The sequence below is a fragment of the Neovison vison genome, chromosome 13 (assembly GCF_020171115.1).
Source record: "Neovison vison isolate M4711 chromosome 13, ASM_NN_V1, whole genome shotgun sequence".
NCBI classification, from domain to species: domain Eukaryota; kingdom Metazoa; phylum Chordata; class Mammalia; order Carnivora; family Mustelidae; genus Neogale; species Neogale vison.
In genome coordinates this window covers 42342814-42414902 of record NC_058103.1, presented here as the reverse complement: position 1 = coordinate 42414902, position 72089 = coordinate 42342814, and the positions used below count along the sequence as shown (strand labels likewise).

The following is a 72089-nucleotide window of genomic DNA, read 5'->3' as shown; positions in this document are numbered from 1 at the left end:
CTGCTCAAGAGTATATGAGGGGGTGGTGGGGAGTGGGGCTGGTGTGGAGCTGACTCTGGCGCCCTCCATTGTTCCCCTCACCCCCACGTCAGCCCTCAGCGGTCCTATTATTCCTGTGGGAGTCTAGGAGAAGGTTTCCAGGCAAGGGGTTGGGGACAGGTTCAGGCTTTCTTTTGAATAATTTCTAGTCTGACTGATTTTCACAGTGGAGGCAAATTTCAACTCCAAAGTCAACGTTCGGAAAATTCTCCTGGGCATCTAAGGAAACAGTGTCAAGTCCTAAGTACAGGCTGCTTTCCTATTAATAGTTCCTATTAACGTCTGTGGAGTGCTTTTAGCAGTTGTAAAGCCCCTTCTTGTACACAGCCCTGGGATGCTTCACAGATGAGAGATAGGCTCAAATTTCCTATTTCACATAGGAAATAATGGGGAAGACTTGGGACTTTGACCCAGACATTCTGACCCCAGAGCCTGTGCTTTCAATACTGCAGCCTACAACATTTTGCCCATTAGATTGCAACATATTTGCAACCATTCTTTCTGAGACTATTGTTTTGCCTGGGAGTTTATTTATAATTCTGGTGTGATGACAATCTTCCTGTGGAACAGTGGGAGGCAGCATACTTTATTGTAAAGAGCAGTAGATTAAAACTCTTGAGCCCTGAATTTGAGTCCCAGTTTAGCCACTAGATGGCTGTGGCACCCTGAGCCAGCTTGTTAACCCCTCTGGTCTCAGATTCTATTAAACAAGGGGCTCAAATTTGATGATATTTGTACTGTTTTACAGCTCTCAAATTCTGCAGTAAACCCCATCCAACTAGGGAAAACCATGCGGGAGCCCCTGAAGACAGATTCTCTGAAAAACATGCTCATGTTCAGAATGTCCCATTAGGGCTTGACTTCTAGAGAGTCAAATATCTGAACTAAGAGCCCTGATATCTGAATGGCCATAACTTTGTTTCCCTGTTTTGTTATCTAGTGCTATGTTGGCTGGGCTTAGCTGAGCAGCTCTTCTGCTCCCTCTGGGGTCGATTACATGGCTGAAAGCATCTGGGGGGTTAGGTGGGGCTGGAATGTCCAAGGTGGCGCCACTCACACACGGGGAGCTGAGGTTCTGACTATTGGCTAGAGATGTCAACTCTCCTCCACTTGTCCTTCCAGCAGGATAACCCTGACTTCTTTTTGTGAGAACTTTAGGCTTTGAAGAGGATGAAAACACAAGTAGCAAAACCTCTTTAGGCTTTAGCCTAGAAGTCACATAGCATCATCTTGGCTGTACTCAGTGGGTCAAAGAAAGTCAGGGCCACCCCAGATTCAAAAGGAGGGGAAACTGACTCCTCCACTTCTTGATGGCAGTAGTGGCAGAGTGCTTTGCCAATGAGTACACAGCATACCATCTTCAGAAACATTCTGCAAAAGGAGAAGGAAAGTCTCCATGAAAGAACTGGTGATGCAGGAAAATCGGGTAAGGTCAGAAGTCTCAGGATCCTTGGTTGTGCTCTATCAGGGATCTCCTTAACACTTCAATTCCCGAGAATGCATTGGCCGGAGCTTGGTTGAATGGATTAGTTATTATCAATTGTCTGCTTTAAGCCATCACTCCATAAGATCGTTCTCTTCTCCATCTCAGGCTCCTCCCTGCACCATTTCCCCACCCCACTGCTATTGCCTTTCCAAACATTTGTACTTGAGCTACTTGATTTTCCTGGTTGGGGGTGGGGTGGCCTGGGGTGGGGGTGGGGTGTCTGGTGGAGAGGCTTCTAATCCACAGCTTAAATATATATACCTGTCTGTGGTCAAGGCTGTACCTCTTATGGAGTGTTACAGAGTGTTCACCTGGGGACCGCAGTTTGGCTGCCCCAGGGTTGTTTGTTTTGTTTGACTTGCATTCCTTTTATGGGCTTGCATACCCCAATTTGGCCATGGACCCCAACAAACTCTTGTTTGACAACAAGTCTTCCCCCTTTTTGCTTGTTTCTATCAATTGTCATGCTCCTAAGGATGTTTGTGTTTGCCTCATTGAACTAGTCCAACACCCACAATTCACAGGTTAAGGGAGACAGGATGACGTGGATTGACTTCTCTAAACAAAACAAAAAACCACCCAAACTCTGCTTTCTCATGTTTAATCTCTTCTCACGCTTTCAGCAACCCAGTGCTAAAGTACACAGATGGGAAATCAATATTTTGGGGGTTAAAAAAAAGCCCACAGCCTGGGTGTCTTGGTTTCCCTTTCAAAATACTTTTCAATCGGGCATGCAGTGTTGGCTTGAAGCATAAAGAAAGGAAAAGTATTTGCTGTTCCTGAGGTTAAGCCAATATTTTCCTGGGATTCTGTAGGATCATTTGGACTCTCCCTAAGCTTAGCCCCTAAGGATAGAGCATACTTCACTTGGTGTCTTTGAAAAACCCTGAGCAAGTGGAATGTTGTTTAGAGATCTCCGTGAATCATTTCATTTGCAATCTTAAAGCAAATAATAAAAGGAAATGTGAGACTCGGGTGAGCAAATTACTTTGTATGAACACTGCAGCATACAACTTTCCCCTGCGTTGTAGACTCCTAGAGAGCAGGGACCGTTCATTTTTTTTTTTCCAATTTATTTATTTTCAGAAAAACAGTATTCATTATTTTTTCACCACACCCAGTGCTCCATGCAAGCCGTGCCCTCTATAATACCCACCACCTGGTACTCCAACCTCCCACCCCCCCGCCACTTCAAACCCCTCAGATTGTTTTTCAGAGTCCATAGTCTCTCATGGTTCACCTCCCCTTCCAATTTACCCAAAAGCACATAGGGTATGTGCTTTAGGGACCGTTCATTTGTTTGCTTAGCATCTATAACAATGAGTAGAAAATGGTAGGTTGAAAGCACGAGAGGGCTTTAGTGAGACCTCTTTGCTTTCTTCATGAATTAGTAATTAGAGACTTGGTAACCAAGCTGGTGTCTTCTGTAACCTTATGCAAACCTCCCTGAGTCTCACTTTCTCATCTCTAAAATGAGGTTAGAGAAAACAATTGCTTGTGTTTGTTCCAGGTTCAAAATCCTGTAATTCTTTCATATTATATTGTTTCAGGAAATGGGAAAAAGGACTGCAATCAAATATTTTCGAAGTTTCAGTATCATTTTCTCCTTTTTTCAGATTTTGGAATTTGAATCCTCCTACTGAAAGAAGCAATCAGTGATTCTTGAGAGACAAGCTCAGAAGTTATGCTTGAATTGAAGAAATTCACTGCCTCATGGTAGATCTTGAGTGTGAGTCCCTGTGGCTCATTTTTATTTTACACAACCAAATCCTGGAACAAATGAGAGTCTTGGGAAGGAGAAAGCCAGAAAAGCCTATGGGTTTAGAGAATAGGTCAATTATTGAAAATATTGTACTTTTAATAGATTACCAGATAGACCGAGAAACTTACAAACCAGGAGGTAATTATTTTTAAGTTTTCCTGCATTAGGAGGATAGGCACTTCGTGACTATTCCACTATGAATATGAACAGGGACTTAGTATCTGGCATCCAATTAACATTCAGTGAAACTCTGCTGAGTGAGCAAATGTATGAATCAATAAATGATCTGCATTGATTCATTCTTCATTGAGTTTTCTTCATTCTGTTTTTTTCCCTCTCTCCTGGTTTGAAAGTTGTACATACTTTTCATATTCTATTAGTGGCTGCCTTTACTTCTGCTTTCCTCCAGGTATAAGAAAATGTAAGTCTCTTTAAAAGTGATTCCCAGCCTCACTCCAAAGAGGCAGCCACTATTACCATCTTGTTATTTTTTCCTGAGATTTAGAGGTAGATTTTCTATGACACTAATGAAGCTGTGGGTTAGGGAAACTCACTTACATGCTCTAACATTGTAGTACATGTTTAAGTATGAGGCTATTATTTCCATCCTCCTCCCAAGAGGAGGTGCAATACACACGTCAAAACTGCATGATTTTTCTAATTTATATAGACAGAAATCTGGAGAATGTGTGTAGGAATGAATAATAAGAGTGTGTGATTAAGGTGGAAGAAATATTTTGGAAAGCCTTAAAGGTGGGTCTGAAGTGTACCTGACTGGCTCAGTCAGTAGAACATGTGACTCTTGATCTCAAGGTATGGAGTTCAAGCCCCATGTTGGGCATAGAGCTTATTTTAAAAAATGGGGTTCAGGTTTCAGAAGGAGGTGGAGAAATGGAGGAAGGAGAAAGAGAGAGCGAGAGAGAAAATTCTACTTGTGCACAATGGCTTTATCCCATGCCCTTGGATTCTAGGCTGCTATCCATCTTCCCATCCTTACTGCCTTTCCTATGGATTTTGGACTTGCTTAGTCAGACCCCACATTTGCAAACACCAATTCCTTGTAATAAATCTCTTAATACACTATTTCCTACTGCTTCTATTTCTCTGGTTAAACCCTCCTGTTTAACTTGTTTCTGATTTCAAAGTAGGCTTTTCAAACTGTTCCTTTCCTGCCTTGCCATTCTATTTCTCGATTTATCTCTTTAAACATTTTGAAAATTTTTATTTAGGAGTCTTGTTTTTTAAGATTTTATTTATTTATTTGAGAGAGAGAGAGAACAAGTGAGAGGGGGAGAGAGAGAGCATGAGCAGGGGAGAGGGAAAAGCAGACTCCCCATTGAGCAGGGAGCCCAATGTGGGGTTTGATCCCAGGACCCCAGGATCATGACCCAAGAGGAAGGCAGATGCTTAACCAACTGAGCCACCCAGGAACCCCTACTTAGGAGTTTTTCAAAAACAATTCTGTTATTGGGAATTCTTGATAAATTCTCTCATTTGCTCCTGTGATGCCTTTTTTGTTCTGTGGTGTTTAACTTTTGAGTATGAGCTTTAATTGAGCAGTGGTTTTTCCTCTATGGAGGTCTGTGTGATTTGGGTTGAGGAAGGAAATAAGGAGGATGGAAATAATAACTTCACACTTAACTATGTACTAAAATGTTAGAGCATATAAGTGAATTTCCCTAAGTATCCTTCTGTTAAGTTGTCTCTGCAGAGAAGTTCCTCCAGCAACCCAATGAGTTGTCACCAGCTCCAGATTGTTTCACGCTAATTTACTGCCCTTGAATCCCTGCACCTTGCAGGTAATGTGATTTCAGATCCCTCACCTGTGCAGGGCACCAACGTGGCTTCCAGCACTGATGGTGACCCTTTTCCCATTCATGTTGTCCCAAGAAGATGAGACCACCCAAGAAGATGATTCCTTCCATCATCTTTCAGTCAGTAGACAGAATATTTCTATTTGGCATTCCTGAATGGCCACTCATGCTGTGACCCTCAGCTTTCTTCAGGTAACTCAGTTCTAGATCCAAGCAGATATAGAACCTGAGGCTAGAATCCCCCTCTGGGGTGCTAGAATCCTAGCCAAAGACATTAATCTGGTAACACAGTGAGCTGTTTGGATCAGGCTTACTCTCACACCTCTAACTTCTAGTCCATTCTTTATTTCTGACATGGGATGGGTTCTCATTCTTGGTTTCAAACTTATTGTAATGTGCTATGTGAAGAACAGAGAGATTTCCGTCATCAGTGTAATTTACCATATTGACTAGAAATAGCCCCAAGTGTAATTTCGGGAAAATTACAGTACATACTTAGTATAGTCCATATTCTTTATGTCCAGAGTCCCTGAAGAGATAATTTTCCAATTATCCTTAAAGACCACTTCAAAGGCTTCTTTGGAGAAAGTTGTCCTCATTTGCCAGAGTCCACCTCTTTCTCATCATACAATTCTCTTTTCGTCCATAATTTACTCATTACCCTCCGATACGCACCGATTATTTTCTACAGTGAGTATAAACTCCCCCTTATTCCTAGTGCCCATTCCCCTTAACACTGGGAATGAGAGAAGGCAGTTCTCTAGTTATTTGAAGAACTTGAGGTTAATTTTATTCTTAGTGAGGAGGTCAATTTTTATTCTATTTTAGGCTCTGAGAAGACTATACTCTAATTTTCTTTATTTTCCTCTTTGTAAAGGCAATGGCAAGGGAGGAAGTGTTAAGACTAGAGGTTGGGAGAGGAGCTGCTTCTATTCCTTTCCCCCTTTCTCCCCTTCTGGATCTTAGACTCTGCTTAGTTCCCTGAATATAGACCCTCTCATGCTGAATGAGGCTCATCAAAGCGTAAGTGACTCAGCAGCCTTAAGTATCAGAGAGATTTTTATCCCTTCTGTCTATCCCCAAAGTGAGACTGTCACTTACAAAGGCCATGGAGACAAGTGAGACCTTAGAATATAACACAATGTGAGAAAGGAGATAGATATTCTTAGCAATATACATTGCAGGAGAGGTGCTGGCTGGGGGTTAGTCATTGTAGCTGAAAAGCACAAGTTGTCTTTTAGACACTTTATTTAAGGACGTGACACTCTCCTTTCTACAGTGAGAATATGAATTGACCCCTCCACATTCTATCCATTAAGGGGCACCAGAGAAGACACAGAATGACTGACACATAATTCACTGAAGGAAAGGCAAGATAATACCAAGACCTGACACTTGAAGGCATACCAAACTGGCTAGAAACCACGGTCTTGACATGATTAGGAATTTTTCACTGATGAGAAGCCATGGGACTGGCTGAACATTCTCTAGGATTGTGTGTGTTTGGCTGGCTGACAGTAAGACCATTTTGTTTAAGGTCTAACCATCTCTCCCTTTACAATAGAGAGTATACTGGCAGAGTTACAGTAGAGAAGGAAATGTCGCATGTCAGAGTAAAAACAACCATAGATCTGGAAGATTCTGATTTAATCACACTGCTTCCAATATTAAGGTGTCTTGATTCTGTCTAGGCCCACCATCAACTGCAGCAAGTCAGATTTCATGGATATGAGCAAAGATCATGGAGCCATTTTTATGATTTATTAACTCACCGCACCTTCCAGCAGTATCATGAATAATTTGTGTTGCACTTAACACACAGAGGAAAGAATGCAACACTTCATTTTCCAGCAGCCTAACCTAAGAGGGACTTTTTGGTCAGTGGGTTATTATTTGACCACTGGACCTCTCAGTTAACCATGAACCTGGATCAAAGATAGTTGGTGGTGAAATTAAATTGGAATGTTTCATGAATCAAGGCATTCACACTGAAGAAAAATATTCCTTTTACAAACTGCAAGACTCTCATAAATTCCCACTGTGAAAATGGGTTCTTTTAAAATGATGCTCTGGGTTCCAGCTTAATTTTACACTCTTCTGTGCTGTTTTAGGAAATGGTGCTTTATTTACACTGCTGGGCTCGAAACTTTCCTGGTTTATCTGTAATAGTAGAATCTTGTTCTACTTTCTCTTCCAAGTAAGACCAAAGGTGGTTGAAGAACGATCAGGAAACAACCAGGAACATCTGCTTATCAATTTGCCATTTTTGTAGGCACTCGCCTTGAAATTCAATGGAAAATGGGATCCACTAATTTGGGAAGAGAGAATAAATGCTACTACTTTTGTGAAAACGAATGCCTTCACCCAAGAAAGGACGGAACATTAACTCTAATGAAAACAACAGTGACCAGAAGACAGCCTGGGCTCAGGCCACTTCATTTCTATGGCTTTTGGTTTTCCAGAGTGAGGGAACTGTCTTAGAGATGGTCTAAGATCCTTTCCCACTCTGACATTTTATAGTACTTTATCAGCGATGGTTCTCACCTATCTGAACACTGAAACCTGGGAATCTGGGAACAGGCAGCTAGTGTGTCTGTGTGCACACTCAGGTGAGCGCTTTTCTCCCCCACCCTCTTCTTGGCATGATGGTGTAACGTCACTGTGGTAAGTGGCCTCCATGATGGCCCCTGGTGGTCCTTGCCTCTGCAAGCCATGACTTTGTGTAGTCCCTCCAACCCTTGCAGTGAGTGTTAACAAGACTTACCGATTCATTTCTAACAAATAAACAGTGGAAGTGTTGTCTCTGAGATTGGGTTACAAAAAGACTGTGGCTTCCATCCTGTCCACTTGCTCCAAGAAAAGCTAACTGCCATGTCCTGAGCTGCCCTGGGAGAGGCTCAGGTATGTGACAAGGACCTGATGGCTCTGTCCAACAACCAGCAAGGACTGAGTTCTGCCAACAACCATGTGAGTGAACTTGTAGCAGATCTTCCAACCTGCACCTAGATTTCTTAACCCAAAAAACTCTGATTAATGTCTGTTGTTTTAAGATACTAATTTTGGAGTAATTTCTTATGCATCATTAGCTAACTAACATACTCATCAAAATCTTCACCTTCTAACCTGACAAACAAACTGAGATCATTAGAAGGCTGGGGGCAGTGTTAGAACAGGGAAAATCATCCTTTCTTTGCCCTAAATGTTTAATGACTAGCAATAATAGCTTCCTTTTATTGAACACTTTCTACCTGATTAGAATTAGGTGCTAATGCTCCTGGCAATTCCTTGAGGGTCAGTATTATAGTGTACAAATGTGGAAATTGAGACTTAAAGAGGGTAAATAATGCAGAAGGGTAAATAACATGAAATGAAAGAATAGGGGAAATAGAGTAGCACTGACAATTAATACTCTCACCACACTGTGAGCTGGTTAAAACTACAAAATGGGTATTGAGTTCTGGGGTGCCTGGGTGACTCAGTCGTTAAGCATCTGCCTTTGGCTCAGGTCATGATCTTGGGATCCTGGGATCAAACCCCACATCGGGCTCCCTGCTCGGCGGGAAGCCCTCTTCTCCCTCTCCCACTCTCCCTGCTTCAGTTCCCTCTTTCTCTGTGTGTCTCTCTGTCAAAAATAAATAAATAAATACAATCTTTAAACTAAAAAAAAACAAAACAAAACAACAAGGGTATTGAATTCCAATTGGAGCATCTCACATTAAAAAGGATTTTTGTACCACTTAGCGTAACACCATCTAGGTTCATCCATGTTGTTGCAAATGATAGGATTTCCTTATTTTTTAAGGCTGTATATATACATAAGGAGATATGCATATACATACACACACACACACACACGAATGCACACATACTACACACAATGGAATATTGTGTTGTATTGTAGCATACATACACTACATTTTCTTGATCCATTTATCCATTGACTGACACATAGGTTGTTTCCGTACCTTGGCTATTGTGAATAATGCTGCAATGAACATGGGAGTTCAGATATCTCTTTGAGATAATGGTTTCTTTTCCTTTGAATACATACCCAGAAGTGGGTTTGCTGGGTCATGTGGTAGTTCTATTTTTAGTATCTAAGGAAACTTCCATAGTGGTTGTACCAGTTTACATTCCCATCAATGGTGTACAAGGGTGGTGGTGGTTGGTTTTTATTTTTTTCCCTCTATTTCCTTGCCAAAATTTGTTATCTCTTGTCTTTTTAGTAATAGCCATCCTAACAGATAGGAAGAGATATCTCATTGTAGTTTTGATTTGCATTTCTTTTGTAGTTAGTGATGTTGAGCATCTTTTTACGTAACTGTTGGCCATTTGCATGTCTTCTTTGGAAAAATGTCAATTTGAGCCATTTGCCCATTTTTTAATTGGGTCATTTGTTTTTGGTTATTGAGTTGTATGAGTTCCTTATGTATTTTCAATATAAACCTATTATTAGATATTTGGTTTGCCAATATTTTCTCCTATTACTTAAAGTGATTTTTCATTTTATTTGTGGATCCCTTTGCTGCGCAGAAGCCTTTTAATTTGATATAGCCCCATTTTGGTGTCACATTCAAAAATCATTTCCAAGACCACGGTCAAGGAGCTAAACCCCTATGGTTTCTTCTAGGAGTTTTATGGTTTTAGATTTTACATTCAAGTATTTTAACCACTTCAAGTTGATTTTTGTGTATGGTATAAGATGGGCCAGACAAAGAAAGACAAATACTGCATGGTGTCATTTATATGTGAAATTAAAAAAAAAGTCAAACTCATAGAAACAGAGAAGTGGTTTCTGGGTGGAGGGTGGGGGGATTAGGAAGAGGCTGGTAATAGGATACAAATTTTCAGATATAAGATGAATAAGGCCTGAGGATCTAATGTATAACATGTGACGACAGTTGATAACACTGTATTGTATCATTGAAATTTGCTATGAGAGTAGAACTTAAATGTTCTCACTCCCCCCCCCCCCGCCAAAAGTAAACATGTGCGATGATGGATGTGTTAATTAACTCAAAAAAGAATTTTTGTAGATCAACATGGGATGGTATGCCCATAAGGATATGACTTAAAGGAAAAATCCAGAAGGAATATGATATACCTCTATGTTAGAGAGATTTGACTTCTGTGGGCCCTAAGTAACAGTTTGCATCATCAGGTGAAACGTTCAAAAAAGCAAATGTCAGCACCTTCGGGGAGGAACTCTGTAACAATAATAAGGTTTTGGAACGGATGGGTTACTTAAAACAGTTAAAACCTATTTCCCCTGGGGTGTCTACTCTTCTGGGATGGGTTAGAAGAGATTTAGGCATTAGGCAGGACTGGAATGAAAGTTCCATGAGGAAGTTTCCAACTGAGATTTCATGATTCTGGACATTGATCTGAATTACGATGAGGAGCCCAGATTTCTTGGCCATTATCCAAGTGAATTTTTTTCCCTTCTTCATCTTTTCATGCTTCTAGCCAGAATTCTTACTGAAGTGGATAAACAAAATATCCCAAGACAGAAATTTGTCCATGTTCTGGGCGGGTTCATAGCCCCTTTGTTCTAGTACAAAACCACATGTGTGTCTGCAAAGAAATCCAGGACACCTCTTTGCTCTGTGTCAGCCTGGAGCCACTCCTCAGTCATACATTTCAGGAAAAATGAAGTATTCATAAGACTATTGACTAATTTTATTTTTTTAACCCAGTGTCCTTAATCTCTCTCCCTCTCTCCCAGTGATACTGGGTCTTGACCACACAATGAGAGATGAAATTTTAAATACTTAAAAAAAAAATCAATAAGTGCTTGTTTACTAAATGAATAAATCTCTATCTTGGCAGGACTGAAATTCCTTCTTCCTTCCTCCACTGAGTTCTTCTTCCTTTTTTTTTTTTTTTTAATTTTTTTTCAGCGTAACAGAATTCTTTGTTTTTGCACCACACCCAGTGCTCCATGCAATATGTGCACTCCATAATACCCACCACCTGGCTCCCCCAATCTCCCACCCCCTTCCCCTTCAAAACCCTCAGGTTGTTTTTCAGAGTCCATAGTCTCTCATGGTTCATCTCCCCTTCCAATTTCCCCCAACTACCTTTTCCTCTTCATCTCCCCATGTCCTCCATGCTATTTGTTATGCTCCACAAATAAGTGGAACCATATGATAACTGACTCTCTCTGCTTGACTTATTTCACTCAGCATAATCTCTTCCAGTCCATGTTGATACAAAAGTTGGATATTCATCCTTTCTGATGGAGCCATAATACTCCATTGTGTATATGCACCACATCTTCCTTATCCATTCGTCCCTTGAAGGGCATCTTGGTTCTTTTCCATAGTTTGGTGAACGTGGCCATTGCTGCTATAAACATTGGGGTACAGATGGCCCTTCTTTTCACTACACACTGAGTTCTTCTTATGAGCTATTGCTGGGTAAGCAAAGAGAGGAGGACAGAGTCTCTGTTTTCAAAAGCCCTCAAATTCTTTTGTGTACTACCCAGTTCCTTAATGTTTTGATTATTTATAACAGGTAATGTTTTGATTATTTATAACAGAAATGATATGACTATTTGACAAAATAAATAAATGATTGAATTTTGGTATCATGTGATATATCTTATAATTACTACATAAATGGTCATTTTTATGGTTCAGGAATAGATTGCTTTCATTAAATAAATATTCCTTTTGATATTTTGTTCTTATTTAGAACAGCAGGACTGCCAGTTTTCTAAATCACAGTATGTTCAAATATACCAACTCCAAAACCATATTGAATAGCAGTTTTCTTGATGATTCAGAAACTACTTCAGAACATATAGAACCACAGGAACAACATTATGAATGTGGACTTTTATATTATTGTAGATATAAAGAGAAAAAATAAGAATGAAGAGGAGACACAGATGTGCCAGGGAGGCCCTTGGAAAACAGAGTCAAGTGATAAAAGTTAACACTGGTATTGAGGTTAGGTAATAGGAATGACATCTCAGAGATAGCACTTTTTCAAGGCCTGGAATGGGGAGAACTTCAGGGTCCAGGTGGAATGTAATTGATGAAGTTAACATTTTCAAGAGAAGAAACCGATCAACCAAAAGTAGATGATCACAACGAAACAGTGAACATCTCAGTGTGCACTCAGCGCTGGTCCAGGATATGGGATTGTGGGTAACGGTTATTGAAGGAAAGGGGAAACTTTATGTAAAAAGAGGGCATTGGACTGGTGTTACCTGACAGAAGGAGGATTACTAAAAATGAAAATATAGGTAAAGTTTGAATATTAGATGTCAAAGTTGGATTTGATGATAGAAGGCTTTCTGAAAGAGAATGAAAAGTGAAAATATTTTAACATTAAGATGAGTTAATGCAAATAAAAACATAATAAGAGAGAAATTTTGGCCAAATGTGCCCTGTAAGTAACATACAGAACCTGGAAGGTACCTTGTTTCTGCCTTCTTGGGACTTTAAGAGTGGAATAAGTCAAGGATGCTAATGGAGATAGAGCAGAAATCTTGACAAAGACTGAATTTCAGTACATCACTTTTATCTACCAAGCTAAATGGAACCCCTAATAATATTATAAAAGTAAAATCCATACGTAAGGGAAGTAATTAGGGAAAGATCAACTTGTTAGCCTTTCCCCTGAGGGAAAAGTTTGTTGGAAGGGATAGGTGTAGCAAAGAACAAGCTCATAAAGAGGATGGTCTATCAGCTGAACTCTTCAGGGTGCCATATGCACCTGTACTGGCTGTTGTGGTCACAGCCAGTTCTATAACTCAAGCGTTGGCAAATCTATGATGTCTTCTTAATGGAAAGGAACTTTGGTACGGTATTTGGTAGAACACACTCTGCTACTGGGCTGTGTGATTGGATTGGAATGGGAGCAATTGTGCCAGTCGGTTCTTCAAGTTCAGTGGTCTTTAGTCTTATGGTTCTTAAACTTTATCATACATTGGAATCACCTGTATCACCTGAGCATGTGCTTGGTTAATTTCAGGCCGGGCTTATTAAGAGGAATTGCTGCCCCCCAAACCCCCAGAGATTCTGCTTCACTGGGTCTGGGATAAGGCTTAAGTACTTGCTTTCTACAAAGTTCTCATCTGCAGATTATCCTGCTACATCAGTATCACAAGTTGAGATCACTGGGTTAGTTTTTAGGGCATTGACAAGTCTTAGCTTCTGGGCCCCTGGTGCAGAGGACCAGACCCAGAATAGTGGTTACTTCTATGTAGATGCCATCTTAGGAAGCTTCCTGATGGCTAGCTGAACTATTGCGTCCCCAAAGACCACTCTATCTTGGAGAGCATCTTTTAATTATTGATCAGAATAAGTTAGTACCTATAGGCCAAATCTGTCCTGATCTTATGATTCATATCAGAAACTATTTACATTAATAAATTTCTGATTTTCACTTGGACTATTTGTTATTTACTAATGTCATAAGATCAGACAATTCTACTTGCCTTCTACAGAATACAATTTAACTTCTTTTCTGCAAGTTGATTACAATATCCAGAAGTCAGAGTGGTCTTTTCCAGAATAATTTTGCACTGTAATCTGCATCAATGTCTTTTGGCTGTCCAGAATTAGCCCCAAGCAGTTTCTATCACTTCTGCATCGGTAAAACGTGGTATTCAACGATGGTTTTCTACCTTTTATTCTGCCAGGTCTTCACAAAGCTTTCCAGTCGGTTGCAATTCCAAACTACTCTCTTCTACTCTATTTCTTCCTTCTCTGACAGTTTGAATTTGCATGACATAAAAACTTAGTATATTTTGTCTTGACTGACAGAATCTGACCAAATAATTTCTTCTTTCCAAAGCTGTTATCTCCTCAATTTCCTTCACTGTTCCCTCCTATTCTCTAAGCAAGTCACTCTTAAATTTTTAGAGAATTTGTGCTCAACAGAAACATCATGTGAACCACAAATACAAGCTTCATATATATTTTTTGTTTTAAATTTAATCTTCTCAGTGTTCCAAGATTCATTGTTTGTGCACCACACCCAGTGCTCCATGCAATATGTGCCCTCCTTAGTACCCACCACCAGACTCTCATATATTTTTGAATGCCTGCTAGGTATATTAAAAACACAAGAAATGTGTGAAATAAATTTTATAACAGATCTTATTTAAAACAACATATCAAAGATATTCTCATTTCAATATGTAATGAGTATAAAAGCTATTAACAGAAAAGCCTACATTCTTTCTTTCACGGAAAGTCTTCAAAATCCAGTGCATTTGACACAGCATCTCTCAATTTGGACCAGCTGATTGTCATTAGCCACACGTGGCTAGTGGCCACCATACTGAACAGTGTGGTTTTAGAGCCTCTGGATTCTCTGAATATATTCCTCCAGAATAAAGCCACTAAGTTCACACTATTTTGAAAACTCTGCCCTGAGTTTTGGAAACAAACACTGCAGCTTATCCCTGGATGGGGTTTCTAATCCCAGGTTAAAATTCTTGCTCTAAAGATTCCTCAAGCTCCCAAAGGATCTGGTGTTCAGGTCCCCAGCAAATAGTAACAAAGCAGGCTTCGCTTTTCTGGCACACATAGGTGAAGGAAGAGTGGGCACACTGGCCAATCAGAACTTTAAAATGTGGGTCTTATGTTCTTTCTGCCTCTGGGTTTTGGGCACTAGCATCCCATTTCCATCACATCTTGTACTCTACTGTTTTTGCTTTATTCTCATTTGCTACAGGTGTGTGTGTATTCAGGGGGAGACAAAGAAATAAAAAGTATTAAAAATAATAGAGGGGCGCCTGAGTGGCTCAGTGGGTTAAAGCCTCTGCCTTTGGCTCAGGTCATGATCTCAGGGTCCTGGGATCGAGCCCCACATCAGGCTCTCTGCTCAGCAGGGAGCCTGCTTCCTCCTCTCTCTGCCTGCCTCTCTGCCTGCTTGTGATATCTGTCTGTCAAATAAATAAATAAAAACCTTTAAAAAAAAATAGAGATTTCTTGTTCCAGCCTGTCAGGTAAACCAGAATCACCTGTAGTAGGTATTCGTTGTACTCGTGACAGAGCCTTATGGGTAAGAAAGAGGATTTGTACTTAAATATCAAGAATATTCCAATGCTTAGCCGGTTATACTGTTCACTCTTTTTGTCACTTGCATTGTCCTTCTCCAAATTATTTGTCCTCCGGTGGATCTTGACAAAGTGTCTGCAGAAAACTAACATGCATGCAAAACCTGGATGAGCCAAATGGATTTGCCTATAATTTGTTTGTGAAGTGATCAGGCCGTGGTTGAAGTGATTTTAATTTCAGAGCCCAAGTCACCAGTCTGTCTTTTTGTCAGGCAATTAGTTCCGCTAGCTGGGCAAGAATGCTGCGATACACGGGGCCAAGGGGAACCGGGCAAATGGAAGCAGTGTAGCCTTTCTTTCTGCTTCCTATGTGTGTTCCTCACGCCAGGCTTCTTTTGTCTGTCTGGTTTATTTGAGGTAAAATTGCCTGCTGAGCACCAGGCTCTGTGACCTTGTTGGGTGCTGTGCTGGGGATGAGCGCTCTGGGTAAGGACCCAGAAGGAGGTCAAACCCTAATGCTCGTTACTACTTCTGGCAGTGTGTTCAGCTTTTCACCACGTGGTTTCATTTCATGCCCTCAACAACCTTAAATAACAGATATTAATCCCTTCATTGTACTGATGATGAAATCAGGACAGAGGTTGGTAATTAAAGTGCAGAGTCGTGGCTGCAACATGGGAGCTTTTAGTTCCTGGACTGAGCTGCCCGCTTGGCCACCCCACAGAAGCCATTGTTTTTGGACACTGGGGAAGAACCAGGTTTGGATAAAGGGGCAAGCTAACAGTAACCTCACCAAGGCATTTCCACCTCCGAGGGCAGTGACTTTGGAAATATCATCCAAGCCCCACTGAACTTGCTTCATCCTTGGCACATAGGAGGCACAGTCATATTTGTTCAGTGACTAAAATACATAATCCCATCTGATTTTCACAACAAAAGGTAGCAAGGAAAGGTATTATATCTTTATTTATGATGACTTTCCCCAAATTTAAAGGAATACCTCATATCCCCAAAGTGATTCCAATAAGTTTCTGAGTCACTTTAATTGTCAGGTGGACAACTTAACCTAGAAAGACAGAAGGTCCCAGGAGCAGGGGCCACCTCCTGTCCATCTTGTATCCCTTCTGCCCATGGTGCAGAGTTCATTACTATGATCACAGAAAGTTCTGTTGGACAGAGCTGCTCCAGAGGCAGGCAGAGGCTAGTTGGTGATCACCTAATGTAACACTCTACTTCAGAGCCAGAGGTAGAACTTAATAATTTTTGAATGAATAAATGAATGAATACCATAATGGAACTGTTTTCTTAATATAGACTAAGCTAATTACGGTGATCAGTCATAGGTTGAATTAGAGCTTTCCAGAGTAGCTGACTTCATTTTTCAAAATGAATCATCAAAAAGAGAAAAACAACTCATTTCTTAAAGATGTCAAAATGCAATTTTAAATGTCATGCGAAGTAATGGCAAGATGATGGAGTGGGCTAGTCTGTGATTACTGCTATTTAACAGTAATTTAAAAATAAGGCGAGAGTGGTGTTTGTACCAATATGGCACTGAAGTAGTCAAAACCAACTCCAGTTAGATAATGAACTAATTCACATTTATTTGTAATATATTTCATTTATTTTGTACCATTTTTCATGAAGTTTAAAGTGAGTCATGGTTATTTTAGTGAATATGATGTCACCTAGCTACCCTGGAAGACTGGCATTGCCTTTTCAAAAAATGACAGTGAAATGAAAAAAAAAAAAAAAAGGTTTTTATTTACCATGATGCTCAGTGGGTATGATAGCCTGAGTCCCCTTTTCTTGCCTTGTGATTGTCTCACCTATATTTCTGGGGACACTTGAAAAAAAAAGAAGAGTAAAACAGATGCCAGAAAGGCTTGGTTTATTGCACTAAGTTCCCCAGAAAGTGCAGATTATCTTAAATTGTTCTGTGCCTTAACCAGCCTCTTCAGAGAGAAGTGTCTTTTAGCAATTCAGCAAATTGGTATTTTGTGGAAACACAACAAAGGCAGTGGCCCATTTAACCCCTGATGTTCCTTACTTTCACCAGTCTCATCTGTACCAGTCTGTCCTTGAACAAGACTAATCTAATACAGTCTGGAGGAGGGGGTATATCTCCAGGGTCAAGCAACACATTTATTTACTTATTGGATATCTGCAAGCACCAGACACATGCTAAGAACACAATGATGAATGGCACACAGTTCCTGCTCTCAAGGAGCTGCTGGTCTCCTGGGACCTTGGACAAGTAGACTGGTAATTGCCACAGAGGGTGACCAGTGCTATCATGAGGGTAAGCAGAGGCTTGTGAGGAATGGGGGAGAAGAAAAGGATTTCTGGGAAAATAGGAAAAAATCACATCATGAAGCTGAGGTAATGGTTAGTCAGGCAAAGAGAGTACAAAAAATAGAGTAGGTCTTGACTAAAGAATTGCAGGAATTCATAGTATCATGAAAGCCCAGATTCCAGGGGCCCAGAGTGGGTGGAATGATGGCATGAGGCTCTGGAGCTGTGCTGTCCAATATGGTAGCCAATAGTCACCTGTGGCTCTTTAAATTTAATTTCAAATTAAAGTAAATAAAATGAGAAATGCAGCCCCTTTGGTTGCACCGGCCATACTTATAGGGCTCAGTAGGCCCTTGGGGCTACTGTGGAGCCATGGGAAGATGTACAATACTGTCTTCACCACAGAGGTTCCATTGGATGTGCTTCTCTTGAGTCAGGTGGGGCCAGCCCGGGGTGAACTTTGAACGATGTGCAAAGGTACTTGGACCTTATTCTGTGGAAAATAAGATGTCACTGAAGTGTTTTATATAGGAGAGGAGAATTATCCCATTTCTGTATTAGAAAAGCCACTCTGCAGGGCATGGAAGGAATGAGAGAGAGGCAAGACTAGAAATTAGAGAGGCCAACTCAGAGAGACTTTCATTCATTAGAGAAAGAGATAATGAGTGCTCAGAACAGGTTATCATAGTAGAGAAGTGTCTGGATTCAAGAACCATTGAGAGAGACAATCAACATGACTTATAGTTTAGATGTGGAGGGCAAGAAAGGCAAAAGTTAAGGTTGATCCCTGCTTGGGCAGCTGGTGAATGATGGCACCCTTAGCCTAGACAGGGAACAGGGAGTGAAAGGAATAGATCTGGAGAAGAGAGACAATAAATTCAACTTTTTTCTTGAACTGGAGGTCAACAATGAGCTATCCAAGTGAGCTTGCAGGAGACATTTGGATAGTCAGACCTGAAGTTCAGGGGACAAATCTGGGCTGGAGATAAAGATTTAAAAAACCATCTTCACATGGGTGACATTTGAAGCCATGGGAATAGATGAAATCCCTGAGGAAGAGAGTGTGGAACGAGATGATAAGAAGACCGAGCACTGAAGGTTGACAGTGATGAGACCAGTCTTGGAAGAGGACCCTAGAGAAGCAGCCAGTGGGGCTGATAGAGAACCAGGAAACAGAATGGGAGTCAAGTAGAGAGGATATTTCAGAAAAAAGGAGTGGTCAACATGTCAGGTACTGTAGAGCTGTGCTCTAACCCCTCTGCCATTTTTAAATGTCTACTTCCTATTAGAAATCTTTATAACCACTCATGTTCTATACTACTCTAAGCATGTTGGAAGTAGAGACGGAGTCTTCTCTGTCTTCACGCCTTCATTTTTCCTAGTGTTAGTCTTGCATATAGAAGATTCTCTTTTGATAGTTGTTTAATTACTTCCCAGCCTTCAAACTTAAGGGTCTTATTGGACTTAAATATATATATATAAAGTGTGTATCCTTTACATGTGTTATCCTCTTATGCAACTTTCTCTGATGGAACAAAAATATTTCAGTTTCCAGTGAGGGTAAGGTCATGATAAACCCATAACTTAGTAGAGTCTCATGTTTTCAGGAAATTTTGCAAATTAGGGGCAGGCAATTCCCTCTAAAACAGAAGAAATAGAATAAAGATGAATATATTTTAATAAAAAAATTTTATTATGATTATTTACACCAGTTCCTTGATAAGCATATAAATGTAAACTTTTATCCTTGGCATGATTTCACCTATGACATATACAAATCCAGAATTAATACTGTCATTTGAGTGTACAGGTAGTGAGAAAAATTTACTATATTCACAGAATATACATACACGTGCATCCAAAATGGGTCCCTCGTTAAGCCAGGGGTATAGACACTGTCCCATTGGCCCTGCTTCTGGTCCGCAGGTGTACACTAGAATCAGTGATGTCCTCCACATGTTCCTCACTCTTCTTTTCCTTCAGGCTGTTGATGAATCTCAGGGTGATTTCGTCCCACTCCTCTGGCAACAGCATCAGCAGAAACCCAATGCAAATGACAATGGTAGCAGCCAGGCGGACGACATTGAAGATCACCTCCTGTTTCAGGAGATCCACAGCTAGGGAAGAAAAATCAGGTCTATCACAGGCTAGGACTGCTTCTAAGCTTTTCTGAGAATAATAACCACTGTCAGTGCTACTTCTAGAAATTTCTAAAGTCTCCCTTGTTCTTTCAACAAGGTGAATGAATGAACTTCCTTGACAACTCCACTCCTCACTTTCCTTTGTCCATATCATTCTATTGTTGCCTTTGTTTGCTTTCTATTCTTCTCTCTAAGTCAGATTTATCCTCAAGGCTCATGTCATCTCACTTAGTTGCCTCTGCAGTTTTATTTCTCGAAACTTCTCCTCTGCATCCCTTCACACTTACCCAGATTCACTGGGCTGCTGAGGATTTTCCAAATGGGCCACGTTTGTTAATGCCTACATTTTGGGACCTCCTGTTCTTTTTAAAGAATTTTTAATGGAGGTGAAGTTCCTACAAAATAAAATAAACTCTTTTCACATGAATTTAGTGGCATTTTGTAGGCCACAGTGTTGTACAACTGCCACCTCCGTCTGATTCCAGAACATCTCCATCACTTCAAATTCAAACCCCTTATCCCTGAAGCAGTTACTCCCCAAGCCCTTCCCCAACCTCCCAATTCCTGTGTGGGAATCTGATGTTTGTTTCCATGGATTAACTTGTTCCAGAGATTCCATATAAACGAAATCACACCAAATGTGACTTTTTTGCATGGGGCTTCTTTCACTTAGCACAATGTTTTTGAAGTTCAACCATGTGGGAGCACGTACCCATACTTCCTGCCTTCTTATGGCTGAATGATAGCCCATCGTATCACAACTTGGTTATTGGTTCATCTGTGGATGGACATTTGGGTGTTTCCACTTTTTGGCCACCATGAATAGTGCTGCAATGAGTGTTCACATACAAGTATATTTTAAGGTCTCGTTTTCTGTTTTTTCAGCATATGTACCTAGTAGTGGAATTGTTGGTAATGCCCAGATTTTTCTATTTACGTGGAACGCCCATTCCTTCTCATATCCCCACCATCCAGCAAATCCCTTCATTCATTCTCTCTTTTGGCTTCTTACAGGAAGCCCTCCTGGATGCCCCTCCTGTGTGCTCTCAGAGCATTCATTACACACCTCTATCAATACAATTCTGTCTCTACGTTGTAACTACTGAATTCTTTTTTCTCCCTCTGTACACTACATGGTTCAGAGTATACATACAAACTCTCACCAGCATTAGTACTGTTCCTGACATGTCCTAAGTGCTTAGAAATGATGTGTTGAATGACTGGATCCCTAGGTGAATGAATGAACTTCTTTGACAACTCCACTCCTCACTCATATTTCTTTCCTCCGGGTATCTGGTAGTCCCATGAGTCTGTCTCATACCATTTGGCATTTGCTAATAAATCCCACTGTGGGGTGTTAAGTTATTTCATATATGTTGGTCTTGTTTTTCCAAATTTGGTGTAAGTTTCTTAGGGGAACAATAATATCTTTTCCCCTTCCCTGTTTCTTCTACAATTCTCCACACAGTAAAGGCTCAATGAGTACCTGCTGATTAGGAGTACCGGGGCAGAGAAAGTTGGGTACCTGAGACTTGGAAAAATAAAATCTCACAGTTAGGACTGTATGGTCTTCCAAATCCCTCACTTTCATAACTTGCTCCATTGACACGTTTCACTCTAAAGATCATCCTGGAAAAATAGCCTCTCTTCTTGTTCCCAAAGTGAGCCCAATTGCTTTTTCCTGTACGTATTCCAGAGGGCCATCTGCTCGGCCCCCAGGAGAAGCTTCTGCCGCTCCCCACGGATAGTCTGACGGGGAGCCCACACCCTGAACATTTCCTACACTTTCATTAGTGACGTTTACTTGAGAGCCCTCGGCTGGGATGCCTTTTGTTTCCACAGGACTTCCTCTAAAAATATCGCAAAATTAGGTTGTCAGGGAGATTACATGAAACCCAAATGATACATTTGGTATTTAATTCTAAAAGCACGACTGAGTAAAAACAGTGTTTATAGCTGCAAATTTTAAATCTGCTGCATAGTTATTCTGTTGTCTGCCACCTTCCCGATATTTAAAAACATCTTCCAAGGCAAGAGACATAATTCACAATTGTTCGAAGAAACCACTCAGCGTGTGAAAGGAACAGAGGCAAGAGATGGCTCACTTGTCATATGCGACTGGTACCTGCATTTCCGGGGACGCTGAGCACGGTCCCAATGGAGATCAAGATTGGGTATGTCAGCACCACGCCGACATTCACCAGGATGTTGAAGGCTGAAAAACACAGGAGGATACAGAGGATGAAGGCAAACTGATCTGCTGGGCTCTTTCCTTCTTCACGTAATAGAACCAGTGTTTTTGCTAAACCTGCCTTCTACACAGTCCGCACCTTTGGTCAATTAATCCTCTAATTTGGGAGCCAGATACACAAGTATCTCCATTGAAGTAGTCTATTCTCTTCTCCTCTGTCACCTTGGCTGCCTGATCTCTTGCCAGTTGGCTGGCAAAGGGCGTTTAGAACAAATCCAAAGCAGTGAAACAATCAATTCAGGACACTGCTTATTAGCACTATAAAGGCAGGCTGGGGCCAGCCAGAGGTCGGGAGCAGAGGACTGTTTGAAGTTTGGATTTTTTCCCTTTGTTACTTTGTTGTATGACGCCATATTCCTGGATAATGAAAAGGCTCTCCTGTTACTGCCTAAACGAAGCTCTATCCAAGGATGGTCTATGCTGTTTTATTTCCTTTCTCTCGTGGTGAGCATCATACAGGCAAATGAAAGTGTGTTCGATGTAATGCACTGAACCCCAGGGCTGTTTTCCACATCCTGATTTGTGCACAGATTATCCAAGGGCAGGGCCACAGAACCAAAGGAAGGTATAACTAGATATATTTGAATTAATATTTTGGACCTTTTTAGTAAAATATAAAACAATCATCTACCCCCTACAAAAATGATCAAAAATGCATGTTTTTGAAAGAAAAACTATGATAAAAAAGAGGAACAATGATAAACTACATAGCATTATTTTATTTCATTTCATTTCAAGTAGGTTCCACACGGAATTTGGGTTTTGTGATGGTTCCTGGCTAGGTTGATTTTGGCCAGGAAATTGGGCACTTTTAATCAGGATGTTTGGGTCTTAAGAGATCAGGACCTGAGCTGAGACCAAGACTCTGATGCTTAACCCACTGAGCCACCCAGGTGCCCCTACATAGCATTATTTTAATGGATTTCAATTGTGTTTCTTTTAGGGGTTGTTTAGAGAGACAAATATTAACAACTAGGAATGGTCCTCAATTCAGAGAGATCTGTATGTAAGTGATTAAACCATACTGCCTATATCTCTAAGGAACCAAAGATGGTTCTAGAACTACTCCAGGACAGTGTTTATTCTTCTACTGCTATTTATAATCCCTACCTTAATTAAGCCCACTAACTTTGTTATCTGGAGTCACTTGGGTTGAACTTTCATAAAACATGGGCTCCTTCATAATTATTGTACAATAGTCATGGCAATCAAGGCAGAGGACCTTCCAAAGTTAATAATTGTTTTTCCTTCATGGCAGAGCTACAATGGGAATGACTATTCCAGCCCCTCAACTCTTTCCATAGACTCAGGGAGTCAAATACGGCACACTCTAGCAAGTCAGGAAGGTATTTAACCCTACACAGATTTTGCTAATCTCCTGTACTGCTCTTTTATTGGCTGAACTGGATTATTTCAGCAGATTGAAAGTACTGGTATTTGGGTGAGAACTGAGCCCTTCCCACTCAGCTAAAAACAGGCGGCTTCACTGAAATGTGTTGTCTGTTTTTAATTAGTTCTTTAGGTAGAACACTTACTCATTTTTCTGACAACCTAAGGACAAAGATATATAATTCAATATGCTATCTGTAGCATGAGGCCTCACCCAAGTTTCAGTGGGACACAGACATGTCAGGTGAATGGACCAAGCCAAGGGACATATGTTGGTGAAGGGCTACTTTGCAGTAAGCTGGAGATCATGCATACATGATTTTTTTTAAAAAGATTTTATTTATTTATTTGACAGAGAGAGAGCTCACAAGTAGGCAGAGACGCAGAGAGAGAGGAGGAAGCAGGCTCCCTGCTGAGCAGAGAGCCCGATGCGGGGCTCGATCCCAGGACCTGGGACCACGACCTGAGCTGAAGGCAGAGGCTTTAACCCACTGAGCCACCCAGGCGCCCCGCATACACGATTTTGACCAGGAAATTATCGAGGCACTTTTAACTAGGATGTTTGGGTCTTATGAAAACACTGCTATTGATTTCTACTCAATTTAGCAGAGGTTATGAAAGGTCATAACTACATATCTTTCGACTTCAAAAGTAGAATTCAAAGACCAACAATCAACATTTGATCCTTTTCTGGTCTCAGACTCCTGCCCCACCCGCTGCATAGGGGCCTGGGCCAAAGTAGAGAAAAGATAACCCAAGGCTTCTGTGGGAATGAAAACCAGGCCAATGGTTTTCTCCCAGGAACTGCAAAGCTGCTTTGGATTATGCCACCTTGATAAAAGATCAGCTGAGGGTTGGCAGACATCCTGTAGGTCAAGTGTGGTAGGAAAATGGGGATCAGGCAGAGGGGGCTGTCCTTGGGAAGGGTGAAGACAGAGGAGCAGAATGAAAGTCATTTGGTTCTGAGTAAAGGGACATTGAGTCATGTAGCCGGTGCTGTTGTTCACCTGCTTGGGGAGACAAGAGTGGGCTCATTATTTTTCAGGCTCCTTTTACAGTGGGTGACAGAAGAAGCACAGCTGGAAAGTCACAGTCCCCTGGTTGCTCAGGTGAAGCTGACCACCCTGAGTCTGGGGAATTTGGAGAGAGAACATTAAAAAGACTCCAGGTGATTTTTTTCTTGGTCACCGACTAGGCACAATCTACTTAGCAGGGTGACCAAGTCCAGTTCTGCCTTCTCTTGCTTGCTGAGGGCTTCCTATCTCAAATTCATTCTCCATACACAGCCCGAGCTGGCTGACTAAAATGCAGATGGGAGCCTGTCTCCTCTGCTTAAAGATTTTTAAATGGATTTACTCCCTTTAATGGGTTTCCAGCTCCTTCATGACCTGTTTCTTTCCAGAATGTCATTTCCTTCTTTCCTCCCTATTCTTCCTGCACTTGGTGCTCCAGCCATTTTGATCCACTTTGAGTACCTTGAATGTACCATCTCCTCTCTCCCTCTGCCTGGTGCACCATGCTATGCTGGAACACAGTGACATCATACAGTACAACATGAAGAATGGTCAAGGCTGTTTGATGCCCAGTGGTGATCAGAGTGGTCTAGGCCTCTAACTCACACCTTACTTCATGAGAGACATACCAGTTGAACATCTCTGATCTATACAAGCAATAGCCTGCAAAGAACCTTCTGACCATTAGCCAACCTTAAGTAAGTTCGAGAAACAGAAGACAAAGTTTCCCAAGGGAATAACCCTACTATGTTCATTTATCTAATCCAAGGAAAGGTCAAAAGTGATGTAGGAAATGGAAGGCAAAACCCAGGGCCACTTACCCAGCCACAGCCCGGCCATGCCACAGAGATAGCCCCACGGCAGAGCTGCAAATGATGACCAGTGCTCTACCTTGGTGAAATACAGGATGACCGGGGTGAAAGAGATGAAGATCAAATTGAAGAAACCCAACGTGGAGACAAAGTGTGCTGCTTCACCGAAGTTGGCACTTCCGAGAAACATCTTGAACAAGACCTTGGATTGGGAAAGAAACTCCTTAGCCACACAGTTAGAGACTTGGCTAGAGCAGAAAGGCAGGTTCTACACAATGAACTGACCAACTCAAAGTTTATCCTCTATTTCTTCTTATCCCACCATCTCCATGACAATAAATGGGCCATTGAGGTAAGTAAGATGCCCTGTGGTCTTCACATGAAACAGCAAATGCCATAAAATGAATTCTTTACGATGTTGGAAACAACTGCAGGCACTGTGTTAACCACCATCAGGGATGGGTATAGGGTGAGTGATAACTAAGCATGTAGACAAACCCAGGAAAATCTAGGGCTGAGATGCCGTCAGTTCTTCCCCTCAAGGATGGGATTCATTTTACCCATAATCTGACAGATACCAAAAACTAAACTAGACAGAGAGACGATCATTATGTTGTTGAGAGATGTAATAATGATGCCTTGGATTTATAAGCACTTTTTTCTTGGAGCTTAACTTATTTTCACAAATACTCTGTTTATTCTCCAGATTAACAAAAAATTTTTTTTCTGGATATAAATCTGTGTGCAGAAGAAGGTAGCAAGGAGGTATGAATGGCCAACATACAGTCACGTTGGGCTGAGGAGGAGCCAGGGGTCGAGTTGATAGTTCTTGGCTTTATAACCCTTCTGCTTCCTATTTTAATCCTCAAACAACATAGAACAAAGCAGATCTTTCCAACGGCACACATTTGATTTTATACGTGTCTGCAAATGTTACTGCTCCCAGGATGAGTACATCTGTGACATGGTCAGGAGAATTCTCTTGAAAAGACGGCCATCCCAGTCACATAGCAATTCCATGTGTTGCTTTTAATTTCAACTGAACTTATTTTTTTTCTCTTGAGAGACTTAATCAAGAGAACTTGACCACGTGCTGTTCTTTGGTCTCATTAGACACCTCAGAGGAGTTTCAGTTGGGGGCCAGTTAGACACTAATGGCAATTGAGTGAAAACTTGTCAAGCCTGTCACAGAATCAGTGGGCCAGGAAATGTCAATATGGAAATAGACTCAGTGCCCTCGGAGCCGCAGTATTGGTGAATCATCAGAACAGGCATCCAGGAGGGATGCGAAGGGCGTTTCCTGCTTTTCACAGAGCATTTTCTCATTGAAGCACCAAGAGAGGTGAATGTGGAACAGTGCCTTAGCGACCTCCTGAAAGCTGGCTCTCAAAAGTGGCAGCTCCAGCAGAGAACGAGTGGTAAGTACATAGTGCAGACCCAGAGTATCCACCAGAGAGGAAAGGAGGCCCTTCGTTTCACTAATAACAGGAGTTCCTGTGGCTTCGGGTTAATACGTAGCAGTCAACTCACGAGTGACAGCTTGCTTGTAATTTTTAACACCTCATTGGGTTAAGGTAATGACTGTAGGCAGTTAACATAAAGAACCTTAAAGAGAGGAGGGGGTCCTTCTCAGCCCCCGCTGCAACTGGTTGATGACTGTGGATGGGCAGAGGTGTGGAGCATGGGCTTTGGAGGTGGCTAGTCAGAATTTAAATCTTTCTATCACTTCCTGGCTGTATGCCCCTGGGCAAGTTACTAATCTTTTAAGCCTCAGTTTCTTCATCTGGAAAGTGGGGGTAAGTGCCTGTGCCTCAGAAAGTTGAGTCAACACAGGTGAAAACTTCTGGCAAGTGCCCAGCATGTAGCAAGTACCCAGTAAATGGTACTTAGTCTTATTTAAACCATCTTTTTTTTTTTTTTTCTCATGCCAAGACTTTCTTTGTCCTGGCTTCCTTTATTACTTGAGTTTAAGCTACAAATGACAGCCAATGACATTAAAAAAAAAAGGCACAACATACCTTATATAATGCAGATGTAGAGGCTGAGCCCACTGCGAATGCCACACCTATGATCGAATCTGTATGGAAATTATCTGCATATGCCATCATGACGATGCCAGTAATGGCCATGATTGCAGCGACTATCTGTCAAATAGAATGCAAAGAGATTAAAAAAAAACCCTGATGCCTCCATATCTCAGGGCAAGCAATTGAAGACTTCATGAGAGTTGCTAAATGCTTCCTCAAACCCAATTACCTCTCGTACATCTCTGTTTCAATGCAGGAAGGGTCAGTATTAACAAGAAATCAGTATGCTCATGAGATATCCAGACAGAGAATATAAAAGCTGCTCACATTCTAATTAAGGGCTAGTACTTGCAGTTTAATCTTTTAGCTCAACTTCTTAGAGATTAATATACATGTTGGTGAAATAAATTTAATAGGATTTCCTAATCCTCCAGAGCATTTTTATCTACAGTGTATTCTTTTGCTTCAAATAATTCAGCATACATTTTCATCAGCTTCTCAGATCAATGCATGATTTTGAAGATTGACACATAAACAGGACTTGACTAGGTAGATATAACATTGGTGCAGCTAAGAGACAAAATTTAGGCCAAGGGGAAAAAAGGAAAGTGTGCCATCTCTCCCAGTGATTTATAAGGAGGGAGTTGAGTTTGCACTGGCCATTGGTGTGTCAAATGGAAGCTAGCTCTTCCTTTGATTTACATGCAAATTAACCACAAAAAGATACACTTATCCCATTACTCTAGAGCGTTAACTGTATAAAGTGAAATATTCATTTGATTAAAATAATAATGGTTTAATATAAATTGATATGATCCTGGATCTATTCAAAACAGGGGTCCACTCCCTTAGTGAAATGCTGATTTGCACCTGTTTCTGAAATTATCTTGATCTGATTCCACTGGAAAACATTTCAAAGCTATAGTACATAGTACAATGACAGCCCCTGGGATGGGGAACAATATGTCATTTCCTTGTGAAATAGTCTCACTGACTTTTTAACCAAGATGTATGTAACTTTGCAAGAAATATATAGGCACCTGGCGGTTAACTTTGTTAAGGTTCAGTTCTGAGTATTCCCAAATAAATCAATTCCTCCAAGATAGCTCTTCTGCCTATGTGACTTTTTTTTTGGCACCTCCGAATATTATTAGTGCATTATTTATTACAACAAAATGGAGCTCTTCAACATGTGACTGTAGACTCCCTCCAGGCCAGTGAAGAGTATGATAGCGATGACACATAGAATTTAGATGCTACTAAAGCAATTCTTTTGCTAATGACCACCAAAAGCAAGTGCACTGTTGGTTTCAGTCTTAGCTCCATACTAAACATCCTTTATGAAAAACAGCAGGAGTACTTGAGAACAGACGCTGACATGTCAGCAGTGAAAAACCGTCTTCATAAAGCGTTTTTCCAGGAGGCTGCTTGATGGGAGGCGTTTCTCTTGCTGAGTGAATATCATATTCTGTAAAGCTCCCAGGCATGTGTTCTAGTTAAGCTTTGCCTCTCACTAGAGGGAATAGAATCTAATACACACACCACGAGGTGTCAAGGAAACTTTCCAAACAAGAAGTAATAGACTCATAAATAAACATGGGGAGGGGGTTATCTAGAGCTGGAAATTCTGTGAGGGCGATCATTTTCTTCAATTTGGGGACTTACAGTTCAGCCCAGGACCTGCAATGATCCTCTGAGCAGTCTGATTTCAGAGAAATGAAAAGGCACATTAGACACTGGCATTTTCTGATTTGCTTTCGTGTTTAAATAATGTTCATGGGTCAAAGTGTTCAGGTCCGCAAGCGGATTTCCCTCCTAAGTCTGAGCTTGTAGGACAATAAGTTTGAATCAATATTTGTTTTCTTTCGGCCAAGCGTCAGTTGTGTTTTCTTGTTCAGATCAAGAAAGGGTTATTAGAATACAGTATTAATCATAATGAACTTTAACATGATGTGCTGTTTCATATTTAAAATTATTAAAATTATTCTATAATATATAATATCTGGGTTTAGGCAGTTAGGCGTAATATAGAATTCCAGGTTTAGGGAACTAGGAAAACAGTCTATCCAAAAAAAAAAAAAAAAAGGCAAAAACAAGAACGCTTTCTGGAAAGCGATGACCATTTAATACTATTACCGCCCCCCCAGGGTATGGCTTCAGTTAGAAGCACTTCCTTTTCTGAGTCAACATTTAGTAAAAATATATACACGTACTATGTCTATTATAAATTCCCAAGATAGGAATTGGGTATGGACAAAGATTATAAATTTTATAGCAATTCAAAATTACAACTGCGATGGGCCTTTTAAAGAGCTCCATTACATTTTATATTCAAGTGCTTGTGGAAATATTAGCTGGACTACTTAAGTTGACATATCAATTATAGCAGGGTCTCCTCCAATTGCCTTCATGGAGAGGAGTGTTTTTCACATTGGGGGGCCAACAGTGTAGTTAGTTAAGTTCTCAAAGCATGAAAATCTGAATGTTTGAGATGTTAGAAAAATTCTTCTCTATGGTATAAACAGCAATTTATAGGTGTTATAGGTTTCCTGGGAGGAAAAGATAAGTTAAATTATTTTCCACATTTTTAATTTAAATTTCACAAGTATCTAACAGAACAAATTTTCTGTGGTTCTGTTTTAAGACACGTTCGATGTGTTTCTTATCTACACAGCTGGAACTCAGGGAAGAGAGCTCAGCAATTCTAGGAAATGCAGGGACATGGCTGTGGGTGGGTGGTGTGGGAGAGGCTTAGTGGAGAGGTCATTCAGATGATCCCAGAGTGGCTCTCCTTGGCACCACTGGCCAATTGCAGAGTAGATACTTTTTGAATTTTCAGAAAACAAATAGTGTAAGCACAGATCTGAGTCACAGGTATTTTCAGAATTGATCAGTTACCAGGGAAGGATTCATAGTCTGTTCTTTTGAACAAAAAACACAAAATGATTCTTCTTGGGCTTGGGATATGGGACATGTGCCTGCCGGAAGCCTGTGCCTGAAATCCTGGGTCAGAAGTGTTCCTATGTGCGCACCTACACCTACATAGGGACAGCGCCCCGTCCCTCAAATGCCTTTGAACACGTGAGCATCCAGATGAGGGATGCTTCTGCTGAGAAGACACCATCTCCTGTGCCCTCTGTGGCTCTCCTCCCAACCTACACCAATTCCAGCCCTATAACCAACCAGAGTGTCTAAATAAGACAGAAGACTGACTCACCGCTGCCATTCCCTGAATCTGGTTCAGGTGAGCATGTTCGTAACCATAATGACCACAACAATGCCAAAGCCTAATTTTCAGCTTTGGGAAGCCTCTCGGGCCTCTCATGTCATGGTGTGCCCACCTGGGGCAAGTACCCCAAAGAAGAGGATTTTGTTAGCTCATCTGCCCAGCATACCTCTTAAGGGACATTTCCTCCTGAGCCAACTACATTCCACCGCAGGTTCAGCCCCCTCTGAGAGCCTCCTGTCAACATTCAGAGCTAATCAGACGGGCACCATGAGGCTGGCTGAGTGTGTTCCTCAAGCCCAAAGATGGCTTTGGAGGTAAACATTCAGTAATGTCACTGTGCTATTGACCACATGTGACCCTGCATGAAAGCTAGGCTTCTGTCCCCTCTCAAAGGATTCATCTGTATACATAAAAGCTAGAGGAACATCTGGCTTTTGGCTGTTTTCTTTTCTTGTCTCGTCGTTTTATTTATTTATTTATTTATTTATTTTTGTCTCAGGCCTTCAAAACCACAGGGATCTGGCCCTTCTCTTGATCTCTGTGAGGGTTCACCAGCCTCATTACATTCACTGCTTCCCCCACTGACAAAATGGTGCCCAGAATTATTATTTGCGTAATGATACCAGCTCTTCTAGGGTCCAGCGTATTGAGGTGAACTTTTAATCGCTTCTCTTTCTAATCGAAACTGAAATAACTTCCCTTAATTTGCCTTAGTTAACAGCATTTCTAAATCTGGGTGAGCATGGAGGAGCTCCCCTGACGCACAATGGATCCCTGAATAGCAAGCCTACAGCAGCCTCTAGTGTGGAGACCCTCAAAGGTACGCTGCTGGCAGGGCTGTACTCAAGTCCAAGACTAAATGTCCAGCTGAAGGTGGGATACACATGAATAGCTTGGCTGGTGAGAACTGCACTGATGATCATTCTTTTTCTCTTTGAGTTATTTAAATAGAGTCCATTTTCAAGGAAAACCAAGGCTATGCAGAATCCTTAAGCTTGTCCACATGCTACATTTAAGGTTCCATGAAGGTGAACCATCTGTTTTCCTCAGATCCAGTGAAATTGGACAAGAGTTGAAGTGTGAGAAATGAAAGAAGTGGGCAGAGGGCAGAGTATAGCCATACGGATTTGTGTGTGTGTGTGTGTGTGTGTGTGTGTGTGCAGAGGGTGCCTGGGGACAGACAGTTCGAACCAAGTTGTGCAGACCCCCAAACCAAGATTCTCACCCGCCACCTCTCAACACACATCTATTTTTATGTGAATAAAATCCATCTGAAAATGATCTCCAAGGGAGACCAGGAGAGAAAAGAGGGAAAGAATGGCCAGATGGAAAAACTAAAGGGTGTGCCTGGAGGATAGAGCAGATCTATTGATGGTATCTTGTTAAGGGGTTATGGATTCCTTGCGGGGGGTAAAATTGGAGAGCATTCCACTTCAGCTTTCTCCCCCTGTGTTCACGAATTTTTCTCTTGCCAAGAGGGGGACGATAAGGATGAATGCCAGTACCCATCCTCTGCTGCCTCCTCCAGGAAGCATGAAGGTTCTGGATAGAGGATTCTGCACGGCCCACGATTGCACAGTTACGACATAAATGTCAACCAAAGGCAGGGTGGAAACCAAAGTTTATCTTGACTCTTCTCTAAATGCATAGTATTGGCACAAGTCAGTAACAGCCTAGCTCCAGTGTCCTGATGTAGGGCACTCTGGAGCCCAATTTGAATTCAGAGAAGTGCAGATTAAGCAGCGAAAGATTCCGTTTAACTGACATACCCTAGTCGGTCCGTGGTGGATCTTGGAAAGTGTCCAAAAGAGCCACAGTTTGGAGGGTTAGCTGCATAGGGACCCAATTACAGCTAGAAAAATATGTGCGTGTCAAGCCAAAGAGACACAAATTCATTTCCTAAATCTGCTAAGGAAGTTTGGGTTCTGCTGAACCATTCGCCACCCACCAATTGTCTTCCTCCACTCAAGCAAATTTAAAAATGAAAGAAATTTTCAATTAACAATTTAAAAAATAAGAGAGGGACAAGATCTAAAAGATGAGTTACTTTTCAGATTGGACTGCAATCAATACCAGTGACAGAGGAGAAAATCCCCAGCCAGTGGTTCATTTTCTTTGTAGAGAACTTTTTTTTAAATTAAGGGGCTTTTCAGGAATTGAAGAGCTCTAGCTAAACAAGACAGGATCTTGAAGATGGGAAAACACCCTACTTCAAAGCTGCTAGAGCTGGATTCTCACCAACATTTGTGCAACTAAAAAAAAAGGTCTTTTTAAAAAGTTTACTAATTTCCATGGGATGATCATATTACCAGTTGTAATCGACTACTCATGAAAGAGGTTTTAGCACACCAATATTTACCAGCGAAGTGGCTGAAATGATTTTATGATAGCAAACTGAATGTGCAACAAATTACCTTTCCATCGATAATGCAATTAATATTCTAAGGACACAAAGTATTAAAAAGTTATTCATAAAACAGAATTTGTTTTTCCATGAGCAATTACCTTGTGCCAACTGGGGCTCCAGAGAAACACATGTTAACTGATTTTATAACTTAAAGCATCCTTCCTTCTGTCTAGGATGTCATTTGTATGTGAAAAACAGAAATAGGGAATGTGATCATCTTAAACACGAGCATCCTTTGGGTCAAATGAAAATTACAATCCAAAAGCAATCTATCTCTAAACTTCTGAAGCCTGAGAGTGAGTAAAATATACAAATTGTAATCTGATGACCGAAAGCAGCACTTGAACTATTTAAAAACAAAACAAAACAAAAGACTAGTCCAAGTGAGGTGGCTCTGATTTGATCCCGTCTGAAAATGGCAATGAAAATGGCATTTACGTTGTCCATGTTCTGTGAGCTCTCCTTTAATTTCTCAGATGACCCAATTACATATGTTCTCAATATGTCTCAGGAAAAAAGAGTTGCTGAGACTCTCAAAGGCAAAATGCTGAAGATGTTGTGGCTCTTTTCCTATCCCATGGCCTGATTACACGCATTGTCAAAATTATACCTTGACGTTCTTCTGGAACATGGCATTAAACACTTCCTCATGTTTCCCAGTAAGGAGCAAAGCATTTTGTGGTTTGTAAAAAGAAAACTATATGACTTCCACAATGCTTGACATTTATGTTACCATTTTGCTATCTATGATGTCTTACGTATGTACTTATTAACAAATATATACAACTCATTGGATATGTAATGATTTTTTTTTTTCCCTATTGGGTCTTACTACTTACGGATGCTCTAGTAGTTTTCTAAGGTTGCTGTCATGAATTACCACAAACTTGGTGACTGAAAACAAAAGAAATTTATTCTCTCACAGTTCTGGAGACCTGAAGTTCAAATCCAGCAGAAGCATGTTCCCAACAGCAGCTCTGAGAGAGAATACATTCCTTGACACCTCCAGGATCTGGGGGCCGTCCCAGGCTTCTTGGGTTTGTGGCCATGTCACTTCACTCTGATCTCTCTCTCTGCGCTCACATTGCCTTCTTCTCTTCTGTGTGTCTCTCCTGTGTGTGTCTCTTATAAGGGTATCTGCTATTGGAATTAGAGCCAACTAAATAATCTGGGATGATCTACTCTTTTCATCCTCCTTATGTTAATTATGTCTGCAAAGACCATTTTTCCACATAAGGTCACATTCACAGGGTCTGGGAATGAGGATGTGGACAACTTATTGGGGACCACCCTTCCACTAGAGATGCCAATTTTCGAATAGTGATGGTCTGTAGTCTCTAGGCAGATTTCCTTAATGTGTGATTTAAATAGAAGTTACACAGCTGAGTTTTTGTTGCTGTTGTTGTTTTTTAAATCTCAAGTAAACACTGAATCTCTTTTGATAGGACATTTTGCAAGAGTAAGTACCCTGTTTAAATGCATTCATTCACTCTAATACAACTGATTTTCTCATTGGTAAATCTAATAGTGAAGGTATTGATTCCCTTTTGGTATTCAGATGCCATTGAAAGGGCAGAAAAGCCCCTAAATCTCTTCTTTTTCCCTCTCTTCTGGCAAGGCCTTCTAAATTCTCATGCGTAATCCATGGTGATGGCAGATAGAAAAGAGAAAGATCTCATAAGCATAAATTTATGTAGTATATCCTCAAATATCACTGAGTTTTATTTTGTCCCCTGCATTATTCTGGGTGCTACAGACAGAGGCAGAGTTGGCTTCATGGACATATGACCTTTGCAGATGCATAGGGTCCCATGATTAGAAGGGCCTTGCCCTTGGTTTCATGCTGTGCTGTTGCTGTGTTATTTAAGAAACAAAACAGATCAACATAGGGGAAGGGAAGGGAAAATAAAACAAGATAAAAACGGAGAGGGAGGCAAATCATAAAAGACTCTTAACTCTAGAGGACAAAGAAGAGTTGCTAGATGGGGGGCCCATGTGTGTGAAGGGGGATGGGTTAAATGTGATAGGCATTAAGGAGGGCAGTTTTTGTGATAAGCACTGAGTATTATATGCAATGATGAATCACTAAATTCTACTCCTGAAACCAATACTACACCATAAGTTAACTAGCTTGAATTTATTTATGTATTTTTAAATTTAAATTCAATTAGCCAGTGTATGATATCTTATTCGTTTCTAACTACCTTGAATTTAGATAAAAACTTGGGGGAAAAAATAAAGCTGCTTTAAAAATTAAAAAAAAAAAAAGGAGTGGTCCCTGTGTTTTCATTTAGCATTGGGCCCCACAAATTATGTAGCTAATCCTGAATGGAGCAGTAAGCAAATACAGGGATGGTCCCTGCTCTCAAGGACAGGTCAGGGGACCTGATGGTAAGCAGCCAGTACCAGTGTTCTCCATATAAAAACATTAAACCTTTTGGATGGCGAATCTAAGTTAGATGGTGGAGAGTGTGGTACCACAACTGGGTATGGTAATGGATCATGGCCTGGTTCAGTTTCTCATCTTGTCTTCTACCATAGCTTTCTACTTCTTGCTCGTGTCAGGCTTCAGTTCTAAATTTCCAAGCAACATCTCCCAAGATACAACCAGAATTTCCTATTAAAAAAAAGTTTTAAGGGTTAATGGCTGTCATCAACTCTCTCTCTAGTATTCATTTCAGCATTTAAGGGGCCAGAGACCTGATATCATTGTAACAGGAACAATATTTTGATAGAAAAATATGTTTCAAATCCAGTCTTAGACTCCTATTTCAGAGAACAGTAAGTGTGTGATGTTTATCTTCTGGGAAAAGCTTTCCATTTATACCTCTTTCTAAAGAATTATGTTCTCAATATTTTCATCACGGTGGCGTGCCGTGCCAGGTTAAACGAATGGGATCTGGCTCCTTAGAGCTGCATGGGTTTCAATCAATCTAACCTAGAACAAGAATACAAAATGATTTTTTTTTTTAAATCAATATTACTTCTGAAAGGAATAAACTCAGAACTGAAGTGGCTGGTGAACGTTTAATATGGTTCAATTAAGGATTTGTTACCCCAAAGTACAAATTGTTGCTTTTCGTTCCATTTCTAGATTAGTCACCCAAGATACAGAGCCACTTTTAACAGCATTGTGCCATTACCAGTGACTTTAATTACTGTTTGGGAACCTTATCTACTTACACCAATGTTAATTAACTCCATCTTGGGGTCGGGGGGAGGGAAACCATGAGGGAGTTGTCCCAACATATGTTGATTGAAAAAAAAAATCATAACCTTTAAGGTGGCTAATTTTCTCAGACCCTTCTTTCCTGAGGACAGAAGGAGTTGATCACACCATTAATTCTAAAAAAAGAACTTATTTTCCCTGGTCTGTTTTTGGGCCTCCTGTTGAAATCAGCTGACTGCCCAAGGGAGACCATCTCTTTATCCTTTCATGATACAGTAATTGCCTGCGTGTCCTAATGCATCTTCAATTTCCAGTTTGTACTCAGAGCCAATGGGGAAAGTTTGACAGAAATTCCATGGGACAGAGGAGCTCTCCTGATGCCAAGGATTTACGATTATAGGCGGCCTCACACATCGAATCAAGTGCGCCATTACCCTCACTCCCATGAACCTGTCTTTCAGCACGATCCACGACAGCAAGAAGACAAAGGCTTTGTTACAACAGAACAGAGCAGAGACATCCGTGGCTGTCAGCTTCTTTAAAGCCAGTAAATACAGGTAATTAGTCAAAGTCCATAGAATAGAAAAGGGAGCAGTTCTTTTAAGAAAGAGCTTCAATGTCAGACCATCTTCACCAAAAATCCGGCTGCATTCCCTAGGAAAGAAAAAGAGGTTAATTGTCAGGTACTAACTGTGACACATTTTGGGTTGTCTAACTCTTGACAGCCATTTTCTGGTAAGAACACAAACACTCAACACCCATTGTTCATCCGTCGAACTTACTTACTTGCTTACCCAGGGCTCCCACCTATGGAGCACAACGGGGGCAAAGGGCTTCATGGACAAGAGCCCACGTCCCCCAGGTGCAGAGCTAGGCCCTTTCCTACCTAGATATTCTCTCAAGATGGCTGGGGCAGCCAGTCTGCTGCTGCTGAACATTCTCAGAGAAGTCTGGAGAAATACAGAAATGAGTAGTTTCTAGGATTACCAGCTATTAGACAAGAGAGAAGACTCTTTCCCAAGGGGGTGACTACAACAGGACCAAGAGGGCTGCCACTGTGTAAACAGGTAGAGACAGCTTGCAAACCTACAAACTGTGGAGAGCCACACAGTTGGGGATTTGATTTTTCCTAAGGGGCAAGACCTCTTTTTAATGTATCTGCCCAGTTGACTAATTTGTTTTTCCTCTAGCATTTCTAAGACAGGAAAAAAAAATGACGCAAGATTCTATGATGACCCAAACTGCTAAAACAAATAAATTAAAAAAATCAAACTCAGGTTGTATGTATATACATACATTAGGTTGCTTTGGAGGAATTATCTGAATTTATTGTGTAAAAATAATCACTTCGGTTAAATGTTTGCTTTGTTTGATTTCTGACTAAGCTGATTATTTAACCAAAGGTGCCATTTTATTTTATCAAAGATTTTTATTTATTCATTTGACAGAGAGAGAGAGAGAGAGAATAAGTAGGGAGAGCACCTAGGCAGGGAGGCAGAAAGAGGGAGAAGTAGGCTCCCCACTGAGCAAGGAACCTGCTGTGGGGCTCAATCCTAGGACCCTGGGATCATGACCTGAGCCAAAAGCTGAGGTCAAACTGAGCCACTCAGGTGCCCTCAAGGGGCCATTTTAATAAAAATGTTCAAACTATTGATACGAACAGGCAATAATGATGTGATAAAATTATACTGTTTGTCTGACTATGGACTGAAAACAGACTCACCATTGGGATAACTCAGCTTTATTTTTTTCCACGCAGTTGTTCATGAGCATCCAGGCATTTACTGGGCAACAATCCTGTGCTAGGCTGTGTATTTTCAAGAGTAGTATAACTACCTTGTTGAAAGCAACAAGCTACTGATGTTTGCTTGTTGTAATGAAATCTACATGGTTCTAGCTAGTACTAGCACCATTTCTCCTCCGGCTTTTTCTGAGAAGAAACAATTGTGCCTCAATGTTTTACAAACCAAAATCATCTCTAGCCCATGTTTGCCCCAGCATATGAAGCAACTTACCCTATGGAGGGCCACATGGAGGGAGGGAGTGACAAAGTGGTGAGGCTTTAAGCACAGGAGTATGGCCTTCAATGTCAAGTCTCACGGAAAACACTGCATCCAAGCAGCTGAGGATGCTGGGAATTGTAAGCCAGTGAATCCCGGGAGGTTAAAAATGCATAATGCACACATAGAAACCTGTGTAACAGTTTACTTTTGATGCGGGAGACAACTAAAAGAGGAGGATTTTTGTAAAATAAAAATGCAATTTCCCAAAAGTAATTTTTAACCTGAAAGAGACAAAATCCAAGAAGGGGTAAGATAACCTAAAAACAAAGTATTTTGTAAAGTAAACAGAAATCACACCTGCTCAAGGAAATGGAGGGGCATCTCTTAAGCCCCACAGCCATGGAGAGACACTGAATCAGAGCCACATACATACCAAGCAGCAGTTGGCGCAAGGGATCCTATCTCTCTGTCCTCACAAGGGGTCTGCTCTGTGAGAAAGTCAGCCAGGCAGAGCTGGAGCTGCTAGTCACGGGCTCATCCTGACAAGTGCTAAATGGCTTTTGAGATACACATTGATGAAGAAACACAACAAACACATTTCTAAGGAAAGGACTTCTTTTCATATTGCTGGCCCTGGCCAGGGAGGGTTCTTCCTTCCCAGAGCCCACTGTCATGCTGGGTTGAGTGCTCTCAAGCAAAGACTTTGAATGCAGGAGAGCACACATTCTGATGCCGCAGGGAGGCACAGTGACAGGGAGAGTTTTCTTCCCCAGTGTGGGGGGAGGGGCAGAGGCTGTTTTTTTCACGTGGTCCTCCCCCACCCACCGTGTTGGCTTCCTTATTGGTCCCCTCTTTTTCCCTTCTCTGCCTGTCAACCTTCTCCCTGTTTGTCCCTGCCATAGCAGAACTTAAAAATGTTCTCCATTCAAATGCCTGTTTATGGGTGTAGGACCTTATGTTATTTAAGCATTAAGTGCTCAGAAATGTGAAAATTCAGAGAAAGATAGGATGTCTATAGATGAGCAAGTAACAGTGAGTGTCTCCTTGGGATGATGAGATCAGAATTTCTAGGCATTAGCCACTGACAGGTGGCAAATTTGGATTGAAGTTAGAAGCTGGGGACACTAGTACATTAATGATGCCCAACATCGGGGCACCTAGGTGGCTCCATCATTCAAGCATCTGTCTCTTGATTTCGGCTCAGGTCATGATGTTAGTGATAAGAAAAAGAACTGAAAATTCTTTCATACAATTCAAGAGAAAAGAAGAAAATAGTCAGAGGATCTGATGCTATGGGACAAATTCTGTTTCCAGTATTACATACTAACTCTCTTTTTCCCCTTGTTCTGCCGTGAGAGCTCCGGGAAGTGCCTTCTTGGCAGATGGTGTTAATGAGTCTACAAGGAAAATAAGATGAAGGATCTCAGAATTTTCTGGCAATGTTTACCTCTCCTATGGAGGGGCCCTCTGGAGAATATTCCTTTCAAAGACCATGTTTTCTGTTTGACAATAACAGCTCTTTGATTTGGTTTCAGACATGGCCAACTTCAACCAACTTGTACTCACAGGTGGAGGTGTCTTGCCCAATCACAGGTTTCGATAAATTCGGAGTTAGTCAGACATAAGGGATGTGGTGGAGATGAAGTTGATTCCCGAAACAACATTTCTGTCAGCAGCAACCTCTTGTAAATGTGTTATCTTAAATAAAGCCAACTTGGCATGCTTTGAGGTGTTCTGAAGCACAACCTCCCATACTAAACTCTTGTTTTTATCAGCATGTGTATCTAAACCACAGGAGCATTGGAGTAGAACATAGAAGCTATGGATAAGCCATTTTCAAACAGGGAGAATTTTAGTTTGATACTCTTGTTCCCTGAAATTGCTTATGAAATATTGTTATTAAAAAAGACCTTGTGTCCCAACTTCATGTCTATTTGATGGGAATCAAATACAAAGTATCCTTAGCAATTACAAACAGGTGTAAGGCTTATTTCTGTCCTCCAAACCAGAAAACATTTATTACTTTTATATAGATTTTGCTTAATTTTAATTGAATAGTCATGGATACTGTGGAAAATCAGCACAGAGTGTGACTTTAATATTTTTGGCTGCTTCTAAGCTGGTGAAAGAAAGTGGAAGTTGAAGATAGACTCTTTGCAGTTTGTTAAGTTTTTAAGAATACTCTGTTAATGCACATCTTTTCAGGAAGTACAGGGCAAGAAGGAAAGGTGATTTTGGCTTCTCCAAGATGAGTTTGTTGTCATTCTGCCAAGGAACAGTAAGTGGGTGTAGAGAACTGTCCCCCTCCCACTGCCATCCACTGAGGTCTTGACTACTGTTTTGTCTCCATGATGAGAGTGACTGTCCTGGAAGTTATTCCTTCCCTCTAGGCCTTTCCTCTTCGAGAAGCTGTCTGTCAGCAAAGGTTCTTTGACCCAAATGCTGCCTTTTGCCTTCATCGAGTGCTGGGCAAGACTGGTCCTGCCAGCTTCCGGAGCTCTCCGAGATGGGGCTGCAGAAGCCAAGTTTAGCACAGAACAACTACTAGAACTGTGGCACTACCAAGTTCGTAGCTGGTGAACCAATAGTAAAAGTCCCATGTGCTCCCAACCAGCAAAGAATAGCATCTTCTAAACCTCAGGGCTGGCCTGCCTAGGTGGCTCAGTTGGTGGAGCATCAACTCTTGGTTTTGGCTGAGATCATGGTCTCAGGTCATAAGATTGAGCTCTGTGCCAAGCTCCCTGAGTCAGACTCTCCACTCAGTAGGGGGTCTGCTTGAAATTCTCTCTCCCTCTGCCTACCACCCCACCCCCAACCCTGGTCATAAATAAATAAATAAATAATCTTTAAACCATTAGGGCCAAACTTCCTTTTTTGTGAAACCAGATCATTTTATCTGCTTAGGTACCACAGTGTCCCAAATACTGAGCAAATATTTTTGTAACAATTAATATTCTTTTCTGGGCTTGGGCCAATGGGGTATTCCCTTAAAGCATGACTTTCAGAGATAATTCTGGATTTAAATCTGGATCCTGTTATTTAGACCTGTGTGACCTTGGACAGGTCATTCAACTTTTCTAAACTTGTTTCCTCTTGTGTTAACATAAGAATAATAACACTGCCTTAAAAGATACATGTTACCAGCAGTGATGATGAATTAAGATAAGATCTACAAAAGCACCAGCACAGTGCCTGGCATGTGACAGACATTCAATAATTTTGGGGGGGGGGGCGCTGATTCTCTTTCTTAGTGCTCATGTATTCATTACCAACCTTAGATCCTGGCTTTCCACACTCCCCTAGTCAACTCAGTTCATCATGACACAGAGAAGAAATTATGCAGTTTCATAAAATTATTTTAAAACATCTTGCACTGGCCCTTTAACATGAAACCTACCTGAACTTTTTCATCGGAGATTGTTTTTCTTGAGCGGTGGCCAGATGACCGGAATAATAGACTGGGAAAAACATAATGTTCCAGTTTGTTGAAAACCAAGTCATGAAAAATGGACAGTAGAAGTTCTTGTAAGTAATTTTTACAATCTGTGTGGTTCCAACCCAAGACGATGACACTGACAAGATGATCAAGAGTCCCCAGACGGCCTTCAGAACCATGGACGTGCAAGACTGGCAGCGAGCCTTGATTCTGTTTTCTTGGCTGCTGTTCTCAGGATGAGTCTGTGTTCCATCATCCCCTGAGCACAGGAGAGGAATACAGATGTGTGGAAATCAGGTTATAGGACAGCAATCAAAGAGGCAGACAGTAGTATCATCAGGGTTTTGCTTTTTTACCATCATTTAAAGAGATTAACTCTGGCTCCCTTTCTCTCCCGAATCTTTGCTCTGTAAGGTACAGTATGGATCTTGACCCCCACCCATTGTTAAGGCCATGACAATGCTCATGAACTTGGTGGATGCTGTGCTGTTCTTCCAGGTACTCTAATCTCTTCTTCATGAAAGCATTACATATCTCAGCTCCAAAGACTTCGACTTGGCCACATGACCTGCTTGGTCTAATCAAACATGAACAGAGATGTGAAGTAGGCTGCCTCCCAGGAGAACTTTATGGGCATCACAAGGTCCCATTAACCTCTCCTGCTCATCTTCTTTGTCATTCGAATAGAAAAAGCCAAATAGGAGCTGCCCTTTTAGTCTCTGTGGGAGAATGAGCAGAGCCCAGTCAAAGCAGCCCTGTATCCGCTGACATGAAAAGTAAGTGAGAAATAAATATTTGTTGTTATACTCTACCAAGGTGGGGTTTTTCCGCCCCCACCCCCCGAAACTGCAGCAAAGCTGACTATTAAATTGAAAAGCACCATGTCCCAGAACAGGGCAAATCCTGACTACACAAAGTCATTTCCCACCTTGGAGCAAATTACAATTTAATGTATTTCTGGGAGCACAATGAGTTCTGCTTTGTATTTTGACATTTACTAAGAAAATTTAGTAGCATTTTTTTACATTAAAAATAGTCAAAATTCTCTAAAAGTGACAATCATAAAGGACTTCTTTCTTGATAGAGAAACAAATTCAACACAATAAATTTATGCACTTGTTGGGAGGTTAAAAGGGAGAAGTCACTGAGTCCCCAAGCTGAGATCCCAGGTATTAGAATACCAAGGGAAGGGAGACAGAATTGTCTGCAAGTTCTCTCCTGTCTCCAAGCACCTCCTTTGAGCACAGGGTTTGTCCAAGGAGTTAAGAAAGTGGTATAGGCTGCAGATTGTAAGTGGTAGCGGATGGGTTTCTTACTTTCTCTCTCCAGAACCTACTCTCTCTCCCACTAAATGTGGTCCTATTGCTTAATAAGCCAGGTATGACCACCCCCCTGGCGTAAAAACTTTCACCCAGGTAATGCTTTCTAATATAATTATTTGGGAAGGGAGTAGAAAGCCTTGAGGGCGAATTCTGAATTGGGGAATATAAACCGAGCAATGACAAACACAGCGATTACTGTATGATTTCAAAGTCTTCTGAATGGTACTGGATTCTCAGGACCTAAGCCTCTAGAAGATGAAAACTGGTCTTCTTTTATTTATGTGTTCAGCAAAATCTTATAGAGATCACCAGGAGCTAGTTAGCTATTTGGGTCCTAAGGGTTCAAAGATGAAAGACCTGAGCTCATGGCCTAGTGGTAAACCAGAAAACACATCCAAAATAGTGTGTTAGGGCCAACAGAAATAGTGTGTTAGGGCCAAGAACGGCAGATACAAGGCCATGTGGAAACAGAAGAGGGGCACTTGTTAAGTGATGGGGAGGGAAATGTCGGGAGAAACTTTCATGATGTAGTAACATTGACATGAGTCTGGAAGTGTGAACCAGCTAGCTCCCTTTACTGTGTATAGACAATTCCTGCTCTTGATAACAGTCCTGCAAATCCTCTCTATAATCATGTGGCTTATGCAGAGAGCAGAGGGGGAAAATATAAAATGAGTGAGAGGGTGGAATAAGAGACTCTTGTCTTGGGAGTCTGGCAAGCAAACATTAACCTACCCAGTAAAGTAGATATTATCACTCCCATTTTACAGATGAAGAAACTGAGACTTGTGTTAAAAGTTGTCCAAGGTTGAACCTACATTGGTATGACTCTAGGGTCCAAATCCTTTTATTCTGAATACTCATTCTGTCTAGGTTTCAGGCTTCAGCTCTTCATTCAACCCCTGGAAATTTCAGAAATGGTCTGGAGAAAAAATTCTGTTTCCTGACAGGAATGGTAGCCTGGCTTGAGGCTGAAGAGTAGGGATGCCTAAGAGAAAGGTGGACTCTTCAGATTACATTATTCTTGGGGACCATCTCACCAAGGAGGAATGATTCTATAAAGGTTATCAGTATCCCGTTAAACTGATACCTGCCTTTGCTGTCGCTTTCTTCATAGACTGCTTGGTGCCACCATCGTACCATGGACAGTGCTCTTGATGCCCCCATAGCATCGAACCATTCTTCTGCTAGCTAGATTTAATTGTTGCCGATTCTTTAATTTCACCATCTATCAATATCATAGAAAGACTGGGTCCCCAGAGCTCTTTTATTTTTCTGGTGGTTTTAAATTCTCTGCAGTCCTGCTTAGATGTATGGTTTTGTATAGACCATTAAAACTGATATACCAGGAATTCCATCCATTACCATGAAATTTGGTTAGAGTCATTAATGGCAGAGGCCACTGGAATTTGGAAACCTGCGTGCAACCATTGTATGGCCCTGAGCTCATGTTTGATTCCAATCTTAGCTTCTTTATCTGTCAGTGATAACACCTGTCTCATGGGATTCGTTTTGAGGTTAAGTACATCACATTCATGAAAGCATGGTGAGCTGCTCTTCAGATCATTCTCCTTTTCTCTTTTTTCTTCAGTGCCCTGGAATACCCCCCAAGTGCCTTGTGAATCATCGCACAAAGTAAATTATGTCCTCTGTGATCTTTAATGGTATAGATTTTAAAATTTGTAGTCTGCCTAGGATAGATAGAGCACGTCTTTATTAACCAGTATATTTAATTAACTGGAACATTCTATTCTGCAGATAACTGGAATAATAGGAATATTACTGCAACTTATTAAAGCCAATTAAAACTTTCTGAAGACTTAAGATGTCATTTTCTTCATTTTTAAAAAGAACCTCAGCCTTGGGGTCAGTAGCTGCTGAGATACTATTTTAAAATACTGTCACTTTTTGAAAAATCTTTTCTTATATATATATATAAAAACCCAACCTCTTCTCAAATTAGGAGAGCCCTAAAAGAGGCTTTTCTATTTCTTGTATATCTTTGTTGACTGTTCCCCATCCATACTAAGCGCCCTGAATTTCATTCTTTTCTCAAAGTTCTGTTTTATTTTCAACTACCCATTTATTTTGGATGGAGTCTTTGTTGTTTTTGCTGTTTTGTTATTGTTTTTAAGGATGAAGATATTTAATATGTTATTGAACAAACCGAAGGAATGAGTGGAAGGACACTGAAAATGCAGGTGGCAGAGATGGAGAGGAGGTGATCATGGATGTGGCGAAAGGAGTTGACATTGGAACGGTAGAAACATGCATGTTAACGGTGGCCCCAAAATATGGTAATTGGCAAACAAAAGAACAGAGACATCGTGGCACAAAGGAAAGCATCTGTTGGCATAGGATTGTTGATTGTTTTCACTCTTTTCAGAAGTGGAAGGGCAGTCACATGACAAGAGGAAGGGAGTAAACTGGGAACTTGAGCACATTCTCTGTGGAAGGCAATGAGATGTCCACTGCCAAACAGGACAGAATGGGCAGCAGCCTAGTAGACTCAGCTACATCGGAAAATGATAAATTTGCCAGGAAATCCCTAGATCTGCTATCAGATTTATCTAGCAATTCTAGTAATCTGAGTAACTTGGGAGTTGGTGGGTGTGGTCAAGCGGATGTGAGGAAGAACTAGAGATCTTGATTGACCAGTAAATGCTGATCAGGGAGGCAGTGCAGTGTCCTGAAGAAGACATAAAACTGGGAAAACTAGAAGGATTCCAAGGACTTCCAATTGTGACAAGCACAAAAATAGAGTCTGTGATTTTACTGCTGTTTTTAATCTCAGAGAGGGAGAGCGCTATTACTGCATCCCAGGGTTGAGATCAAAGATGCAGGGGTTTGACATCTGAAGATGAGAAAGATGAGAAGATGAGAAACTAGTCACCTTATAAACTTAACTGGATGTCACTGTTTAATCATGTGTTAAGCCCTTTAACAACTGTCTCTGTTGTCCAGTTTCTCTGCTATATTGTACACCACTAATAGATCCTATCTATCCATTTCCCTTCTTCCTTCTTCCACTTGATAAACCTTCCCACTCCCACCCCTGAGAGTCCATGTAACTTCTCTGTGTTCTGGGCCAATGGTACCATCTTTCATGGCTGGTTAGAAGGTTACCTAGATGTACTGTTATTTAAGAGGAGGTCACCAGGGTACCTGATCTGTTTGGCCTTTCGACTCTGTGTCCACAAACTCCAGAGGATCCTCGGCTCTGAAGTTCAAGAATAGGAGCAGAAGAATCTTCAGTGACAGAAAGAGGGGACAGTTGTCTGCTGATGCCACTGTGGGAGCTGGGGCAGTTGGCTCCTGGTTTACATCGAGTTACTGATGATCTGGAGGTACCTGGGAAGAAAGAGTTCACACGGTTTGAGGACTTCCCAGAGGAAAAACTGGAAACAAATTTAAGAAAAAAAAAAATTTTTTTTTTTTTTTTAAGTGAGAGAGAACAAACAAGGATGAGGGACAAGGGAGAAGGATAAGCAGAGTTCCCACTGAGCAGGGAGACCAATCTCAGGACCCTGGGATCATGACCTGAGCCAAAAGCAGAGAGGCTTCACCGACTGAGCCACCCAGGTGCCCCCAAACCGGAAACAGATTTTAAATGCCTCAGCAGTAAAATACATGGCAGCAGGAGTCACAGTCCTGATATCAGGGACATTCATTGAGCTCAATTGTAATTTTATAAGAGGGGCTCTTAAAAAGAAAATTCTATACTGACAAGGTCTGTGTCCCTAAGATAAAGGGTCCTTTTAGATAAATCTGTCAACCAAAAACGAACTTTACAAAATGGTGTTTGGGTGGATACATCTGCTCTGAATTAGAACTGCTAATGCAGTCAAACAGTTAACCTCAAGGGAAGGAAACGGTTCTGTCACAGTTGCTTTTTCCCTTTTCCTCCTAAGATTGACTGTTAAATTCTTAACCCATGAAACTGCCCATGGTGTTTCCTATGAAGTCCACGCTACATTTTTCCATTGGATTGGTCAGAAAAATCCAATTTGTTTGTGTCTCCTCAATCACCTCTGGCCTCTATCCACTCCCAGAGGAAAATCCAGCCTTCAGGATCCTCCATAGGCCAAGCCCCTCCTGATTCCGATTAGTCTTCTATGCATCCCCGCCCAGGGTGGGTCGGCTTCATGGGCCTTTGGACCATGCAGTCACCCAGGGCTCAGAAGGACCTCACATACCTCCCCCATACTGTGTATAGTTGCCATGTGGAGGTTCTTTTATCTTTCTTTTTTAAAATTTAATTCAATCAGCCAACCTATTTAGTACCTCATTAGTGTTTGATGTAGTGTTCGATGATTCATTAGTTGCATATAATACCCAGTGCTCCTCGCATCACATGCCCTCCTTAATGCCCAACACCCAGTTACCCTATCCCCCACCACCTCCTTTAATGCAACCCTCAGTTTGTTTCCTAGAGTCAAAAGTGTCTAATGGTTTGTCTCCCTCTCCGATTTCTTCCTATTCAATTTTCCCTCTCTTCCCCTATGATCCTCTGAGCTATTTCTTATATTCCACATATGAGTGAAACCATAAGATAATTGTCTTTCTCTGATTGACTTATTTCACTTAGCATAGTACCCCCCAGTTCCATCCATGTTGATGCAAATGGTGGGTGTTCATCCTCTCTTGATGGCTGAGTAATATTCCACAGTATATATGAACCACATTTTCTGTATCCGCTCATCTGTTGAAGGACATCTTGTCTCCTTCCACAGTTTGGCTGTTGTCGACATTGCTGCTAGGAACATTGGGGTGCATGTGGCCCTTCTTTCACTACATCTATATTTTGGGGGCTAATACCCAGTAGTGCAATTGCTGGATCATAGGGTAGCTCTATTTTTAACTTCTTGAGGAACCTCCATACTGTTTTCCAGAGTGGCTTGCATTCCCACCAACAGTGTAGAAGTGTTCCCCCTTCTCCATAGCCTTTCCAACATTTGTTGTTCCCTGTCTTATTAATTTTAGCCATTCTAACTGGTGCTTTCTCATTGTGGTTTTGATTGGTATTTCCCTGATGACAAGTTATGTGGAGCATTTTTTTCCTATGTCTGTTGGCCATTTGTATGTCTTCTTTGGAGAAGTGTTTGTTCATGTCTTCTGCCCATTACTTGGTCAGATTATTTGTTTTTTGGGTGTTGAATTTGATAAGTTCTTTACTGATTTTGGAATCAGCCCTTTATCTGATATGTCATTTGCAAGTATCTTCTCCCATTCCATAAGTTGCCTTTTAGTTTTGTTGACTGTTTCCTTTGCTGTGCAGAAGTTTTTTATCTTGATGAAGTTCTAAAAGTTCAGTTTCGCTTTGGTTTCCCTGACTTTAGAGACGTGTCTTGCAAGAAGTTGCCACGGCCGAGGTCAAAGAGGTTACTGGCTGTGTTCTTCTTTAGGATTTTAATGGGTTCCTGTCTCACATTTAGGTATTTCATCCATTTTGATTTTATCTTTTTGTATGGTGTAAGAGAATGGTCCAGTTTCATTCTTCTGCACATGGCTGTCTGATTTTCCCAGCACCATTTATTGAAGAGACAGTCTTTTTTCAATTGGATATTCTTTCCTGCTTTGTTAGAGATTAGTTGACCATAATGTTGAAGATCCCTTTCTGGAGTCTCTATTTTTTTTTAAAGATTTTATTTTTTGATTTGACAGAGAGTAAGAGATCACAAATAGGCAGAGAGGCAGGCAGAGGGGGAGACTGAAGCAGGCTCCCCGCTGAGCAGAGAGCCCGATGAAGGGGCTTGATCCCAGGACCCTGAGATCATGACCTGAGCTGAAGGCAGAGGCTCAACCCACTGAGCCACCCAGGAGCCCCGGAGTCTCTATTTTGTTCCATTGATCTATGTGTCTGTTTTTAGGCCAGTACCTGGACATGCTGTCCTGATGATTACAGCTTTGCAATACAGCTTGAAATCAGGCATTGTGATGCCCCCTATTTTGGCTTTCCTTTTCAACATTCCCCTGGTTATTCAGGGTCTTTTCTGGTTCCATACAAATTTTAGGATTGCTTATTGCAGCTTTGTGAAAAATGTTGATGGTATTTTGATAGGGATTGCATCGAATGTGTAGATTTCTTTTATCTTTTAACTTGTTTTTTTGTAAGTAACTTCCAATGGGATAATGGAGCACATGCAGGGGGCTTGGGCTCAGAGCCTCAGCTCAGGTGTGGTCTTGCCTCCAGTTGCTTCCCTACCTCCTGGGGTGGGTTTTCAGCCACCATTCCCATGTCTTAGCAATCCTACAGGGACCTGGGTATAGGTGGGGGAGTTTGGGGATCTCAGAGTGAGACCCCCAGTGTCTGTGGGGGCTTGCTATCACCCAGCAAGTATCTCTGTGTCCAAGGGAACAGATGTTAAATAGCAAATAAAAAATACCATGGTTAAGAGGAGAGAGAGAGACAGAGAAGGAGAAAGAGAAAGAGAGAGAGCATAAGAAAGGAAAAAGCCATTTTCAGCTTTTTGAAAAAGCGGCTCTGCATTGTCACTTTGCACGGGGCCTCCTAATGACACAGCTGGCCTTGCTCAGACCTGAGCACTCCATTCCAACTAGGCTAGTTCTGGCTATGTTCTGACACCTTCCTCTCACTACTGACAACTCTTAAGTCTTTAACTGGGTTGTGCCTCCACCTGGAACATTCTGAATCTACCCAAATCTTTAAACACTATGATCAAATCCTGATTGGTTCATGCAGTCTTTGCTGTTAAACCACATGCACCTATACTTTGAACGTTTACTGTCTGAGCTCATTTGACGATAGTCTTCACTCACTGCCCCAATGCTTCACTTTCTCCTATGTGAATCCTTTTACTCCCTCCACCTGCAGAGGCTGCTTGGCTTTGTCCTCTCTCTCTCTCTCTCTCAGTAAACTTTTGATTTTGAGATAATTTTACATTTTCAAAAAAATTGAAAAGATAGTTCAGGGAGTTCGCATATGCTCTTTAGCTAGTTTCCTCTAATGGTAACATCTTGCATCCACCTCTCTCGTGCATTTGTCAAAATTAAGAGATTAATATTGGCAATTACTCTTTATCACACTCCAAACCTCATTTGGATTTCCCTAGCTTTGTCACTAATGGCCTTTTCCTGTTCTGGGACCCCACTCGGGACACCACATTACATTCAGCCATTGTGTCTCCTTAGCTGCCTATGTTTGTTCACAGAGTACATTTACTTTCCCTTGAAAGTTAAGAGTTTCTCTATTTCCATGGATATAAGGGGAGGAACAGAGGCCATCCTCCTCACTGGTCATGAAGGTTCTTTCTTGGTGTGGTGCTTGTGAGATGGTAGAAACCAGCAAATGAAGAGCAAAATCTTGAAATAGCAATGGCATCTTGGTTTTAGTTTGATTTGAATAATCATGTCACGTACTATGTGAGTCATCACTTGAAGTATTCAAATCAGAACCTCAAGAAGCAGGGACATTCAGAAAAAGAAAGCCTGAGTTCCTGAACCATGATCTCCAACAAGCACCTAGCAAACAGCGGAGTAACTTGGCTGTGAGTGCCAGTTCTGCTGTCTGGTCCTCCCTATCTATGACAAAGGGTATCTTGTTTCTTTTTTTCTCAGTCTTGGGAAAAGAAAAAGAGGTTCATAAAAATAGTTAGCCATACCATCTATTATTAAATGTCTTAAAGTTGGCCTTATTGAGATGTATTATCTAATCTTGGATTCAAAAGAATAAAAAATGTATGGCTACTCAAATAAGCAACAGAAGAATTACATATTGATTATTATGCTCAAATTAATGTTATGTTAATACTGTTGCCATAAAAGTGTCAAAAATAGGGGCGCCTGGGTGGCTCAGTGGGTTAAGCCTCTGCCTTCGGCTCAGGTCACGATCTCAGGGTCCTGGGGTCGAGCCCCACATCAGGCTCTCTGCTCAGGGACCCTATTTCCCCCTCTCCCTCTGCTTGTCTCTCTGCCTACTTGTGATATCTCTCTCTGTGTCAAATAAATAAATAAAATCTTTTTTAAAAAGTGTCAAAAATACATAAGCTTCTTATTTTACGTATCCAAGATGTTTACTGTGCTCACAACTGTGTTTCGCAACTGTTTCTAATTAAATATTTCTAATTCAACGAGAAGAATGTCTAAAGCTCAGTGAACGTTCATTTATTTATGCTCTTCAAGAGGGGCTAACGTTCAGATACTTCAAGAGTCATTTTTAATTTATCTTTCAAGTATTTTTCATAATTTATTTTACACGAGTTGTGCCTCCTCCTGTTCTCTTATGTGAATATCAGGTTTCATTTTGTGATCATTTAACAATTATATTGGAAAGGAGAAAATCCAAAAATAGAGTGGGAAGTTAGTTGAGCAAGAATTGAGATAAAATATGGGCCATAGTTACTAAGAAGTTGGTAAATCACGTGCAGCTGGGAGTGTTGGATTTGTAAGCCAAAGAGTGATTTCTCTTGTTTCCTCATTTTCACTGGCTTCTGTACCACCTGGTCCATATGCAGTAAGGCTCAGCACCCATTTCCTGCAGCCATTTGCCTCACACTGGTTGATTTATGGAAGAGATCTGAGAGTAGGCGAGCCACTGGAGACATTTAAAATCATTGTCCTAAAAAGGCAATCTTTAAACTTCAGAGCCAAGCCCAGAGGCCATATTCAGAGCTTGGGCCATGAAATAGTCATCTCCAATCCTGGAAAACAAAAACAGTGTTCCATGCTACATGGTCTTGTACCCTTCAATTACTATAAAGCCACCTCTGACAAAAATAATATTCAGAACGTCACCTGGGATGCAGTCAAGGATCATAAATAAATCATGTCTATTTTCTATTTTCTATGCCACAGTGAGTGCCTGGGCATTGCAAATTCAGTTAGTGAACAGTGTTCAGACTTTAATAGGTATTGAGAGTAAACTGAATTAGAAGTGATAGGTTGGAAGCCTCTCATTAGTCACACCAGATCATCTCCCCACCCCTTGTAAAGACAACTATTCACCTGAGCCAGCCCTAGGAGTGGGGCCATCTTGGTGCCATTCTTCATATTTTCCAGGCACAAGAATATAATTTCTTCATTTGCACTGGTTAGGCTCTGCATGTTCCCCAAATCGATTTACCTCAACAAGTAGTTATTAAGCACCCATTCTAGGCAGGTATTGTGTTCAGAACAGGAGTAAAGACAAATCAAGGACACACAACCCATGCCTGCATGGAGCTCTCAACACAGTATTGGAGTCAGACATGTAAGCAATTAACCATAATTTAATGTGAATTGGAGAGCAAGAAGAAAAGGAGTGATTCATTCTGCCTGGAGCAGGGAAGACATCAAAGTTGGCTTTGAAGGAAGAGCAGGACTTTGCTGGGCAGAGTTCTACAGTGAGGAATAAGCAATAGAGTCAGAGGCAACCATAGGAGCAAATATTCAGAGGGGTAAAGAACGTGCTGTGAGACAATGGTAAGATGAACAACTCTAAGATGCTGAATTCTGAGTACAAACAAGGCTTGAAAATCCTTTGAGGAGCGGTTCTCAGATGGTCTCAGTTCTCAAATGGTCCACAGAACGCACTCAATAAATGCAGAGTTCTGTTGCAAACGGTTCTCAAATGGTCCACAGAAGGTACTCAATAAATGCAGAGTATTATAACAAAAAATAAACACGTAAACAAAAATGACTATTAGTGGTACTTTATCGGTTAGAATGTCTGACTTCATAAAAGAAATCCAAACTCAACCCAGTTTCAGCAAAAATGGAGAGGTTTTAGGAGCTTAGCAACCAAGGGACAGAACAGCCAGGAATGTCCCTAAGCCTCAGGAACACCTGGGACTGGGGAGTAGTGTAGGCGAACCATCCCCCATCTCCCACTGCAGGTGCAAGCTGCCTGTCTTCTCACTTTGCTGCTGTTGGCCTTTCTCTGCAGAAAATTTGGTTGTTTGAAGCTCCCAGGTTTCCAGTCTTACAGCCTTAGCCTCCAGGAGAAGTCCAGTTTCCCAGAGTCAAAAATCTTGAGGCAGAAACTTGTTGTGTCTTATACTGACACCTGGTCCAACTTCTCTGTGGACAGAGAACACTGTGACAACACTGGGAGAGGGTGGGTGGGGCTGGGCAGACAGGGCCTAGGGCATCCATTTAGAAACGTCCAAGCAAAACAGGGAAGAACTATAGAGGCTGAGTAAAACAGCCGCCTAACCAGAGTATAAAGTGTAGGGTTCTCAGATAACAACTTGAAACACCAAGCAATAAAGAATAACTAGAAAAATCTCTTTGGATTGTAGGTAAGAGGTTCTGTGTGAGCCAAGGGCAAGATGACTTGGAAGATAATAGACATCATTCTAAGAAGAGCCCTGCCATTGACTCTTAATCTCTCATGAACACAAAAGGTCAATGACACATTTGGTTCTACTGAGCATTATACTGAACAGTGAGCTGAAGGTCTTAATCCTCGCTTGCCCCAAGCTATGAGCCTTACTTACTTGAAATATCACAGGTAGCTCTGGTCCCAAACCTAAAGGCAGAGATAATGAGAATACAAAAGGCAATGACACAATCCAGGGGATAGGGGTGACAGGATGGCAAGGGAAGTGGGGTTGGAGGGGTAGGAGCTGTATGACCAGAGGCAGCATACTATCCTGGACAGACTTCCATGAAAGGCAAGATACCAACTGGCTACATTCTCTCAAGGAAATCACCGGACCTTTCTTTGTATTCTTTAGACTCTGAAATTTAATGATTGAACAAAATGGTTTCCTAAATCCCTACAGCTTTCTCTCCATTGATTTAAAGATTTTTAAATTTTAAATTCAATTTAATTAACATATAGTGTGTTATTAGTTTTAGAGGTAGAATTCAGTGAGTCATCAGTTGCATAGAACACCCAGTGCTCATTACTTCAAGGGCCTTCCTTAATGCCCATCACCCAGTTACCCCATCCCACCACCCACCTCCCTCCAGCAATCCTCAGTTTGTTTACTATAATTAAGAGTCTCTTATGGTTTGCCTCCCTCTCTGTTTTCTTCTTATTTTATTTTTCCTTCCCTCCCCTTATGTTCATCTGTTTTATTTCTTAAATTCCACATATGAGTGAAATCATATGGTATTTGTCTTTCTCTGAATTATTTTGCTTAGCATAATACTCTCTAGTTCATCCACATCATTGCAAATGGCAAGATTTCATTCTTTTTGATGGCTGAGTAATATTTCATTGTGTATATATATCTCACTTCTTTTTCAAACAATCACCTGCAAATCATGTTTAACCATAAAACAAACTCTATTTTTAACTAATTTTTTATAGTCATTTATATTAGTCAAGTCTCCAGAAGTGAGAAAGAGCAAACTCAAATTAGGATACTTTATTTAAAAGGTGGTCCAAAGAAGGGCCATATGTACCCCAGTGTTCATAGCTGCAATGGCTACAATCGCCAAACTGTGGAAAGAACCAAGATGCCCTTCAACAGACGAATGGGTAAAGAAGACATGGTCCATATATACAATGGAATATTACTCAGCTATCAGAAAGGATGAATACCCAACTTTTGTATCAACATGGATGGGACTGGAGGAGATTATGCTGAGTGAAGTAAGTTAAGCAGAGAGAGTCAATTATCATATGGTTTCACTTACTTGTGGAACATAAGGAATAACATGGAGGACATTAGGAGAAGGAAAGGAAAAGTGAATTGGGGGAAATAGAATGGGGAGATGAAGCATGAGAGAACTTGGACTCTCAGAAAGAAACTGAGGGTTTTGGGGGGTGTGGGGGGATGGGTGAGCCTGGTGGTGGGTGTAAAGGATGGCATATATTGCATGGGGCACTGGGTGTAGTCCATAAACAATGAATCTTGTAACACTGAAAAAATAAAATAAAAATAAATAAAAGGTGGTCAAGGTACAGGGCTACTGGGTCATATGATTCCCTAAGCTGGCCACTGAAGCATCACCTGGGAGTTCATTAGAAATGCAGCCACCTTAGACCTATTAAATTAGACACTGCTGTGGGGGTAGCCTATGATTTAAGAACCCTCCGGGTGATTCCAATGCAAGTGAAAAACTTGAGAACTACTACCTGTCATACCCCAGAAGGGAGGGCAGTACCCAGGTGTAGCAATTGTTCTTACTATACTTAGGCCTGAAAGTACAGGAGAGGGAGAGATTAGAAAAATCTGATAAGGGGCGCCTGGGTGGCTCAGTGGGTTAAGCCGCTGCCTTCGGCTCAGGTCATGATCTCAGAGTCCTAGGATCGAGTCCCGCGTCGGGCTCTCTGCTCAGCAGGGAGCCTGCTTCCCTCTCTCTCTCTCTGCCTGCCTCTCTGACTACTTGTGATTTCTCTCTGTCAAATAAATAAATAAAATCTTAAAAGAAAAATCTGATAAGAATTACAACTTTTCATTAAGTAAGCACCCACCTAGGGCTGCCTGAAAATACTCCTTTTCTTTGATATCTCTTAGGGAATCCCCAATGATCAGGAGTCAGAGGACAAGAGAGTCTGTTTCTGCAGTCCTTATAGTTCAACCGCCACAAAGAAGGGCAAGTAGAGAGAGGTTACGGGGCAGGTAGAAAGAAAATCTGGAAAGGCAAAGGCATCTGATCTATCATGTTTCTACAATAATAATATTACAATTACAAAATCAGAGGCTGGAACACGTGATCTTTTAGCTTTAAGCTTCTTTGATTGATGATTCTTTGATTATTCTTCCAACCAATCTTTTGAAAATTATACTTTATACATAAAACTAACTTTGACTATTTTCAAATAATGTTTTATAAGTGTGTTTCTTTTAAATATCCATGATCTTTTCTGTGAAGATATTTATAATCACTGAAGAAACATCAAATACAGAAATGTAATCCTGAATTTTCATGTGGAGTTGGTTGGAAGCCACAATTATCACTTTGACATTTTGTCTTGTAAAAAGAGATATGGACTCTGAAAAACAATCTGAGGGTTTTGAAGGGGCGGGGGGTGGGAGGTCGGGGTACCAGGTGGTGGGTATTATAGAGGGCACGGATTGGATGGAGAACTGAGTGTGGTGCAAAAATAATGAATACTGTTATGCTGAAAATAAAACACACAAACAAACAAACAAACAAAATGAATTACTCTCTTTGTATTTAAATGTGAAATGAAATATAATGTGTTATTTTATAACTGTGAAATAAATGCTGTTGGCAAGGAAAAAAAAGAGATAGGGTATCAGCAATTCAACAAAAGATTATATGAAATGCTATATTTCATATTTCATCAAATTACAATGGCAGCAAATATTCCTTGTAGTGAGGGAGTATTTATTGTCATATCGGTTGGGTTTTCATTGAAGTTCATATAGAATTTGCAATTAAGTTACTCACTTACTAGGTAAACACTTAGTCCTAGAATTATTGAAAGGGGTCAACATAGTGGATGTTTTCACAAGCACTATATCAACCTTCTGTTTCAATCTGTACCACCTTATTCTTTCTTTTTTTTAAATTTTTTCTCACCATAGCACATATCCTCCCCAATGTCCATCACCCAGCCACCCCATCCCTCTTACCCCTTTCCCTTCCAGCAATCCTCAGTTTGCTTCCTGAGATTAAGAGTCTCTTATGGTTTGTCTCCCTCTCTGGTTTCATCTTGTTCCATTTTTCCTTTAAAGCCCAAACCCTCCCAGCACAGCACTGCTTTATTTATCACGTACAATTCACTCTCTGTAGCTCTGAACACTTTTTAAAAAAAAAGATTTTATTTATTTGTATGAGAGAGAGAAAGAGAGCACAAGCAGGGGGAAGGGCAGAAGGAGAGGGCTAGGGAGAAGCAGATTCCCCACCAAGAAGGGAGCCCGACTCAGGGCTCTATTCCAACACACTGAGATCATGAGCTGAGGGGAAGGCAGATGCTTACCAGGCTGAGTTACCCAGGCACCTCTGAACACTCTTGATTCACTTCATAGAGAAATCTCTTTTAAAATAAACTGGCTGCTTTGATTTGAATTTCCCTGATGGCTAATGATGTTGAACATTTTTTCATGTGTCTGTTAGCCATTCATATGTCTTCTTTGGAGAAGTGTCTGTTCATGTCTTCTACCCATTTTTTGACTTGATCCTTTGTTTTTTGGGTGTTGAGTTTGAGAAGTTCTTTATAGATCTTGGATACCAGCCCTTTATCTGTACTGTCATTTGCAAATAACTTCTCCCATTCCAGGGGTTGCCTCTTAGCTTTGTTGACGTTAACTGTTTTCTTTCTTTGCTGTACAGAAGCTTTTTATCTTCATGAGGTCCCCAAAGTTCATTTTCACTTTTGTTTCCCTTGCCTATGTGATACCACCTTACACTAGTTAGAATGGCAAAAATCAACAAGGCAGAAACAACAAATTTTGGAGATGTGGAGAAAGAGGAACCCTCTTACAGTGTTGGTAGGAATGCAAGTTGGTGCAGTCACTTTGGAAAACAGCGTGGAGATTCCTCAAAAAGTTAAAAATAGAGTTACCCTGGGGCCCAGCAATTGCACTACTAGGTATTTACCCCAAAGATACAGATGTAGTGAAAAGAAGGGGCACATGCCCCTCTCTGTTCACAATAGCCTCCTTGTCCACAATAGTCAAACTGTGGAAGGAGCCAAGCTGCCCTTCAACAGATGAATGGATAAAAAAGATGTGGTTCATATATACAATGGAATATTACTCAGCCATAAGAAATGATGAATACCCACCATTTGTATCCACATGGATGGAACTGGAGGGATTATGCTAAGTAGAGAAAGACAATTATCATATGGTTTCATTTGTATGTGGATCATAAAGAATAGCATGGAGGACATAGGAGAAGGGAGGGAAAAATGAAGGGGGGAGGAGTCAGAGGGGGAGGTGAACCATGAGAGACTACGGACAATGAGAAACTGAGGGTTTCAGAGGGGAGGGGGTGGGAGCATGGGTTGACATGGTGCTGGGTATTAAGGAAGGCATGTATTGAATGGAGCACTGGGTATTAAACACAAACAATGAATCACTGAACACTACATCAAAAACATAAAATAAAATAAACTTGTTGATTATATTATTATCCACAATTTTTGTATCAAAAAATTTTTAGGACTTGCTAATTATCTTATTGCAAATGATAATCAAATGTCCATTAACTAAAAGCTAGATTTTCAAGATGTAAATCTGAAATATATGGGTACCTACACATGCATACTAAAGTGACCTTTTTAAAAATCTTTTTAAAACCTGAGGCACCTGGTTGGCTCAGTGGGTTAAAGCCTCTGACTTTGGCTCAGGTCATGATCCCAGGACCCTGGGATGGGCTCTCTGTGCTTCCCTCTCTCTCTTTCTGCCTGCCTCTCTGCCTACTTGTGATCTCTCTGTCAAATAAATAAATAAATAATCTTTTTAAAAAATCTTTTAAAACCTAATTTATTTTTATTCACCTAAAACCTGTAATTGGAAGAAAGGACTAATAATTGGTCTATTTCTGCTATACACATCTTGTCCCTAAAACAGTACTAATTTATTCTATCTGGAATGTGATTTATTTTCTCTACCAGTAAATAACTTTAAAACTAAAAAGTATGTCACTGCTCCCTATTTTTACAATATAAAAATAAAAATGTCTAGCACTTATTTAACACCATCATGTGCCAAGAGTTTTACATACATGATTTCCTGACAACACAATACGGTGGGGTGGATTTTACTATTCCCATTTTATAGATGAAGAAAGTGGATCTCCAACAGCCCAAATAAGGATTTTCAAAATCAAGGCAGGTTCAGTTCCAAAGCCCATGTTCTTTCCAGTATAATTTGTTGCCCTTCCCATTTCAGCCTATCAATGTTGTTGAACTCTTTCTATATGATAGAGGAAATAGTTCTGTGGTACAGAAAATAAGGACAGTTACTGTTCAGAGAGTGACGAGCTTAATTTCAGCCTGAGCAGTTAGGGAATACTTAGCAAAGGAAGCTAGATTCCAGCAGATGCTAGCACAGGACAGGGTTTGGATAGGAAGAGAGCCTAGAACAGCTTCCAACAAAGGAAAGTGAGGGATTTTGCCCTTTTAGTTGTTGAGAGTGAAAGAGAGGGATGATGATTTGGAAGCAGAGTCTCTTGAAGGCAAAATTGGCAGGAGAGGGCAGGATGCACAGAACAGATAGAACCTAGAAGGAAGACATCTATTTGGAAGTTGTTCAAGCAAAACATGCTCTTTATAGAGAGAGGGGACTCCCCCTTTAGAAACATGTATGGCAGTGGGACCCTTTTTTCCCTGCCAAGCATGCACTTGGTAAAATTCAAAAGAACACCAATAATAACAATATCTTGTGCTTGTAAACTGGTCGCGCTTATTCTTTCTGGTCATGATCTCAACCTTGTGTGATGGAACCAGAGCACCCTTTACCCTGGGGCTTATGTATGCCAGAGGGGCTTCATTCTTAGTTGGGTAACCCATATATTTGTCAAGCACAAGTTCTGGATTTGTATTCTAAAGAAGAGGTTGGTAGGGTGCCTGTGTAGCTCAGTCAGTTAAGTATCCAACTCTTGATTTCGACTCAGGTCATGGTCCCAGGGTGGTAAGATCCAACCCAGTGTCGGGCTCTGCTCTGCGTGTAGAGCCTGCTTAAGATTCAACCACTCTCAGTTCTTCCCAGTGCCATCACCAACCCCTACTCCCCCAGCTCCCTCCTACAGCTCTTATATTTCTTCTGGCTCCCTTCTCCCAAATAAAATATCATTCTTAACAGTTGTTTGTTTAGATCATTTCTGGACCTACATCTCCATCTACTATCAAGTATTAATTTCCTCAGCACAGCATGAAGATGTCACCCCTCCTCCCTCAGCTATGGCCCCAACCATGCCCATGTTTTATTAAGTCTACAGTTGTTTTCCTAATTCAGTTACCTCTTCTCTTGCCCATCCTCACTCTCTGACTACACAGCCTTGTGACTTCTTATACCTTCATCATTTGGAGAGTTAGACTATAGGATAACCTTGATGATTTTTGCTGAACACTCATAGAAATCTGGAATGGATTTTTAAGTATTCCCAAAGTACCTAAGAAAGAATTTTAAATCTATTTGACTGATCCTAGAAATGAATCAGCAGAAAACTACAAAATTGCCTTTAACATTTTTTTTCTTTAGTGATAGCCTTGGTCTTAAATAATTTCCCAGATTAAAGTGTCTTTCATTGCAAAAAGAACAAATAACAATTTTTTAAAATATCTCTAAGCCCCATTAACAACTCCCTGAATTTTTTTTTAAATGTAAATACCTTGGACTTCTGTCCTACTTTTAACTGCTCAGCACTTATGTCTCTTCTTACTTAGCCACATCCCCCCCAGTTACATAAGCCTTGTTGGGAAAGTGCCCCATATCCCACATTGGAAGCCAAAGGAAGCTCTTTAAAATGTCTGAACCTCTCCCTGCCCCCAACAATAGGAGGCAGACATGACTGGGTTTTCCCCCATCAGACCCTCCTATCCAGAACTTTAAATATCCAGAAACCAGGATGGTTCAAGTTCCATGAGCAGCAGTGGCAGCCCAGTGGTGGACAGTGATGGCAACAGAAGCATCCTGGAGACCTGTCCTGGCTGCTCAATTGTGAAGGCCCCCAGTTTCTGCATATTTTCCAAAGTTCTGTGAGTCTCTCCAACCCAGTCCATCCAGTAAATTTCCCTTTTGCTAATCAGCCATAACAACTTCAGAGGCTCCAAGTTGAGAGCCCCACCAAAGATGGACTCTCCAGGGCCTTCATGTACAACCAACCCCACAGCATCCTCCTCTCCTGTCCTTCCCTCCTTCTCCCTGATGTCCTCACCTACTACTTCCCTTGTATTGTCACCCTATGAGTGACACTCTCTGTTCTCAGGGAAGGGTCTATGGAGAGATTTAGGAAGATTTAGGAAGATTTTCTGGAATTCTTGCCTGCTGCCCTATAAGAACCCAAGGGCAGACATTCATAAGAGGTTGTAGCTGACCATTACCTTTGCTGAACATCTGGAAGCAAGTGTTGCCCTGGGATGGGCTTTGGCTGACTCCTAGGCGAAGGTGGAAAGGGAGAACTTCAAAGATGCACCAACCCCACTGCTCTCCTGTGTCACTCTAGGCACTGATGCCAACAGCAGGTGGAGATTCATTGGCCATACAGTAAAAAAGCCTGTCATGATGGCTCTGAAATACTCACCTTAACCCAGGAAAACCAAAAGAAATTTAGGATCCATTTTAGAACCTTTCCCAAAGAGATCTGCTCAATAAATTGAAGCAAGATAGATAAGAAAATGTGCCATATGAAAAAAATAAAAGTAAAGGTTTTGCCCTGGTCTAGTATAAATCTATAGCTTGGTTACTCTTGGAGTACTAAGTGTAGTTCTGGAAATTGTACCTTTGAACACACACCCCTGGTGTCAGTTGGTAAGATACTGGCATTAAGACTACAAAACTATTTTGCTTTTTATAACACCATATACAGTACTCTTAAAACATACAAATGATGTAATGGTATTAATCATATTTTACATGAATTGGTTAATTTTACATTAATTATATTTTAGATGCAGTGGGAGTGTTTATGTTTGAAGTAATAACTTCTTGTTAAAATAAGTAACTGATTTTGTTTTCTAATCTTGGATTTTCGTATGATGAGCTTGCTTCCTTGAATGATCTTGTTTGCTTTTCATTAAGCCTTCACACTGACTTTTCTTGTTGAACCTTTGTCTCTTCTTCCCTTAAAGTCTTGATTTCTTTGTGATTTGAACTAAAGCATTTATCCACATGCAGGTGCACATGAAGGGAACTAAGATCTCTATGTACCTTGTCTCATCACTACCATCCTCCAGCAATGTCATTATTGCCCTGAAAATCTTGAAAAATATGCCCTGATGACTGTAGAAACCCTTTACTTACAAATTCCTTCTTGGTAGGCTCTCCTGGAATGCATTCTCTTCCAAATTGCCCTGGTGAATTTCTCAATTGAAGGATTAGACAAGGCAGCCTCATACTTCATTGTAGTCAAAAACCAATTCAGGATAACACAAGGACCTGTGGCTACTGGCCTAATTGTGTGGTAACTCATTAATTAAGAAGTTATTGATGCCTACTACATGTCTGGCCCTCTGTTAAGTATAAGGAAGACAAGAAGGCATGATACCTTCCCTCATTTTCTTATCGTCTATAAGGAGAAAAGCCAATTACACAGTAATTTCCATAAAGAGCACTAAATGCTGAATGGGTGGACAAGCCAGCTTTTAATCTGACAGCCAAGTGAATGCTCAGCCCTTTGCAATTGCCAGTGGTCCACCAGTATCTTCTCACTTGGGAATTAGCTTTTAAACCATAAGCTTATGGAAGCGTTTACAAAATATTTATGCCTTATGCATGAGCGGAAAAAAATAAATGGGTGGAAGAGCATGCCAAGGTACAGCTAATGCTGTTGGCATCTGTCACCAGGGAGGAGTGCAAGGCAGGAACTGGCAGAGGCAGCTGCTTGGGCAGTTCCACTGTGATTTAGGTCACAATCTAAAGACAACTATTCACACGTTTCTGCCTTGAAGGATATGGGGAAAGCTATATTATCAACATCAGGTCATTTTCACAATTGTTGTGGGTATCTACACTTAGCAGGAAAGTGGACTGACATAGCCCTTGAATCTAAATCTGCAAGATTTAGTCCAAGGTCTGCATTCATACAAGCCTTTTTTCCCCACTCACCTAGATTCTACTGTCCTTTCAATGTGCTGCTCAAGGCCTAACAGCAGCTGTCTGGGTTCAATATCCACTTTCAAGGGCACTTACTGCCACTGGATGGCTTAAGCAGAGAAATGAAATGATCAGATTTGGGTTTTTAGAAGAGTGCTCTGCAAAGTGGAGAATGGCTTGAGAGGGAGTAAAACCAGAAACAGAATGACTTGTTAGGAAACCACTGGAGTGGTCTGGGGGAGAGACACTAGTGGCCTTGCAGAGGTGGTAAGTGAGGTCAAAGAGGGGTTGGGTTGATTTGAGAGCCATTACAGAGATAGAACTGACATAATTTGGTAAATGACTGGATGTGGTTGTAGAAATAAGGCTAGAGGAGTAGTCAAGAATAAGTATCAGTTTTTGTCCAGGACAACTGAATTGATAAGGCACCATTCTTAGACATGTTGAGCTTAGGTACATGAAAGTCATCCAAGAGGGATGAATGGTGGGCAGTTGGACACACAGGTCCAGAGTGCAGAAGACAGGTTTGGGATGGAGACACAGATTGGCGAGTCATCAGTATACGGACAAATCATTGAAGCTATAGATGTTATGGGTTGAATATATCCTACCCCTTCTCAACACATGTTGAAGACCTTATTTGGAGGTAGGATCTTTACAGAGGTAACCAAATTAACATGAGGTCTTCAGGGTGGGCCCTAATCCCGTAGGCCTGGTGTCTTATAAAAAGGGGAAATTTAGATACAAACGCACAAACAGGGAAAACACCATGTGGAGATGAAGGCAGATACTGAGTGTTGCTTCTATAAGCCAAAGAATGCTAAAGGCTGTCAATCAAATCACCAGGAGCTAGGCAAAGAAGCAAAGAGCAGATCCCCTCTCACTCACTCTGGAAGAAAGAAATATTGAAGACACCTCGATCTCAGATTTTTAGCCTCTAGAATGATGAGACAATACACTTCTGCCATAGGCCACCAAATTTGTAGTACTTTGTTATGGCAACCCTAGTTAACTCATACCAGAGGGAATGAGATCATCCAGAGAGAGAATGCTAACTGAGAAATGCAGATAACTAGGGTTGGGACTGAAGAAAACCATTAATTAAAGATTAATGAATCTATTTTAAAAAAAAAACAACAACAACAGCCCAAAAGGTGAGGGGAAGAAACCAGAGGATGCAACAATATAGAAGCCAGAGAAAGAGAGGAGGGGAAGAAGCCATGGCACAGAGTCTGGCTTTAGTCATTATCGACCGTGGGAAGAATACCGTTGGTGGAGTAGCAAGGCCAAAGGGATCAGCACTTACAGAGAAAGGCATGGAAGGTGAGAAAGCTCAAACAGGAAGTGTCGACAGTTACAAATTCAAAGAGAAAGGACATAGTTTCTCTACAGATTTTGAAGATACAGAAATCATGTTATTTTATGTAGTAGACAAATCATCCCAACTCTGTTATGTAGGGGATGGGGATGGACACCCATGCCGATGGATGGAGGCAGGGAGAAGACCAAGTCTCTCTGCCTTGGTGCATGATACTCTTGGAGCAAAGAAACCAGAAAACAGGTGAAATATATCCCAACATGGAAAGCCCTGATAGAGCAACAAATCCTGGGCTACATGGAAATGAGGAGCTATGGAATGGAAAAAAGATGGCAGAACCAGGTCATTCAGGATACTTTATTATTATTTTTTAAGACTTATTTATTTATTTGAGAGAGAGAGAAAGTGTGTGTGAGGGAGAAGGGCAGAAAAAGAGAGGGGAAAAGAGAATCTCAAGCAGACTCCTCACTGAGTGCAGAGTCTGACTCCAGGCTCCTTGTGGAGCTCGATCTTAGGACCCTGAGATCACAACCTGAACAGAAACCAAGAGTGTTGGAAGCTTAACCGGATTGCACCGGTTGGTGCAATAGGCACCCTTGGACAGTCTTGTTACAAGAAAGATAATCTCTTATTTACAGTGCAAAAGATTCATAAAAATCATGCATGGGGCTGTAATTATACAGGACAAGATGTAAAATTTTCTTTAGGCTTACTGAAATCTTTCCTGCCCAGAATCCAGGGGAACTGATCTGGCATGTTAATCACCTCCCTGCCCCCAAGTACATTTCAAATGTTCAATCCTTACTCACTATCAACGCCATTTCTTGGCCAGAGATGCAGGATAAATATTAAAGTGTTTAGTGTATTCCTCTGGTAAGCAAATGAGAGTCAGTTATCTCCTGGGAGTAGGCAAATCATCGCAGCTAGGCAAGTGTTGGAATGCGTACTGCACTGGTACTGACGGCTGAGCATAATAGATTTTTAAAATTCCCTTGCAGAGGCAGCTCTTTTAGTCTGTTAAGCATGTTCTCTTCTTGCAATCCTAAATTTATCTAATGGAGTGGAAGATACTTCTGATGTTCACACTGTCTGGGAGAAGACTTGAATTTACTGCAGGAGCCCTGGAATAATTTAAAGGCTCCTGCTGGCATCACCTTCTAAACATTCCTTGAATGTCTCTCCTCTTGCCATCTTTACTCCTCCAGTCTTCTAGATGGTGCCCTCCTCCTTTGGTTTTTTTCTTGCATAATGGACTGCCATGAGCTCCAGCCTAGGATTGCACAGAGTTTCTGCCATGTGGGAATGGAAGTTATCTGCTATCAGAGAGAAAACTCTGGGTAAACCTTGACCCACACATCCTGGAGCCCAGAGACTGATTTTCCTGGATACCATTTATTTTGGCTATAAGAGATTTGGCAACTCTCATTCATTCATTCATTCATTCATAAAGACTTACTGAGGGGTCTCTGGTGTGCCAGACACTAAACTAGGTTGTCTGGGCCAGGAAGAGGGTGAAGATCAGGTCTCTCTGCTATGGTTCAGAGTATATTGGGGCCAAGAGGCTGGAAAACATGAATTATAACCCAACATGGAAACTGCTGATACACTGACAAATCTTGGACTTAATTAAAATCAGGAACTTGAGGAACCTGAACCTGGAGGGTAGGAGAAATCACAAGACTCCAGAAGTAGGAAAAATACTTACAGGCAACCACTTCAGATGAAGAAGATAGGACTGGTTACATGGAGTGAAATACTTAATGTAAAAGAGACAGAGTAAGAAAGGGCAAGAAATTAACCATCTAGAGCTATGAACACAGAGCAGATGCTCAGAGGGCCTACGATAAGCCCGCACTGGGAAACAGTCCTAGGGAATATTAGGTGGTGGAGAATTTGAGGCCAGAGGACAAAACAAAGGAAGGTCAGAGGCAGAAGTAGAGTCATAGAGGTAAGAATTCAAGTGAAGACAGTTTTTAAAAGGAGATACCAGTTAACCGTTTCAAATGCTACCAGGAGGTCATGGAGACTGAAGGTGGAAGAAACATCCATTGATTATGGCAATAAGGATGGCACAGGTGACTTACGAAGCAGTTTCAGTAGAGAGGAGGTGAAGGAAGTGGAAGGAAGAGGAATGGTGGCAGAGGTTTGAGAAATTGGAAGGGTTCGGCATCAGGCTCGAGTAAAGGGTTATTCAAGATACAGGGGAAAGTTCCAGCTATGATGAAGTAACTTGTGCAGGACCAGTTCTCCCTCCCACTGCAAACAAAATAAAACCGGACAAACCACGGAGACAATGGTTCACAGGCACTGGCCAACAGATGGCACAAGACTGCCATCTCTAAGAAAGGTGGCAAGGGGAGCCCCTTGAACTCTGGCTTCTGCTTAGAGACAGTTTCCTCCGTGTGGAGCAGAAAGGTGAGTCTGAACAGAGAGCCCTGAGGCACCACTGAATAGAGGAGGCAGAGATCAAAGTTTGGGGCCACTAGAATTCATGGGCCGGTTGGAGAAGATGGACTCATGACTGCCAACACGGTCACAACCAAGTACAAGCTCGCCTGCTTCTCTAGCCATACCATTGACCATTTCTCCCCATCCAGCCCCTGGGCCTACATTCTGTGAACTCATATGTGAGCTTCAGGACTCAGGTCAATGTTCCCCACCCTCAAGGGCATTCCTTGACCATGAGCTTTCCTCTGCATGTGCTCCACTTCCCTAATTACGCCGTACTATCCTGTCACTTCTGGTGCATTTATTTTTCTCCCTGGCTTTTAGCTTTTTAATAGTATGGGCCTCTATCTTGACCATTTCTTGTATCCCCAGTCCCAACACTCAGGAGCTTTTCATGGGTATCTGTGGAGCTGTCTGGCCCTTAAGGAGAAACTCAGTGTAGCACCAAATTGTGCCATTTATGTTCAGTAACTTTAATGTGTCTATTTTTTTTTATCACTCAACACATGCTCAAGAAACATATGTTTAATGACTAAATAAGTATATTGACAAGATTAGAAATGCCCTAATTAAGGATAAGAACTAATTCTTCCTTGTTTTGAGTCTCTTAGTCCTTTATGAACGGATGTTAGGCACACACTCACTATTCAATAAATCCTCGTGAAACTGGTTGATTAGCAGGAAAGTCAGTAAACTCCAGTGACATCAAGGTTCCCTTGCTCCCACCTAGAAGCAGCTTCTCAGTGATTTTTGGATTCTCTAGTCCAGCTACTTGCCCCTGTTCCTGCCTGTGTGTCCATCAGAGTGAACCAGAAGTCCTATGAGGTGTCCACCTCTGGCCCTCAGGCTTTAGCAGCTGCTCATATACAGGTGTGTCTGCTGTCCACATCTGCCTCCTAGCCTTCTCCTGGTGGGCAAAGCAGCAGCTTGCAGGATGGCCTGGACACCAGCATGAGTATGGTCATGGCTACAGTGGGTCTGGGGGTGTAGGGGACATTGAAGCTATCCCAGTGAACCAGAGTCTGCAGGGTCCTCTTAAGCTGGAGGTGAACCCCAAAATCCAGGCCCAGTGCACCCAAGAGAAGGAATAGATCAAGACCCTCCCACAGCAGCAAGTTTGTCTCCTTTACTGACAAAGTACGGAAACTGGGGTAGCAGAACGAGATTCTGGAGACCAGGTAGAGCCTCCTACAGCCGCAGAAATCAGCCCAGAGCAGCAAGGACAACATGCTCAAGAGTGACATCCACAAGCTTGGTTGGCAGGAGGACTCAGTGGTCCAGGAGAGGCGAAGCTTCAGGTAACACTTGGCAATATGCAGGGGCTGGTGGAGGACTTCGGAAAAAACCACAGGAAGAGATGGAAGAGTGTGCAGCGATGGAGAATGCATTTGTCACCATCAGGAAGGCTGGAGGCGAAGCTCACACAAACGAGGCAGAGCTGGAGTCAGCCTGGAGGGGACGGCCGACTGGGAAGAGGAGAGCCAAATGCAGCGGCCACCGATCTCCAACACCTCCGCTGTCCTCTCCCCCAACAGAAGCCGCTCCCTGGACCGGAAGGCATCATCATGAGCTCAAGGTCCAGTACCAGGAGATCACCAGCCACCGCCAGGAGAAGACCAAGGACTGTCCCAGATTAGGAATAGGAGCTACAGAACTTGGCTGGGAAGCACGCGGATGGCCTCTGACGCACAAAGAGGGAGATTCCTTTGGTAAACCACAACATCAGCCCACTCCCTGCTGAGGTTCAGGGTGATAAAGGCCAGAGGACTTTCGTGGAGGCAGCCCTGGCTAATTACCAAGAAGCTTGCGGGGGAAGCGGCCCAGTAAGGACACAGTGAGTTGAGCAGGACTTGGCACAGTGGCTGCGCGAGTACCAAGAGCTCATGCATGTCAGGCTGGCCTTGGACAGTGCGATCGCCACCTCCCCAAGCTGCTGGAGGGCGGGGAGAGCCGGCCGGATTCTGGGGTGTGGGATGTGCATATCCATACCAGATTGCCAGCACTACTCAGATGGGCAGAGCTCAGCCCACTGGGTCTCATCAGCCCTGGCCTTTACTCCTTCCAGTCTAGCCTCAGCTCGGTGGTGGGGGGAAGGGGCGGCTCTAGTTCCTTCAGGCGTATCCCCGCCTCCTCCAGCCAAGGCATGGTTGCCAAGAAGATGGAGACCTGCAGCTGAAAACTGACATCCAAGTCCTATGATGTCCTCTCCAAGTGAACAACCACTGAGATCCCTCCCAGCCTCCCTCCTCCTGTGCCTGCCATAGAGCATTTGGGGAAAGGAGCTGTGCAGGGGAGCATGGGGAACAGGAGACCCACCTGAGTCTCAGCCCCAGTCCTCAGCCTACCCTTACAGGTAGTTTACTGGCTTAAGTACCCAATCTTGCCCATGCCCCCAACTTAAAAAGCCAATTCAGGTGTCTTTTCCAAAATAAAACCTCAGGTAGTTCTGAGCCCCGACCCCTCCATCAAAAGGGATTTTCTCATATTTGTATCTTTGAAATGTGAGCAGGAAACGGAAACTGCACTGACAATTAATTGCTTTTAGATCTCATGAATGCCAGATGCCGTTGACTCCAAAGAGCTATCACATTTACGATCTGGGCAGCAAGGACAAGATGGTTTTTGCATCTCTATCTTCTGGATGGAGACCACTAACAGACCTGCCGAGTCAGCCTGATCAGCAGGTGTGCAGAAAAGAATCGGCTCTCCAGGATTTCTGGCAAATCTTCATAGAGTAATTATAAAATGTTACGTATCTGGCTCCATCGGGGGTTTAGATCAAAGTGAAATATATGAGGCTTGATATCTATAAAGTCTTGTTGAGGAACACAAGGAGTCTGTCATACACTCCCCGGAGAAGATGGCAGTTTGTGCCCCGCTTCACCCCGCCCCACATCCCCTTCTCTCCTCGCCAGTGGGAGGCTCGCAGTCACAAGTTCTGCTCTCTCTCTGTCCTCTCAGAGTCTCAGTGACACTTTTGATCTCGCAGTAACTTGGAACAGCATTCTGTAAGAGGCATTTCTATATAGCAACCGTCAGAAGAAACGGTCCCATTTGAGATTTAACACGAATTCTTTTTCTGGAAGCTGCTGACAGCGTAGCTTCCAAGGATTTTTCTAAGGTCCAGCTTGGCTTCCGGCAGAATCTTCTTAGAGCATAATTTCTGCACTACAGCACAGTTAAAGGGCCCAGACTCAGAAGTCAGATGACCAAGGCTGGAACATCAGCTCTGCTTCTCACCATGTTGTGCTCTTGAGCCAATGATCTTTCCTTTCTGAGCCTTTGCTTCTTCACTGGCAAGAAGGAGAGTGATATCTACCTAGTAGGGTTGTTGTAAGGATTAGATGAGATAATGTACTTTGTTGTTATTTTATTTGCAGACTATTATAGCACCCATAATGGTGCCTTTCACCCAGAAGTCTCTCAAAAAATAGTTACTGATTGAATTTTACTTAAGCTCAAGCCATATACCAAAGGAAAAATCTGACTTATAAACTGGAGTTTTTCCCAACTCTAAATGTATTTCCCTATATAAACAAAGTTATAAATTGTGGTTTGACCACAGATTGGTACTGAAGTCCCATTTACTGCACAGTGTAGTAAAATACTATAAATTTGCAGTGGGGAAGCACAGTCATTAAGCAAAACAAGGCAACATTGACTAAAACCAGTTTTATATTTTTCTTAAATGTTTGCAGTTGAGGAAAAGTAGACTTAATTTAAGGAAGAGGAGGAAGTTGTAAATAATTATTAGAGGGCATCCTGAGGGAAACTGCTGTGTATTTCCCAAAGACTCTCAGTGTTGATGTCCTGCATCTTTATCCTGGTTAATTTCCCAGCAAACCTTAGGACTTCCTTCTTTGTTACAAGTATCCCATTAGCGTCAATTCCTTGCTTAGCAATGTCACAGATATTTCTTTTAGCTCACAAACGATGGGACTTCAAGAATATAGTCTTATTTCCCCAGAAATAGGAAACTGGAGCGAAAAACAGGATGCATGGGAGAGAAACCAAACACACAACAGAGATTTTTAAATAATAACTCTAAGAACAAGTTGAAAAAAAAATGTCAGGTTAACAGAGTTAAAAATAGGTGTGTGTGTGTGTGTGTGTGTGTGTGTGTGTATTCTACCTCAGGCCATCATGTTAATTAAGAAGTGAGGAAAAAACAGAGGAAAATAGCATATGCGCTCTCTCTTTCTGAGGGTGAAAATGGGAGTGGTGGTCGATTTCAGAAGAGAAAGTTCCCTGTTATGGCTTCTCTGTGGTATCAACAAGTACATAAGAAAAGTTTGTAAGGCAGCACGAAGGGAGGAGGCTGGGTGACCTTGGGAAGATTGGAGTGTTCTCATTTATAAAATTAGAAAGTGGGACTAGACACTCTGGGAAGTTTTAATGTAAAAATTTTTAAATTTAATGAAAAATTTGTGACTTACTACCAACTAGCACTGTTTCCAGTTAGGTACAAGTTAAAATCATATATTTTGCTTATGCAACCCAATATGGTCCTTCTCTCTCACCTCCTTAAAAAGTTATCTTCCCTAAGCATCACCATGACAACTCAGAAATAATCCTGTGTTTCTCCTAAGGAAGGGATTTTCAGACTTATACCTAGACACAGGGCAGGATATTTTTCAGGAAATATCACTGCATTTGGGATTTTCCCTAGAGTAAAAAATCTAAGGAAGAATCCCTGAGAGAATAAGAAACAGAAACTGATTTTCCTTTAAAATATAAAGAAGGCTTATATTTTTCAGTGTTAAATGCCCCTATAGGGAGTATATTTTCAAGAATAAATTGACTAAGATGTATGACAAATTTATTACACTCATGTTTTATCAAAGGACATGGTTTTAAAATTCCACTGTGTACACTGTCTAACTGATCATTTTTATAAGACAATGTTATGAGGCTTTCAGAATCCCAGTTATTCATATCAAAGGGATAGGGTTGAATCTGCAGTTTTGCATGAAAAGAACACTGTACCAGAAATTAAGATTCCCAGGGCTTCGTGGTCAGTTTAACTCCTGACTAAGCATCTGATTATGGATGTTTCTTTGTCAGTCTCATGATTTTTTTATATGGGAAGCTGGAAAATAACTACCATTCTTTGTATCAAACTCATCGTTATTCTCTTATATTTTTATTGTGGTATAGCATAGAATTTATTATTATACCCTTTTTAAGGGTAATTTTCAATGCATTAAGTATATTGATATTGTTCAATTCAACCATCATTACCATCCATTTTCAAATTTTTTCCTTCTTCCCAAACTGTAACTCTGTACCTATTTTCTTATTTTAATAATATTTCTCTTAATCCACTCAGAGCACCAACCAACAGAGTTCTTATGCCATGTACCCCTTTAGTGTGGCAGTGAAAAAATAATTGTATAGAATTAAGGAGGAAAAGTTGAAAACTGCAGACATGCCAGTCTGATATCAAATCTGCTATGAAGTTTACATATCAATTTCTGGTGATTAAAAGCCCATTTGGTTTGCTCTCCAAAGTCTGAAGTCAAATGTTTGATCATTGATAATTATATGCTCCCTGTGAAAAGTCCTCCAAGAGGAATCTTGTTCCTTTCAGTGAAAAACACCAAGAATTCCCAGAGAAGACTAACAGAATTAAGCATTCTGGAAGATCAACTTTCCAAAGAAGCAGACGAATCAGGTGAGCTGACTGTGTCTGGGCAGAAGAGACTCCCAGAGCGTCATTGCATCTAGGAATGTCCTGGGCTCCAACACTCACCTGTCCACTCTCCATTATTTGCTGTTTATTTTGGATCCAGTTTCTTCTGCTGGCTGCTTTGGACCATTCTTGCTTCTCTATCTCTCCTTGCCTATATATCGTAAGTCTTCTTATCCCTCATCCACATCTCCCCCTCATCTTGGATGAGGATGAGTTTCCCTTTTGCCTAATCCATGCCATGGTAGGTCAGCCTCCTCCACTCCCCTCCTGGCCATAGCTGGTTAACCCGAAGCCCCTTTCCTCTCTTCCTTTTACCTTTTTTCTCACTTGCAACCAGAGCCACAACCATTGGAAATGTGGTTTTCTATGTTTTATAAAAACAACATTAGTATT

General features: G+C 41.4%; 1 protein-coding gene across 1 annotated transcript; it reads right to left on the bottom strand.

The window, feature by feature from the left end:
• Positions 1 to 19094: 19094 nt before the first annotated feature.
• On the bottom strand, positions 19095 to 45946 carry SLC35F4 (solute carrier family 35 member F4). Its single transcript, XM_044231211.1, has 7 exons — positions 45779 to 45946; positions 41253 to 41550; positions 36287 to 36506; positions 27039 to 27164; positions 25030 to 25222; positions 21681 to 21770; positions 19095 to 19531 (listed from the first exon to the last, which is right to left on the bottom strand). The coding sequence occupies exons 2-7, from the start codon at positions 41468 to 41470 to the stop codon at positions 19290 to 19292; spliced, it is 1089 nt and encodes a 362-aa protein (XP_044087146.1). The 5' UTR covers positions 41471 to 41550; positions 45779 to 45946; the 3' UTR covers positions 19095 to 19289.
• Between the last annotated feature and the right edge of the window lie 26143 nt (positions 45947 to 72089).

What these genes read in the sequence shown, in the direction of transcription:
- SLC35F4 (XM_044231211.1), bottom strand. Translation starts at nt 41,470, where the DNA reads ATGGTTCTGAAGGCCGTCTGGGGACTCTTGATCATCTTGTCAGTGTCA. An exon ending in CATGGCCGGGCTGTGGCTGG is followed by an intron (nt 21,771 to 25,029) that starts GTAAGTGGCCCT and finishes TGTGTTTTTCAG; the next exon opens with CCTTCAACATCCTGGTGAAT. An exon ending in CAGCGTCCCCGGAAATGCAG is followed by an intron (nt 19,532 to 21,680) that starts GTACCAGTCGCA and finishes TTTCTTCCCTAG; the next exon opens with CTGTGGATCTCCTGAAACAG.